Source organism: Macaca mulatta, chromosome Y, assembly GCF_049350105.2.
Source record: "Macaca mulatta isolate MMU2019108-1 chromosome Y, T2T-MMU8v2.0, whole genome shotgun sequence".
Lineage (NCBI taxonomy): Eukaryota > Metazoa > Chordata > Mammalia > Primates > Cercopithecidae > Macaca > Macaca mulatta.
Window position 1 is genome coordinate 12,834,143 of NC_133427.1, and position 72,089 is coordinate 12,906,231.

A 72,089-nucleotide genomic window follows, 5' to 3' on the forward strand; every position below is an offset into this window, starting at 1 on the left:
CATCCATGTCCCTACAAAGGACACAAACTCATCCTTTTTGATGGCTGCATAGTATTCCATGGTGTATATGTGCCACATTTTCTTAATCCAGTCTGTCACTGATGGACATTTGGGTTGATTCCAAGTCTTTGCTATTGTGAATAGTGCCGCAATGAACATACGTGTGCATGTGTCTTTATAGCAGCATGATTTATAATCTTTTGGGTATATCCCCAGTAACGGGATGGCTGGGTCATATGGTACATCTAGTTCTAGATCCTTGAGGAATCGCCATACTGTTTTCCATAATGGTTAAACTAGTTTACAATCCCACCAACAGTGTAAAAGTGTTCCTATTTCTCCACATCCTTTCCAGCACCTGTTGTTTCCTGACTTTTTAATGATCGCCATTCTAACTGGTGTGAGATGGTATCTGATTGTGGTTTTGATTTGCATTTCTCTGATGGCCAGTGATGATGAGCATTTTTGCATGTGTCTGTTGGCTGTATGAACGTCTTCTTTTGAGAAATGTCTGTTCATATCCTTTGCCCACTTTTTGATGGGGTTGTTTGTTTTTTTCTTGTAAATTTGCTTGAGTTCTTTGTAGGTTCTGGATATTAGCCTTTTGTTAGATGAGTAGATTGCAAAAGTTTTCTCCCATTCAGTAGGTTGCCTGTTCACTCTGATGGTAGTTTCTTTTGCTGTGCAGAAGCTCTTTACTTTAATGAGATCCCATTTGTCAATTTTGGCTTTTGCTGCCGTTGCTTTTGGTGTTTTAGACATGAAGTCTTTGCCCATGCCTATGTCCTGAATGATACCACCTAGGTTTTCCTCTAGGGTTTTTATGGTATTAGGTCTAACATTTAAGTCTCTAATCCATCTTGAATTAATTTTCGTATAAGGAGTAAGGAAAGGATCTAGTTTCAGCTTTCTACTTATGGCTAGCCAATTTTCCCAGCACCATTTATTAAATAGGGAACCCTTTCCCCATTTCTTGTTTCTCTCAGGTTTGTCAAAGATCAGATGGCTGTAGATGTGTGGTATTATTTCTGAGGACTCTGTTCTGTTCCATTAGTCTATATCTCTGTTTTGGTACCAGTACCATGCTGTTTTGGTTACTGTAGCCTTGTAGTATAGTTTGAAGTCAGGTAGCGTGATGCCTCCAGCTTTGTTCTTTTGACTTAGGATTGTCTTGGAGATGCGGGGTCTTTTTTGGTTCCATATGAACTTTAAAGCAGTTTTTTCCAATTCTGTGAAGAAACTCATTGGTAGCTTGATGGGGATGGCATTGAATCTATAAATAACCTTGGGCAGTATGGCCATTTTCACGATATTGATTCTTCCTATCCATGAGCATGGTATGTTCTTCCATTTGTTCGTGCCCTTTTTATTTCACTGAGCAGTGGTTTGTAGTTCTCCTTGAAGTGGTCCTTTACATCCCTTGTAAGTTGGATTCCTAGGTATTTTATTCTCTTTGAAGCAATTGTGAATGGAAGTTCATTCTTGATTTGGCTCTCTGTTTGTCTGTTACTGGTGTATAAGAATGCTTGTGATTTTTGCACATTAATTTTGTATCCTGAGACTTTGCTGAAGTTGCTTATCAGCTTAAGGAGATTTTGGGCTGAGACAATGGGATTTTCTAAATATACAATCATGTCATCTGCAAACAGGGACAATCTGACTTCTTCTTTTCCTACCTGAATACCCTTGATTTCTTTCTCTTGCCTGATTGCCCTAGCCAGAACTTCCAACACTATGTTGAACAGGAGTGGTGAGAGAGGGCATCCCTGTCTTGTGCCAGTTTTCAAAGGGAATTTTTCCAGTTTTTGCCCATTCAGTATGATATTGGCTGTGGGTTTGTCATAAATAGCTCTTATTATTTTGAGGTACGTTCCATCAATACCACATTTATTGAGCGTTTTTAGCATGAAGGGCTGTTGAATTTTGTCAAAAGCCTTTTCTGCATCTATTGAGATAATCATGTGGTTCTTGTCTTTGGTTCTGTTTATATGCTGGATTATGTTTACTGATTTGCGAATGTTGAACCAGCCTTGCATCCCAGGGATGAAGCCCACTTGATCATGGTGAATAAGCTTTTTGATGTGCTGCTGAATCCTTTTTGCCAGTATTTTATTGAGGATTTTTGCATCGATGTTCATCAGGGATATTGGTCTAAAATTCTCTTTTTTTGTTGTGTCTCTGCCAGGCTTCGGTATCAGGATGATGTTGGCCTCATAGTTTGATTGCACTGTGTTCTGAGAGACAGTTTGTTACAATTTCTGTTCTTGTACATTTGCTGAGGAGTGCTTTACTTCCAATTATGTGGTCAATTTTGGAATATGTGCGATGTGGTGCTGAGAAGAATGTATATTCTGTTGATTTGGGGTGGAGAGTTCTATAGATGTCTATTAGGTCTGCTTGCTGCAGAGATAAGTCCAATTCCTGGATATCCTTGTTAACTTTCTGTCTCGTTGATCTGTCTAATGTTGACAGTGGAGTGTTGAAGTCTCCCATTATTATTGTATGGGAGTCTAAGTCTCTTTGTAAGTCTCTAAGGACTTGCTTTATAAATCTGGGTGCTCCTGTATTGGGTGCATATATATTTAGGGTAGTTAGCTCTTCCTGTTGAATAGATCCTTTTACCATTATGTAATGGCCTTCTTTGTCTCTTTTGATCTTTGATGGTTTAAAGTCTGTTTCATCAGAGACTAGTATTGCAACCCCTGCTTTTTTCTGTTCTCCATTTGCTTGGTAAATCTTCCTCCATCCCTTTATTTTGAGCCTATGTATGTCTCTGCATGTGAGATGGGTCTCCTGAATACAGCAGACTGATGGCTCTTGACTCTTTATCCAGTTTGCCAGTCTGTGTCTTTTAATTGGAGCATTTAGTCCATTTACATTTAAGGTTAATATTGTTATGTGTGAACTTGATCCTGCCATTATATTAACTGGTTATTTTGCTCATTAGTTGATGCAGTTTCTTCCTAGCCTAAATGGTCTTTACATTTTGGCATGTTTTTGCAATGGCTGGTACCTGTTGTTCCTTTCCATGTTTAGGGCTTCCTTCAGGGTCTCTTGTAAGGCAGGCCTAGTGGTGACAAAATCTCTAAGCATTTGCTTACCTGTAAAGGATTTTATTTCTCCTTCACTTATGAAACTTAGTTTGGCTGGATATGAAATTCTGGGTTGAAAATTCTTTTCTTAAAAATGTTGAATATTGGCCCCTACTCTCTTCTGGCTTGTAGAGTTTCTGCTGAGAGATCTGCTGTTAGTCTGATGGGTTTCCCTTTCTGGGTAACCCGACCTTTCTCTCTGGCTGCCCTTAAGATTTTTTCCTTCATTTCAACTTTGGTAAATCTGGCAATTATGTGTCTTGGAGTTGCTCTTCTCTAGGAGTATCTTTGTGGCATTCTCTGTATTTCCTGGATTTGAATGTTGGCCTGCCCTACTAGGTTGGGGAAGTTCTCCTGGATGATATCCTGAAGAGTGTTTTCCAACTTGGTTCCATTTTCCTCCTCACTTTCAGGCACCCCAGTCAGACGTAGATTTGGTCTTTTTACATAATCCCATACTTCTTGCAGGCTTTGTTCATTTCTTTTTCTTCTTTTTTCTTTTGGTTTCTCTTCTCGCTTCATTTGATTCATTTGATCCTCAATCGTTGATACTCTTTCTTCCAGTTGATCGAGTCGGTTACTGAAGCTTGTGCATTTGTCACGTATTTCTCATGTCATGGTTTTCATCTCTTTCATTTTGTTTATGACCTTCTCTGCGTTAATTACTCTAGCCATCAATTCTTCCACTTTTTTTTTCAAGATTTTTAGTTTCTTTGTGATAGGTACGTAATTCCTCCTTTAGCTCTGAGAAGTTTGATGGACTGAAGCCTTCTTCTCTCATCTCGTCAAAGTCATTCTCCATCAAGCTTTGATCCATTGCTGGCAATGAGCTGCACTCCTTTGTCAGGGGAGATGATCTCTTATTTTTTGAATTTCCAGCTTTTCTGCCCTGCTTTTTCCTCATCTTTGTGGTTTTATCTGTCTCTGGTCTTTGATGATGATGGTGATGTACTGATGGGGTTTTGGTGTAGGTGTCCTTCCTGTTTGATAGTTTTCCTTCTAACAGTCAGGACCCTCAGCTGTAGGTCTGTTGGAGATTGCTTAAGGTCCACTCCAGACCCTGTTTGCCTGGGTATCAGCGGCAGAGGCTGCAGAAGATAGAATATTTCTGAACAGCGAGTGTCCCTGTCTGATTCTTGCTTTGGAGGCTTCCTCTCCTGGGTGTACTCCACCCTTTGAGGTGTGGGGTGTCAGACTGCCCCCAGTGGGGGATTTCTCCCAGTTAGGCTACTTACGGGTCAGTGACCCCCTTGAGCAGGCGGTCTGTCCCTTCTCAGATCTCAACCTCCGTGTTGGGAGGTCCACTGCTCTCTTCAAAGCTGTCAGACAGAGTCGTCTGCGTCCGCAGAGGTTTCTGCTGCTTTTGTTGTTGTTTACTATTCCCTGTCCCCAGAGGTGGAGTCTACAGAGACAGGCAGGTTTCCTTGAGCTGCTGTGAGCTCCACCCAGTTTGAGCTTCCCAGTGGCTTTGTTTACCTACTTAAGCCTCAGCAATGGTGGGCACCCCTCCCCCAGCCTCGCTGCTGCCTTGCAGCCAGATCACAGACTGCTGTGCTAGCAATGAGGGAGGCACTGTGGGCGTGGGACCCTCCCAGCCAGGTGTGGGATATAATCTCCTGGTGTGCCTGTTTGCCTAAAGCGCAGTATTGGGGTGGTAGTTACCCAATTTTCCAGGTGTTGTGTGTCTCAGTTCCCCTGGCTAGGAAAAGGGATTCCCTTTCCACTTGCATTTCCCTGTTGAGGCGATGCCTCGCCCTGCTTCAGCTCTTGCTTGTCGGGCTGCAGCAGCTGACCAGCACCGATTGTCCGGCACTTCCTAGTGAGATTAACCGAGTACCTCAGTTGAAAATGCAGAAATCACCCATCTTGCTCCGCCTTTTGTTTTCTTCTTTGTTCCAATTGCTACCTGTTTTAGTGGCAAAATCTTAAAAATAATATGCTACACAAATATTAACAGGTGACAGCAATTTATTGAAAAAGTAATTAGATTTCTTAACTGAGTGAATAATTTAAGTAAACTTAGTTTATATTACTTGTACGAAATATTTTACATCTTATCCTCAATCTTAAAAAAATTTAGCTTAGTATGCAGTTCAAACTGGACAGTATTTTTAAATAGGCAGCTTAAAAACATTTTATTAGTCATATTGAATAATATAATTCTCAAATATTTTATCTTAGAAATCAACACATGACATTGATATTCAAAATGTCTATGAAAGTGACATTATGGATATGCTTTTATTTATTTGTTTATTTATTTTTTATTATTATTATACTTTAAGTTCTAGGGTACATGTGCATAACGTGCAGGTTTGTTACATATGTATACTTGTGCCATGTTGCTATGCTGCACCCATCAACTTGTCAGCACGCATCAACTCGTCATTTACATCAGGTATAACTCCCAATGCAATCCCTCCACCCTCCCCCCTCCCCATGATAGGCCCCGGCGTGTGATGTTCCCCTTCCCGATTCCAAGTGATCTCATTGTTCAGTTCCCACCTATGAGTGAGAACATGCGGTGTTTGGTTTTCTGTTCTTGTGATAGTTTGCTAAGAATGATGGTTTCCAGCTGCATCCATGTCCCTACAAAGGACACAAACTCATCCTTTTTGATGGCTGCATAGTATTCCATGGTGTATATGTGCCACATTTTCTTAATCCAGTCTGTCACTGATGGACATTTGGGTTGATTCCAAGTCTTTGCTATTGTGAATAGTGCCGCAATGAACATACGTGTGCATGTGTCTTTAGAGCAGCATGATTTATAATCTTTTGGGTATATCCCCAGTAATGGGATGGCTGGGTCATATGGTACATCTAGTTCTAGATCCTTGAGGAATTGTCCTACTGTTTACAATCCCGCCGACAGTGTAAAAGTGTTCCTATTTCTCCACATCCTCTCCAGCACCTGTTGTTTCCTGACTTTTTCATGATCGCCATTCTAACTGGTGTGAGATGGTATCTCATTGTGGTTTTGATTTGCTTTTATACTTGCCAAAATTTAGGAGAAAAACATCTATTCTGGTCTTCAGCAGTAAAATTTAAAGATTACTGAAATGAGATTAAATTTACTGGCTATTTTATTTTTCAATATCTGATAATGAACAGATTTTACAACATTCAAAATCTGCTTCAGTATAGAAATAAGGGGAAACAGCTCTTGTGAAAGAATCATTAGTAATATATATGACAAACCTATTATGTATATTATTTTTTAAAATAACCCAATTCATACAACAAAAACAAAAAATACCTATCTTACCAGGCTTTACTACTGGCAGAAGCCAGGTTGTCTTAGGATCTGATGCAACATAAAACACTCTTTATATGTCACCACACTGCCTAAAATTTACCAAGAACTGAAGGATAATCCTATTAGTTCCAGAGAAGACAGTCTTGACACACACACATTTTTCACTTAGGCTTGTTTCCCACATCTAACATCCAGGGATTTCTGCCAGAACTACACTTCTATTATTATTATTATTACTACTACTACTATACTTTAAGTTATAGGGTACATGTGCACAACGTGCAGGTTTGGTACATATGTATACATGTGCCATGTTGGTGTGCTGTATCCACTAACTTGTCATTTACATCAGGTATAACTCCCAATGCAATCCTTCCCCCCTCCCCCTCCCCGTGTTATGCCCCAGTGTGTGATGTTTCCCTTCCTGTGTCCAAGTGATCTCATTGTTCAATTCCCACCTATGAGTGAGAACATGTGGTGTTTGGTTTTCTGTTCTTGTGATAGTTTGCTGAGAATAATGGTTTCCAGCTGCATCCATGTCCCTACAAAGGACAAAAATTCATCTGTTTTTATGGCTACAGAGTATTCCGTGGTGTATATGTGCCACATTTTCTTAATCCAGTCTGTCACTGGTGGACATTTGGGTTGATTCCAAGTTTTTGCTCTTGTGAATAGTGCTGCAATAAACACACGTGTGCATGTGTCTTTTTAGCAGCATGATTTATAATCCTTTGTGTATACACCCAGTAATGGGATGGCTGGGTCAAATGGTATTTCTAGTTCTAGATCCTTGAGGAATTGCCACACTGTTTTCCATAATGGTTGAACTAGTTTAGGGTCCCACCAACAGTGTAAAAGTGTTCCTATTTCTCCACATCCTCTCCAGCACCTGTTGTTTCCTGATTTTCTAGTGATGACCATTCTAACTGGTGTGAGATGGTATCTCATTGTGGTTTTGATTTGAATTTCTCTGATGGCGAGTGATGATGAGCATTTTTTCATGTGTCTGTTGGCTGTATGAATGTCTTCTTTTGAGAAATGTCTGTTCATATCCTTTGCCCACTTTTTTTTTTTTTTGGTTGGTAGTCTATTAATTATTGCCTCAACTTCAGAGCCTGCTATTGGTCTATTTGGGGATTCAATTTCTTTCTGGTTTAATTTTGGGAGAGTGTAAGTGTCCAGGAAATTATCCGTTTCTTCTAGGTTTTCTAGTTATTTTGCATAGAGGTGTTTATACTATTCTCTGATGGTAGTTTGTATTTCTGTGGGGTCGGTGGTGATATCCCCTTTATAATTTTTTTGTTGTGTCTATTTGATTCTTCTCTCTGTTCTTTATTAGTCTTGCTAGTGGTCTATCAATTTTGTTGATCTTTTCAAAAAACAAACTCCTGAATTCATTGATTTTCTGGAGGTTTTTTTGTGTCTCTATCTCCTTCAGTTCTGCTCTGATTTTAGTTATTTCTTACATTCTACTAGTTTTTTAATCTGTTTGCTCTTGTTTCTCTAGTTCTTTTAATTGTGATGTTAGGGTGTCAATTTTGGATCTTTCCTGCTTTCTATTGTGGGCATTTAGTGCTATAAATTTCCCTCTACACACTGCTTTAAATGTGTCCCAGAGATTCTGGTATGTTGTATCTTTATTCTCATTGGTTCCCAAGAACATCTTTATTTCTGCCTTCATTTCATTATGTACCCAGTAATCATTCAGGAGCATGTTCAGTTTCCATGTAGTGAGTGGTTTTGATTGAATTTCTTAGGCCTGAGTTCTAGTTTAATTGTACTGCGGTCTGAGTGACAATTTGTTATAATTTCTGTCATTTTACATTTGCTGCGAAGTGCTTTACTGCCAACTATGTGGTCAATTTTGGAATAAGTGTGATATGGTGCTGAGAAGAATGTACATTCCATTGATTTGGGGTGGAGAGTTCTGTCGATTTCTATTGGGTCCACTTAGTGCAGAGTTGAGTTCAATTCCTGGATATCCTTGTTAACTTTCTGCTTTGTTGATCTATCTAATGTTGACAATGGGGTATTAAACTCTCCCATTATTATTGTGTGGGAGTCTAATTCTCTTTGTAAGTCTCTAAGGGCTTGCTTTATGAATCTATTTGCTGCATTATTGGGTGCATATATATTTAGGATAGTTAGCTCTTCCTGATGAGTTGATCCCTTTACCATTATGTAATGGCCTTGTTTGTCTCTTTTGATCTTTGATGGTTTAAAGTCTGTTTTATCAGAGACTAGGTTTGCAATGCCTGCTTTTTTGTTTGTTTGTTTTCCATTATCTTGGTAGATCTTCCTCCATCTCTTTATTTTGAGCCTATGTGTGTCTCTGCACGTGAGATACGTCCCCTGAATACAGTACACTGATGGGTCTTGACTCTTTATCCAATTTGGCAGTCTGTGTCTTTTAACTGGAGCATTTAGTCCATTTACAATTAAGGTTAATATTGTTATGTGTGAGCTTATCCTGTCGTTTTGATATTAACTGGTTATTTTGCTCATTAGTTGCAGTTTCTTCGTATCTTCGATGGATTTTACATTTTGGCATGTTTTTGCAATGGCTGGTACTGGTTGTTCCTTTCCATGTTTAGTGCTTCCTTCAGGGTCTCTTGTAAGGCAGGCCTGGTGGTGACAAAATCTCCAAGCATTTGCTTATCTGTAAAGGATTTTATTTCTCCTTCACTTATGAAACTTAGTTTGGCTGGATATGAAATTCTGGGTTGAAAATTCTTTTCTTTAAGAATGTTGAATATTGGCCCCCACTCTCCTCTGGCTCATAGAGTTTCTGCCGAGAGATCTTCTTTTAGTCTGATGGGCTTCCCTTTGTGGGTAACCTGACCTTTCTCTCTGGCTGCCCTTAACATTTTTCCTTCATTTCAACTTTGGTGAATCTGACAATTATGTGTCTTAGAGTTGCTCGTCTCAAGGAGTATCTTTGTGGCATTCTCTGTATTTCCTGAATTTGAATGTTGGCCTGCCTTACTAGGTTGGGGAAATTCTCCTGGATGATATCCTGCAGAGTGTTTTCCAACTTGGATCCATTTTCCCCGTCACTTTCAGACACACCAGTCAGACATAGATTCGGTCTTTTCACATAGTCCCATATTTCTTGGAGGCTTTGTTCATTTCTTTTTACTCTTTTTTCCCTACACTTCTCTTCTCACTTCATTTCATTCCTTTGATCTTCAATCACTGATACTCTTTCTTCCAGTTGATTGTGTCAGTTATTGAAGCTTGTGCATTTGTCATGTAGTTCTCATGTCATGGTTTTCATCTCTATCAGTTCTTTTAAGGTCTTCTCTGTATTGATTATTCTAGTTGTCCATTCCTCCATTCTTTTTTCAAGGTTTTCAGTTTCTTTGCAATGGATACATAGTTCCTCCTTTAGCTCTGAGAAGGTTGATATACTGAAGCTTTCTTCTCTCAGCTCATCAAAGTCATTCCCTGTCCACCTTTGTTACATTGCTGGTGATGAACTGCATCCCTTTGGAGGGGAAGATATGCTCATATTTTTTGAATTTCCAGCTTTTCTGCACTGCTTTTTCCCCATCTTTGTGGTTTTATCTGCCTTTGGTCTTTGATGATGGTGATGTACTGATGGGATTTTGTTGTGGGTGTCCTTTCTGCTTGTTAGTTTTCCTTCTAACAGTTGGGACCCTCAGCTGCAGGTCTGTTGGAGTTTGCTTGATGTCCACTCCAGACCCTGTTTGCCTGGGTATCAGCAGCGGAGGCTGCAGAAGATAGAATATTGCTGAACAGCTAGTGTTACTGTCTGATTCTTGCTCTGGAAGCTTCATCTCAGAGGTGTGCCCAGCCATGTGAGGTGTGAGGTGTCGGTCTGCACCTACTGGTGGATGTCTCCCAGTTTGGCTACTCAGGGGTCAGGGACCCACTTGAGCAGGGAGTCTGTCCGTTACCAGATCTCAACCTCCATGCTGGGAGAACCACAGCTCTGTTCAAAGTTGTCAGACAGGGACTTTTACATCTGCAGAGGTTTCTGTTGCTTTTTGTTTACCTGTGACCTGTCCCCAGAGGTGTAGTCTACAGAGGCAGGCAGGCCTCCTTGAGCTGCAGTGTGCTCCACCCAATTCGAGTTTCCCAGTGGCTTTGTTAACCTACTTAAGCCTTAGCAATGGTTAAATGGAGTTGCAATAGCAACTCCCCCAGCCTCCATGCTGCCTTGCAGTTAGATCTCAGACTGCTATGCTAACAATAAGGGAGGCCCCATGGGCCTGGGACCCTCCAGTCCAAGTGTGGGATATAATCTCTTGGTGTGCCATTTGCTAAGACCCTTGGTAATGCACAGTATTAGGGTGGGAGTTACCCGACTTTCCAGGTTATGTGTGTGTCAATTTCCCCTGGTTAGAAAAAGGAATTCCTTTCCCCCTTGTGCTGCTCAGGTGGCGCAATGCCTTGCCCTGCTTCAGCTCTCACTGGTCAGGCTGAACCTGTGAACCAGCATCGACTGTCCAACACGCCCCAGTGAGATGAACCTGGCACCTTAGTTGAAAATGCAGAAATCACCCATCTTCTCTGTCTCTCACGCTGGGAGCTGGAGGCTGGAGCTCTTCCTATTTAGCCATCTTGGGCGCCCCCACCATCCTTCCAGAACTACACTTTTAAAAGCACAGGGCTGGAGGGCAGAAATAATATCTCCTTGGGTTACAAAAACTGTTTGGCTTTGTTCTTAAATATCACACAGATTTTCTATCCTCAGGCACAATAAGTTGACGTTGTGCTGTGTCAAGATCTAGAATACAGGCTGGGCATAGTGGCTCATGCCTGTAATGCCAGTACTTTGGGAGGCCAAGGTGGGAAGATCATGAGTTCAGGAGATCAAGGCTATCTTGGCTAACTGGGTGAAATCCTGTCTCTACTAATAATACAAAAAAAAATCCCTGGGTATGATGGTGGGTGCCTATAGTCCCAGAAAATTGGCAGACTGAAGCAGCAGAATTGCTTAAATCTTGGAGGTGGAGGTTGCAGTGAACTGAGATCACACACTGCACTCCAGTCTGGGTGTCAAAACAAGACTCCATCTGAAAAAAAAAAAATCTAGAATCAAATCTACTTGAAATGGCTTGACAAGTCTGTCTAAGAACATAGAGGAAGACAAACCATGTTTTGTTAATGTAAATGGAAAGAGTTCAGGGCACTTACAAGAGCTTTAGATACTCTGGCCTTCCAGGCTTTCCAGAAAACGTAACTGCAAGTCCAGTGAAGCAGGAGGGTACACTCCAGTATGTACTCATAGGAAAGAGACAGAATCTAGAGGACTGAGTAGTGATACTCTGTGGGACCCACTTTCACAGTGCATCACTGGGTAAGACCTACTGGTTTAGAATTCCTGCTAACTTGCTTGGGCAAGTTAGCCATTCCAGCCTTCAGGATTTGAAGAGCCCAAGCTGACTTGGTGCAGAAAGGATCTCCTAGCACTGCATAGGTGTTCTAAAAAGATAAGGCCAGACTACATGCTAAAGCAAGTTCCCAGTCTCATTCCTCCTCACTGGAGAAAGTACTTCCCAACCAGGGTCTCCAGCTACCACCATCAGTGCTGTTTTGTCAATGGAATTTTCAAGCCTCTTTGGTATATATTTCCTAGAGTGAAGAGTGAACTGTAATATTTGCTGTTTGTGTGACTTAGCTGTTCCAGTCTTCTGGCTTTGGAGAATCCAAATAAACTGTAGGTGGAAGTGGTACCTCTGCACAGCAGACCTATCCTACAAAAATGTGGCTAGACTGCTTTCTTAATTGGGTATCCAATTATGTTCTCCTCACTGGGTGAGACCTGTCAATAGGGGTTTCCAGCTACCTCCTACTGGTGCTTTTGGGCTAGAGGCAGGTCTATTCCTCCCTAGTATGGAGCTTTCAGAGAAAAGGGCATGCTGCCATTCTTGCTGTTTTGCAGCATTCACTGGTGATAACTTCAAGCACTGGAAAATATGAGGTGACTACAAACTTCAGTGGACACCCAGCCTACATCAGCAGCCCTATAGAAAAATGGTCAGACTCTATGTGAGTGCCCATTTTTATATATTCTCACAGGGCAGGTTCTCCAGGCCTAGACAACTTGCCAATAACTGCCAGGGCTATTGAGCCAGTAGTAATTTAGAAAATCCCTGGAAAAAGCCTCCGGGGCAAATTGAAAATATTTCTGCCACTGCCTCTGCAGTAGAACTGTCCTGGTTACCTTCAGACTAATGAAAAATCCAAAATCCTAAGTTCCTTATTCACACCTCAAACAAGCTGAAGTTTACCCCAGGAGAGGAGGCCAATCCATCTTCCATGGTTCCCATAACCCACTGTTCCTCACCAGACAAGAAGCCCTAACTTGGCCAAAACACAGATTATCCATCCTGGGCTGACTGCACTGAGGGAATGTTAATCTACATCTCTCTGAGAGACAGCCTCCAGAAGACAAGCAAAGAGGTGGGACAGCAAGCCAGCTTATGTGGTGCTCAGAGGGTTTGGTGCAAGAGCACACATAGTAGAGTGTGATGAGTGATGGCCACTTCTCTAGGCTCAACTTTCTTCCATAAGAAACTTTAGCCCTAGGGGAAACTGTTGGACCTAATTACTGCAGGATGGTCTTGCAAATCAGAATAAGCTGGCATCCTGGGGTTTCATATATAGCATCTGCACTGGTAGGCCATGCCTGATGCCTGAAGAGCTCCAGCAAGGCAACCTCTATGACTGCGCCAGTCCACATGTTTCCTCCTCATACTGCAGCTTTCTAGAGACCATGGCAACTCCTCACTTTACTTTGCTGGCATATGCCTGTAAAAGTGGGTTTCACTTTGCTTGCCCACCAGCAAATGGGAATGCAATATGTCCCTGCCACTCCCAGCAACTCACATTGTAGATGAAGCTTTGGTGGGCAGAGAGCCAGAAAGCTCCACATCTGACTTTGTAATAACACTGTGTGGAGAACAGCCATTTCAGAAAGTTAGCCATTTTTAGCCTCTGGATATTTACAGTTAAGGCAACAAATTAATAAAGTTTATTAAACAGAGACAGACTTGGCAATGTTCAGGTATCAGGGTTATCTGGAGAACAAAGGCATTCCTAATTTTGCTTTTAAGATATATTGATTCTTGTAAAATGCAGTAATTAAGAAAATTAAACTGAGTGGGGAGTGACATATATTGTAGTTTTAATTTCCATTTTCCTAATGACTTATGAAGTTGAAAATCTCTTGAAGTGATTTTTGGCTATTGTTATATTTTATGTCAATTGTCCTTTATGATGTTTATCATATTGGTGTGCTTTCTGACTGTTGAGTTCTAAGAGTTCTTAGCTATTCTGGGAACAGTCCTTTATCAAAAATAGTATTGCAAATACTTTCTCCCAGTCTGTGGCTTGTATTTTGTCTTAATAGTGTCATTTGAAGGGCAGAAGTTTATTTTAAAATCAAATTTATGAAGATTTTGTATTTAGTAATGCCAGTTGTCTTCTATTATTCTGTTCATCCCACGTATCCTTTGCTCCTTTTTTTTCTTCTTTTCCTGCTTTCCTTTAAGTATTTTTTATTCTGTTTTAATTCCTTTGCTGGTATATTAGTTATAACTCTTTATTTTGTTATTTTAGTAGTTTCCCAGGGCTTATAGTCTACATCACTAACATATAATAGCCTACTTTTAAGTGCAATTATACAATTTCTTCTATAGCATAAGAACTCTGCAATAATATACATCCATTTCTCCCTTCTAGGACTTGTGCAATTCTTGTCACACTATGTATGCACATAAAGCCCACACTGCATTTTTATTTTTGAAACAGCCGAATATCTTTTAAAGATATTTGTGCAATAAGAAAAAAAAAGTGTTTATTTAACATATATGTAGTTACCTTTTTAAGTATTCTTTTTTGTATGTCAGCAGATCCGTATTTCTCTCTGGTTTCATTTTCTACTACGTGAAAATTTTTTTAAAAACTGTTCTTTTAATATGAATCTTGATAAAGCTCTTTATCCTCACACCTTTGACTGGGGTGTAATATCTAATTGTACTTTAGATTTGCGTTTCTCTGATGATCAATGATGTTGAGAAGTTTATGATATACTTGTTTGCCATTTGTATGTCTTATTTTGAGAAATTTCTATTCAAATCTTTTCCCCATTTTTTAATTGGATTATTTTTTTTTTCTACAGACCTGTTTAAGCTCCTTATGTATTCTGGTTATTAGTCCCTTGTCAGGTGGATAGTTTGCAAAACTTTTCTCTCATTCTGTGGGTTGTGTCTTCATTTTGTTTATTGTTTCCTTTGCTATGGAGAAGCTTTAACTTGATGTGATCCCACTTGTCCATTTTTGCTTCACTTGCTTGTGGGGTATTACTCAAGAAATTTTTGCCAAGACCAATGGACTGAAGAGTTTCTCCAATGTTTTCTTGTAGTAGTTTCATAGTTTGAGGCTTCAGATTTAAGTCTTTAATCCATTTTATTCCACTTTTGAATATGGCAAGAGATAGGGATCTAGTTTTATTCTTCTGCATATGGATATCCACTTTTCCCAGTACCACTTATTAAAGAGAGAGTGTTTTCCCAAGTGTATGGTTTTACCAGCTTTGTCAAAAATGAGTTCAATGTAGGTGTGTGGATTTGTTTGTGGTTCTGTATTCTGTTTTATTGGTCTGTGTGTCTGCTTTTATGCCAGTACCATGCTGTTTTGGCTATTATAACTGCATAGTATAATTTGAAGTCAAATAATGTGATTCCTCTAGTTGTGTTATTTTTACTCAGAATAGCTTTAGCCATTCTTGGTGTTTTGTGGTTTCATATAGGTGTTAATGATTTTTTTTTCACTTTCTGTGAAGAATGTCTGTAGTATTTTGATAAAGACTACATCAAATCTGTAGATTGCTTTGGGGCATATGGAAATTTTAACAATATTGGTTCTTCCAATCCATTAATAAGGAATAATTTTTGATTTTTTGGTGTCCTCTTTAAATTTATTTATCAATGTTTTATCATTTTCTTTATAAATATATTTCATTTTTTTGGTTAATTCTTAGACCTTTAATTTTATTTGGGGCTGTCATAAGTGGGATTACATCATTTTTTCTTTTTTAGATTATTCACTGTTGGCATATAGAAATGCTGCTGATTTTTACATTGATTTTATATCCTCTGACTTTCCTGAATTTATTTATCACTTCTAACAGTTTTTTGGTAGAGTCATTACCTTTTCCAAATATGATATCTTATCATCTGCAAGCAAGGAAAATTTGACTTCTTCCTTTCCAATTTGAATGCCCTTTAGTTCATTTTCTTATCTGATTGCTCTAGCAAAATTTTCCCATACTATGTTGAATAATAATAGTGAAAGTGGATACCCTTGCTATGTCTTAGATCTTAGAGAAAAGGCCTTCAGTTTTTCCCTATTCAGTATGGTACTATTTGTGGGTCTGTAATATATGGCTTTTATTATGTTAAGGAATATTCCTCTATAACCACTTGTTTGAGGATTTTTTATCATGAAGGAATGTTGAGCTTTATCAAATGGTTTTTCAGTATCAGTTGAAATGATCATTTGGTTTTTGTCCTTCATTCTATTGATATGATGATGTATTACATTGATTTGCATATGTTGAGTCATCCCTGTACCTCTGGGAAAAATCCCACTTGGTTATGATGAATGATCTTTCTAATGTGTGGCTGAATTTGGTTTGCTAGTATTTCATTGAGAATTATTACATCGATATTCATCAGAGATATTGGTGTGAAGTTTTCTTTTTTTGATATGTCTTTGTCTAGTGTTAGTATCTGGGTAATGCTGGCCTTTTAGAATGTGTTTTGAAGTATGTTTTTCTCTTCTATTTTTTTTAATAGTTTGAGTAGGATTAGTATTAATTTTTCTTTAAATGTTTGGTAGAATTCAATAGTGATGTCATCATGTCCTAGAACTTTTTTTTTTTTAGTGGGACACTCTTTATTGTAGCTTCAAATTTGTTACTTGTTACTGTTCTGTTCAGGTTTTAGATTTCTTCCTGGTTCAATCTTGGTAGGTTGAATATGTCTAGGAATTTATTGATTTCTTCTAGATTTTCCAATTTAGTGGCATATAGTTGCTCATATAGTACTAATAATCCTTTGAGGTTCTGCAGTATCAGTTGCAATGTATCCTTTTTCATCTTTGATTTTATTTATTTTGGCCTGCTTTTTTTCTGAGGCTTGCTGAAGTTTGTCAATTTTGTTACATTTTCAAAAGGCAGCTTTTTGTTTCATTGATATTTTGTATTGTTTTCTTCATTTCAATTTCATTTATTTCTGCTCTGACCTTTATTAAAACCTCTTTTTTTTTCCTTCTAATTCTGAATTTGGTTTGCCCTTGCTTTTCTAGTTCAATAAGATCGATTATTAGATAATTTATTTGAAATTTGTCTTTCTTGTAGATGTAGGCATTTACAACTAAAAACGTCCCTCTTCATATTGATTTCACTGTACCCATAGGTTTTAGTATGCTGCATTTACATTATCTTTTGTTTCAAGAATTTTTCAATTTCCTTCTTAGTTTCTTCATTGACCCACTGGTTATTCAGGAGCATATTGTTTAATTTCCATGTGTTGTGTAGTTTCTAAAATTCCTCTTGCTGTTGATTTGTAGCTTTAGTTCACTGTAGTCAGAGAAGAATGTTTGATATGATTTAAATGCTTTCAAATACTTTAAATTTGTTTTGTGACCCAACATATATAGTCAGTCTATCCTTGAGACTAATCCATGAGCTGTGGAGAAAAATGTGTATTTTGCAGCTGTTTGATGAAATGTTCTGTAAGCATCTGTTAGGTCCATTTGTTCCATCATGGAGAATAAGTCTGATGTTCCTTTGTTTTTTGTCTGGGAGATCTGGCCAGTGCTGAAAGTGGGGTGTTGAAGTCTCCATATATTATTGCTTTGAGATCTATCTCTGTCTTTAGCTGTAATAATATTTGCTTTATATATCCTGCTGCTCCAGTGTAGGGTGTGTATATATTTACAATCATCATACTCTTTCGCTGAACTGACCCTTTTATCATTGTGTAATGACCTTCTTTGTCTCTTCTTACAGTTTTGGTCTTGAAATATACTTTTTCTGACATAAGTATAGCTTCTCCTGCTCTGTTCTTTGTTTGTTTGTTTTGTTTTGTTTTTGTTTCCATTGGCATGGAATGCATTTTTCCCCTCTATTTGCAGTCTGTGTGTATTTTTATAGGTGAAGGATGTTTCTTGTAGGCAACAGATCATTATGTCTTTTTTTCCATCCACTCAGCCACTCTATGTCTTTTGATTGGGGAGTTTAATCCATTTACATTCGATGTTATTATTGATAAGTAAGGATTTGTGCTTGTCATTTTGTCATTTGTTTTCTGTTCTTCTCTTCCTTCTTCCCTTCCTCCTTATCTTCCTTTTAGTGAAGGTCATTAATTTCTTGTTTTATATTTTCTTTTATTTCTGTGCTTGCTTTTGGATACATTGCTATGTCTTCACGTTTATTCTTTTCTTTTGCAAAATCTACTCTGTCATTAATTCCATCCATTGTATTTTTTAGTTCTCACGTAGAAGTTTTTATCTCTAGAAATTAGATTTGGCCTTTCAAGAAATTTTATCCATGTCACTACTTAACTTTTTGAACATAAGAAATACAGCTATAGTAAGTCTTTTAATACTCTTGTCTACTAATTCTGAAATCTATGCCAGTTTGGAGTTGGTTTAATTTTCTTCTCTTAAAGCGCAGTATTGGGGTGGGAGTTACCCAATTTTCCAGGTGTTGTGTGTCTCAGTTCCCCTGGCTAGGAAAAGGGATTCCCTTCCCCCTTGCACTTGCCAGGTGAGGCAAAGCCTCACCCTGCTTCAGCTCTCACTGGTCGGGCTGCAGCAGCTGACCAGCACCGATCGTACAGCACTCCCCAGTGAGATGAACCCAGTACCTCAGTTGAAAATGCAGAAATCACCAGTCTTCTGTGTTGCTCACGCTGGGAGTTGGAGACTGGAGCTGTTCCTATTCGGCCATCTTGCTCCGCCCCCCTTTAGCAAACAGGCACACCAGGAGATCATATCCCACACCTGGCCAGAAGGGTCCCACACCCACGGAGCCTCCCTCATTGCTAGCACAGCAGTCTGTGATCTACCAGCAAGGCAGCAGCGAGACTGGGGGAGGGGCGCCTGCCATTGCTGAGGCTTAAGTAGGTAAACAAAGCTGCTGGGAAGCTCAAACTGGGTGGAGCTCACAGCAGCTCAAGGAAACCTGCCTGTCTCTGTAGACTCCACCTCTGGGGACAGGGCACAGTAAACAATAACAAACACAGCCAAAACCTCTGCAGACGCAAACGATTCTGTCTGACAGCTTTGAAGAGAGCAGTGGATCTCCCAACAGGAGGGCATGGCAGAAAAGCTGGAAATTCAAAAAATAAGAGCCCATCTCCCCCGGCAAAGGAGCACAGCTCATCAAAGCTGGACGGAAAATGACTTTGACGAGATGAGAGAAGAAGGCTTCAGTCCATCAAATTTCTCAGAGCTAAAGGAGGAATTACGTACCCAGCGCAAAGAAACTAAAAATCTTGAAAAAAAAAGTGGAAGAATTGATGGCTAGAGTAATTAATGCAGAGAAGGTCATAAATGAAATGAAAGAGATGAAAACCATGACACGAGAAATAAGTGACGAATGCACAAGCTTCAGTAACCGACTCGATCAACTGGAAGAAAGAGTATCAGCGATTGAGGATCAAATGAATGAAATGAAGCGAGAAGAGAAACCAAAAGAAAAAAGAAGAAAAAGAAATGAACAAAGCCTGCAAGAAGTATGGGATTATGTAAAAAGACCAAATCTATGTCTGACTGGGGTGCCTGAAAGTGAGGGGGAAAATGGAACCAAGTTGGAAAACACTCTTCAGGATATCATCCAGGAGTACTTCCCCAACCTAGTAGGGCAGGCCAACATTCAAATCCAGGAAATACAGAGAACGCCACAAAGATACTCCTAGAGAAGAGCAACTCCAAGACACATAATTGCCAGATTTACCGAAGTTGAAATGAAGGAAAAAATCTTAAGGGCAGCCAGAGAGAAAGGTCGGGTTACCCACAAAAGGAAGCCCATCAGACTAAAAGAAGATCTCTCGGCAGAAACTCTACGAGCCAGAAGAGAGTGGGGGCCAATATTCAACATTCTTAAAGAAAAGAATTTTCAACCCAGAATTTCATATCCAGCCAAACTAAGTTTCATAAGTGAAGGAGAAATAAAATCCTTTACAGACAAGCAAATGCTTAGAGATTTTGTCACCACTAGGCCTGCCTTACAAGAGACTCTGAAGGAAGCACTAAACATGGAAAGGAACAACTGGTACCAGCCATTGCAAAAACATGCCAAAATGTAAAGACCATCGAGGCTAGGAAGAAACTGCATCAACTAACGAGCAAAATAACCAGTTAATATCATAATGGCAGGATCAAGTTCACACATAACAATCTTAACCTTAAATGTAAATGGACTAAATGCTCCAATTAAAAGACACAGACTGGCAAACTGGATAAAGAGTCAAGACCCATCAGTCTGCTGTATTCAGGAGACCCATCTCACACGCAGAGACATTCATAGGCTCAAAATAAAGGGATGGAGGAAGATTTACCAAGCAAATGGAGAACACAAAAAAGCGGGGGTTGCAATACTAGTCTCTGATAAAACAGACTTTAAACCATCAAAGATCAAAAGAGACAAAGAAGGCCATTACATAAATGGTAAAGGGATCAATTCAACAGGAAGAGCTAACTATCCTAAATATATATGCACCCAATACAGGAGCACCCAGATTTATAAAGCAAGTCCTTAGAGACTTACAAAGAGACTTAGACTCCCATACAATAATAATGGGAGACTTCAACACTCCACTGTCAACATTAGACAGATCAATGAGACAGAAAGTTAACAAGGATATCCAGGAATTGAACTCATCTCTGCAGCAAGCAGACCTAATAGACATCTATAGAACTCTCCACCCCAAATCAACAGAATATACATTCTTCTCAGCACCACATCATACTTACTCCAAAATTGACCACGTAATTGGAAGTAAAGCACTCCTCAGCAAATGTACAAGAACGGAAATTATAACAAACTGTCTCTCAGACCACAGTGCAATCAAACTAGAACTCAGGACTAAGAAACTCAATCAAAACAGCTTAACTACATGGAAACTGAACAACCTGCTCCTGAATGACTACTGGGTACATAACGAAATTAGGCAGAAATAAAGATGTTCTTTCAAACCAATGAGAACAAAGATACAACATACCAGAATCTCTGGGACACATTTAAAGCAGTGTGTAGAGGGAAATTTATAGCACTAAATGCCCACAAGAGAAAGCAGGAAAGATCTAAAATTGACACTCTAACATCACAATTAAAAGAACTAGAGAAGCAAGAGCAAACACATTCGAAAGCTAGCAGAAGGCAAGAAATAAATAAGATCAGAGCAGAACTGAAGGAGATAGAGACACAAAAAACCCTCCAAAAAATCAGTGAATCCAGAAGTTGGTTTTTTGAAAAGATCAACAAAATTGACAGACCACTAGCAAGACTAATAAAGAAGAAAAGAGAGAAGAATCAAATCGACGCAATTAAAAATGATAAAGGGGATATCACCATCGACCCCACAGAAATTCAAACTACCATCAGAGAATACTGTAAACACCTCTACGCAAATAAACTGGAAAATCTAGAAGAAATGGATAATTTCCTGGACACTTACACTCTTCCAGACTAAACCAGTAAGAACCAATGAGTTTCTTCACAGAATTGGAAAAAACTGCTTTAAAGTTCATATGGAACCAAAAAAGAGCCTGCATCTCCAAGACAATCCTAAGTCAAAAGAACAAAGCTGGAGGCATCACGCTACCTGACTTCAAACTATACTACAAGGCTACAGTAACCAAAACAGCATGGTACTTGTACCAAAACAGAGATATAGACCAATGGAACAGAACAGAGTCCTCAGAAATAATACCACACATCTATAACCATCTGATCTTTAACAAACCTGATAGAAACAAGAAATGGGGAAAGCATTCCCTATTTAATAAATGGTGCTGGGAAAATTGGCTAGCCATAAGTAGAAAGCTGAAACTGGATCCTTTCCTCACTCCTTATACGAAAATTAATTCAAGATGGATTAGAGACTTAAATGTTAGACCTAATACCATAAAAATCCTAGAGGAAAACCTACGTAGTACCATTCAGGACATAGGCATGGGAAAAGACTTCATGTCTAAAACACCAAAAGCAACGGCAGCAAAAGCCAAAATTGACAAATGGGATCTAATGAAACTAAAGAGCTTCTGCACAGCAAAAGAAACTACCATCAGAGTGAACAGGCAACCTACAGAATGGGAGAAAATTTTTGCAATCTACTCATCTGACAAAGGGCTAATATCCAGAACCTACAAAGAACTCAAACAAATTTACAAGAAAAAAAACAAACAACCCCATCAAAAAGTGGGCAAAGGATATGAACAGACATTTCTCAAAAGAAGACATTCATACAGCCAACAGACACATGAAAAAATGCTCATCATTGGCCATCAGAGAAATGCAAATCAAAACCACAATGAGATACCATCTCATACCAGTTAGAATGGCAATCATTAAAAAGTCAGGAAACAACAGGTGCTGGAGAGGATATGGAGAAATAGGAACACTTTTACTCTGTTGGTGGGATTGTAAACTAGTTCAACCATTATGGAAAACAGTATGGCGATTCCTCAAGGATCTAGAACTAGATGTACCATATGACCCAGCCAGCCCATTCCTGGGTATATACCCAAAGGATTATAAATTATGCTGCTATAAAGACACATGCACGGCCGGGCGCGGTGGCTCAAGCCTGTAATCCCAGCACTTTGGGAGGCCGAGACGGGCGGATCACAAGTTCAGGAGATCGAGACCATCCTGGCTAACACGGTGAAACCCCGTCTCTACTAAAAAATACAAAAACTAGCTGGGCGAGGTGGCGGACGCCTGTAGTCCCAGCTACTCGGGAGGCTGAGGCAGGAGAATGGCGTGAACCCAGGAGGCAGAGCTTGCAGTGAGCTGAGATCCGGCCACTGCACTCCAGTCTGGGCGACACAGGGAGACTCTGTCTCAACAAAAAAAAAAAAAAAAAAAAAAAAAAAAAAAGACACATGCACACGTATGTTTATTGCAGCACTATTCACAATAGCAAAGACTTGGAATCAACCCAAATGTCCATCAGTGACAGATTGGATTAAGAAAATGTGGCACATATACACCATGGAATACTATGCAGCCATAAAAAAGGATGAGTTTGTGTCCTTTGTAGGGACATGGATGCAGCTGGAAACCATCATTCTTAGCAAACTATCACAAAAACAGAAAACCAAACACCGCATGTTCTCACTCATAGGTGGGAACTGAACAATGAGATCACTTGGACTCAGGAAGGGGAACATCACACACCGGGGCCTATCATGGGGAGGGGGGTGGGGGAAGGGATTGCATTGGGAGTTATACCTGATGTAAATGACGAGTTGATGGGTGCAGCACACCAACATGGCACAAGTATACATATGTAACAAACCTGCACATTATGCACATGTACCCTACAACTTAAAGTATAATAATAATAAATTTAAAAAAAAATTTCTTCTCAATATAGGTTATAGTTTTCTGCTTCTCTGCATGCTTTGTAATTCTCTTTTGGAAACATTTATGAAATTTACCACTTTTGTTCCTGGTCAGGAAAGCAGTTCAGTTACTGAAAAACAGTTGGAAATTTTCAGACCTTGCTTTTAGATGTTTTAGGTAGGACCAGAGCAGTGTATATTTTGGGGCCAATTATTACCTACTTGAGGCAAGATCCTTCTGTATTATAAGGATCTCTGATACTATCCTAGCCCTATGTAAACACTGTGTACTGTTCTCTCTAACACACATTCTCAAAGATGGCAATATTTCTCCCAAACATATAAAATTTAGTTTTTAGAGAAAAATGTTTACTGCTTATGCATAAAGCAAAGACATACATAATATCTGTATGATATATATTTCATATACATAATATATCACATATACATCAACATCTGTGGCATAAAAATTTCATCGGGGAGAATGATTATAAAAATGTCTAAAATGACTTCCGAGAGGGTTGAAATTGTTATAAGGTTGATTATTCCTCCAGTTATTTTGAGTGGTTCTGTGCTCTGCCTCAGGCAGTGTTCTCAAATGTGTAGTGATCAGTACTCTACTGGATGCCAGAGGGGCACTCTGCAGATGTCTGCTCTTTCTTTGTGTGGCTCTCTCCTCTTAGGTGCTCTGTCCTGAAAACTCTAGCCACCTTGGTCTCCCAAGGTATCTCATTTCCGTTGCTTCAGTTCATGAGGTCTTCTAGGTTCTGCCTGGCTTTCTTCTTGCACCATGACCTGGAAACTCAAAGTTATAAGCTGGGGCAATCATAGAGCACACCCCATTTGTTTCCCTTTTCTAAGTTATCACTGTCTTTCTATGTCAGGGTTAAGGGTTTTGGGTCCAGAGTTATGAAAACTATTGTTTTAAATATATGTTTTCTGCTTTGGGTTGTTTTATGTGGAAACTCTGTTCTCTACCTTGGCTGAAGATGGAAGTTAGCATATTCACTTTTGAATGGCACAAGTTTGGTGGCATAAGATCACAAATGTCTCCTTTTTTCTATTCTTGGCCACGTTATTTGTGTAAAAGATTAATTCTCATGCAGTTATAACATTGTAAAGGTTAGTTATTACTTTCCAATTTTAGAACCAACCTTAGAGAACCACGGAGAGTTTACAGTCACAGAAGAGATTATTAATGGTATCTAGAGACTGCCAATGTGGCAAGTAGAGTTAAAAGTGCAGAAGTTGTGGAAGGAAACAATAGACAACATCAGTTTTCTGATTTTACATAGTGGTGGATCAAAGTATGAAAGTCAACAATTGATGCATCAATAAGCAATTTTCATTATATTTAATTATGTTATTAAAAGTTAATCGAGGTAACCCAACAGAACTAAAATGAAAATGTTCTTACTAGAGACTAGGAATGGAAAAGCAAAAGAAGAGGTACTGAAATGAGCCACATTTTTCAACTCCTTTCATGTGATGTTGGTATGGCTTTTTAAAGTTGATAAAGCAGAAAGCAGAAGTATAAACATATTATCAATCACTGCACTGTCCATTATAGTAGCCACTAGCCACACTGGGATACTGCCTTATTGATATGCAGAAAGTGCAACTGAGAAACAATATATTTTATTGCACTATATTTTATTAATTAAAATTTAAATATATAGCAACATGTAGCTCATGTGTTTCATATTAGCATAGATTTAGGTGTTTCTATCATTATAGAAATTTCTATAGGATAGCCCTGGTCCAGGGTTTGGAAGACAATTATCAGAAGAATCAAAGCCAGAAAGGATTGCACATAGTGAGTTCTTAGCCCTGAGGTTTGGGGAGATGAGGGGAGGACTTTACACTTCATATTATGCCTCCTTTATGCTTTGAATATTTATTACTTACACTATATTTTGTTATATGTTCCGAATGCTCACTTTGACCTGTCATCTCAATGGCTACAACAGTCCATTTCCAAAGGATTTTTACAATGGTTTTTGGTTTAGAGTCTGTGTGAGACTTTAAAAATATTTTTAGAGGGGAGACACTTGTTCTTATACATTTGAATAGTTATATCTAAACAAAAGTTGTTAAACTGTTAATCCCTACTTTCTACCTAACATCTGTTGCTTTGAATGAATATTTATCTATTCTAGATGATAAAACTGAATTGCTCACTGACTTTACTGAAGTAAATGCTTTGATTTCTCTGATCCTTAAAAAGAACTATGCATTTCCCTGACAGTAAAAGTCAGAACTTCTCATGGAGAGGAGGGGGACATTTGTTGATGGCATCTGAATATCGCCATGTAAGGAGGCATTGGCCATGCTATTTCCTATGGGGAGTGTGAGGGGCACATGCACTTTATAAATTTATATTTTTTAGCATTAACTTTTTTTGTTAACAATGAGCACATACTTCTTTTGCAATTAAGTAAAATGAATGAAAAGTGGGTTAAATATAATAGAACTAAACGTTTGGCACTAACCTTTTCAAAAAACAAGAACAAACTCCCTAATGAGGCCTGCCAAGTCCTTCCTGAGCAGCCCCTGTACCCTTGCCACTCACTTCACACCCTCTCCCTTTCCTTCTTTACACCCCAATACCACTGTCCCTTCAGGTCCTCAAGCAAGGCTGCACTCCCTCCTGCTACTGGCCTTTACAGAATGCTGGACTTTTGCTCTAAATTGCCTGAATTGCTTCCCACTATTCTATCTCCTGCTACTGACACTTTTCTTTGGGGTGGGGAAAGACCTGAAGACAAACATCTTTGCCTTCAGGTCTCAGCTCAAATACTGCTTACTCAGGGAAGCTTCCATTGTAGATTATATTTTCCAAAAATAATTGTAACATCTCCTATCCCATATAATCTTCCACAATGTGACCTTGTCACTCACTGGTCAAGTTCTCCACACCCTTGGAACTGGGCAGGACCTAGTGACTTGCCTAAACAATGGGAGGCAGCAGCAGGGCTATGCTGAGGCTTCTGAGGATAGGCCTCCAGGAGCCTCAGGAACAAAAGCTGTTTCCACGTTGGTCTTTGGAATGCTTGCCATTGGGACAATCTCTCTCCAAACACAATGTCCTGCAGTGAGGTGTCCATCCCACAATGAGACCTATGCAGATGGTCTGGTCCACAACCTCAGCTGAGCCCCTGAAGTGGTTGTGCAAGCTAGTGAGTCAGCCAGCAGTTTAGCCCAGTCACATGACCAAAGTCCCTGCTGACATCTGCCAATGCCTGCACAAGAGACCCCAAGCAAGAAAACTGAGGTAAGCCCAGTCAACCCACAAAACCCCAGACATGAGAATAAATGTTTCAGGTTTTAGGGGTTGTGCTACAGAGCAGTAAATAACTCTTGCCATCTTCTCAAGACTGGTAAGGTCCCGTTAAACACACCCTCCAGGTCACACCTATCAATAATGAATGGCAATATTACAAGTCCACTGTGAGCCAGCACTGATCTAAGTGCTTTACAAACAACTCATAAGGCTCTGGAGAGGATGTGGATAATCCCATTGCCGGGTCAAATGGTATTTCTACTTCTAGATCCTTGAGGAATCGTCACACTGTCTTTCACAATAATTCAACTAAATTTACACCCCCAACAGTGTAAAAGTGTTCCTATTTCTCCACATCCTCTCCAGCATCTGTTGTTTCCTGACTTTTTAATGATCACCATTCTAACTGGTGTGAGATGGTATCTCATTGTGGTTTTTATTTGTATTTATCTGATGACCAGTGATGATGAGCCTTTTTTCATATGTCTGCTGGCTACATAATATCTTCTTTTCAGAAGTGTCTCTTCATTTCCTTTGCCCACTTTTTGGTGCGGTTGTTTGTTTTTTTCTTGTAAATTTGTTTAAGTTCTTTGTAAATTCTGGATTTTAGTCCTTTATCTGATGAATAAATTGCAAAAATTTTCTCCCATTCTGTAGGTTGTCAGGTCACTCTGATGATAGTTTTAATTGTACCTGCATCTTTGGAATTATTTAGATAAATGTCTCTCTCTTCTTAATTATACTGTGAGTTCCGTGGGGGCTGGGACCACGCCTGTTTTTGTCCAGAGTGAATCCCTTATATCTAAATGTGCTCAGTAAAATCAGAGTAAGTCTCAGCAGCTTCTACGGAGTTCATGTATACCATTAAAGAAGAATAAGGCTGGGTGCAGTGGCTCACACCTATAATCCTAGCACTTTAGGAGGAAAGGTAGGTGGATCATTTGAAGTCAGGAGTTCGAGACCAGCCTGGCCAACATAGTGAAACCCCATCTCTACTAAAAATACAAAAATCAGCCTGGTGTGGTGGTGCGTGCCTGTACTCCCAGCTACTGGGGAGCCTGCAGTGAGAGAATCACTTGAATCTGAGAGGCAAGATTTGCAGTGAGCCAAGATTGTGCCACTGCACTCTAGCCTATGTGACAGAGAAGACTCTGTTTCAAAAAGAAAAAAAGAATAAAATGCCAACTGCCTCGTTATACTTTACAAGGTAGTACCCAACTTGTAGTTTAGAGAGAGAGATATATATTTATCTGGAATTCAAAAAAAAAGACTTGGGAATATAGGCTGTGGAGCAGGCAGAGCTGAGTTTAAATCCTAACTTAAGCACTCCACAGTCTTAGTTAACTAACCTGTCTAAAATCTTCATTTCTCCATTTGTAACATCAGATAAATACTTTGGCAGTTGTTGAAAAGATGGAATGAAATGTGCAAACTGTGTTGTACACAATCCTTGGTAAACAGCCCCTACAAAATGTCTCACTATCAAATATCAGAAATAGAAAATTCTTATAACTGACAGTAAATGGTAGGTCTGTTAGTAGCAAATATTGGCTGAGACATGAGCAACCACTGAAACTGTAGACAGATATATCCAGCTTAGGCATTCTTCCTCATTGGATGGGTAAATCAGAAACATGCTGTAAGTGCACTAAATTTGCATTTATAACTGTTTAAAATGCTTGACTGAAGATTCAACAAATTCAAAGTACCTCAACATTCTAAATGAGGCAACAGGGCAAAGACTGCATGTGGAAATGTTTGTAAGTTGGATGGCTTTCCCCATTAAGTGCTTCAAAGCCCAACTCCATGTGGGTGAAGAAGAGCAACATCCCTAAGGGCTGCCTACCACCTTGCCTAAGAACTCTGTTCCATGCCCTGGTTCCTGGGTCACACCTGCCCAGAGATGGTAAGCATTTGGGTTTAAATGGCTTCTTTCCCTTTGTTTACAAGCCATGCCTGCTAAAGGTAAAAAATAGACCAATTCCCGCAAGACCTGAAGTAGCTAAGAGGAAAGATTGAATATGCGTGAGCGAAGAGGAAGCAGAATGCATTTAGCATGTTCCTAGAGGCCTCAGGATTTACTCTGTGGGACTGACATCAACATAACTGCTAGAAAGGTGACACTGGGCTTGATTGTCAGTGTGACATTTCATTTGCTACTAACTTGACCTGGTGCTTTCCATTATCTCTGTGCATTATGTCCAAGTCTGAATTTTCTTGTGTCCTCAGCAGACACTTACCAGTACCAGTTGTTTTCATGCTACCTCTGATCATATATGTTCCTCCTAATTGGGAATAATGCAGTGTGTGTGTGTGTGTGTGTGAGAGAGAGAGAGAGAGTGTGTGTGTGTGTGTGTGTCTATAGTGTACTCTATGTAAGCATTAGTCAAATTCACAAGGAATTGTTGGTATTTACAGTGAGTAACTTCAATGGGTGCCCCCCCACCCCCACCCCATTTAGTAATGCAGATAACAGAAGGAAGGAAGCATGTTACCCTGGCTGTCACCAAAACTTGCAGAACCCAGGAGCAGGCATCTCACTTTATTTGATCGGCGGGGTTATAAGAAGGATTCCACAGGTTCAATCCAGAGTGTGCCAGTCAGTCATTTGTAAGAAAAAGATGTTTATAAAGGTCCATAAATCATAACCTTGGCCCTTGCCAGTTTAATAAATGTTTTCTGTTTCCAGATGAATGGGGACAAAAGAACAGAGTAGCTCAATTGGCTGTGAATTTGTACTCTGGTGATATGAGTCACATCCTCAATGAAGGATTTACTTGGGGAGGATCTAGACAAACAGGAGAAACACTGTGGCTTTGGGAACTACTCTGGACAGGTATGCCTGCTATTCCCATCACTTGGCTTATTCCTCCAATGACATGGGTCAAAAGAAGGTTGATATTTCTTCAGAAAGGTGAAGCAAAACCCAGGCTGGGATCAGCACCGACACTACCCTTAACACAAATTTTAACATATGAAAATGTGTTTTATTTTCATCTGCAACTTCGGCATATGAAAAAGAATGTGTAAGACTGAATGATCTCACAGACTCCAATTATAAAATCCTGGATTCTAAGCCTGTATAAACTATAATAAATTACAAATGTCTTGTTATCAAGAGAGTTATTCAAGTCACATATTAGATAAGGCCTGTCATTACTAGAAATGTAGAAATTTGTTTTCAATTTCATTATATTTTAAAAGACATTTTCATGATTTTTCACTTTAAATTGAATATTACTATTTACTTACCAGCTAAGTTCAAGTATTTTTAACAATATCTATGTTACATATTATTTCATTTCTTATTCTATAAGTTTACTTTTAATTCTCTGCTGTTCCTAAAGAGAATGAATCTCTATTTTCAGGGTTTACTAATAGTCATATTTCTGATGGTAGAGGGGCACAGGTCAGGAGAGCTAGCCTGGCATCCATTCATCTGGAAAACATCTTGGACTGTAGCAAGGTTAATTCAAGTACAAGATATGATATAGATGCTATAAAAAATAAAAAGCCCAGCCATCCCAGACACCCCAGAAGAAATCCAGTGATGTGAGTGCCTTCTTGGATGTTCCAGGCCAAGCTGAGCTCCCAGCAGGAGAAAATGTTTTAACTGATCCCAGCCAACGCCTCATGGAGCAGGAAACCCAGCTGGCTGAGCCCAGCTAGCCCACAGAATCATGAGAAATGAGTTGTTGTTTTAAGCCACTAATTTAGCAGTGGTTTGTTATGCAGAAATAGATAACTAAAACAGCCACTAAAGGGAATCACATTTTGTGCCATTGGACAATACCTTCCTGGACAAAGTGTATTAAAGCAGCGGGAGAACCTGATCCAAGGACATAATACGAGAGGAGATTTATCAGGACCACTGTTCTGGAGCAAAAAGGCTAGGTTGAGCTAGGAAATACAAATAGATTGAATACTTGAAATAATGCTAAGAAGATATAGTAAAGAACAGACCAAGGGCAGACCAAGTTATAAAGCAGTAGAAACTGAGTGAACAGGATGAGCCAGCCAGCAGAGAAAGCAGAATGGAGAAGAGGCATAAAGATAAGCAGAAAGATCCTGGGCCCGCAGACAGGAGCAGTTACCTCTTGGGCTGGCAGGTTTTCAGACAGCTTGCTATTGTCATGAGGCTGCATTGCAGTTTCCAGTCTCCAAGTTCCCTGAAGTCCCTGTGCTTCTCATGATTCCTTGTGTGAGCCAGCATCTATGGTCACTCCTCTGTGAGTTGGACTGAGTGAGTTTTTACTCTTGGTAACCAGTGAAAACAAGACTCTTCTAGTATGAGATTCTACCATTTTAGGAATAGTAATGAATTGATGCAGTCAAAATTACCACCAGTATAGTGAATATTTTGGCAACTGGAAAATAAAGATAGAGGAAGTCTTGAGTAAGCTAGTAGACTGAAGATACATCACAGAATTTCCATTCCACATTCCTGATGAAGTGAGCAAAATTAGAGCCAAACAAAAAGCCACACACAAAAAAACCAATCTAAACAAAAGGTACAACATCATTCTATAAACTAAAACTCACAGAAGTCACATTGGCAAGTCATAAAACTCCTGAAAATTCTATCTCAAACACAACCAAGCCAGAGAGATGAAAATGAGTAAATATTCTCTCTGTTCCATAGAGCAGCAGATGCAGAAAACAATGACTTTCAGGTAGTACAACACAGTGATCCTGAGAGAAGAAATATGAAGAATCATGTCGAGCTCACTGCCTGGAGTTTCCAGGAGCAGTGCAGTAAAGGGTAACTCAAGCAGAGTCCAACAGTCTCACTGGGGAGTGTGGAGTTCAGGGAGCCCATAGTGGCTATAATATGAGGGGCCAAGAAGTGGAGAGGAAGGAGCTGGAAAACAGCTATTGTGAATATATGGCATGTCTTCGAGAAGGTAGAGGATATGACTAACATGAACAGAAACATAAGAAATTTGAAATTAAAAATAAAACTGAATAGGATTAATAGCAGATTAGATATTATAGAATACAGAAGTATTGTTTGAAAATACAGCAATATTGCTTGAGGACGTAGAATAAAAATTATCAAGAATTAAAAAACAAAACAAAATAGAAATGGTTGAGTGTGGTGGCTCACACCTGTAATTCCAACACCTTGGGAGGCTGAGGTGAGAGGACTGTTTGAAGCCAGGTATTTGAAACCAGCCTGGGAACATGGCAAAACCTAGTCTCTACTAAAAATGTAAAAATGAGCCAGGCATGGTAGTACATGCCTGATGTCCCAGTTAGTCAGTAGGCTGAGATGAGAGGATCATTTCAGCCCAGAAGTTTGAGACTGCAATGAGTAGTGTTCAAGCCACTGCACTCTAGCCTAGGTAAGAGTGAGATACTGTCTTAAAAATAACATATTTTAACCGCAAATAATACTTTAATGAATAAGCAACTGTGATTGTGGGATAATATCAAGCAGTATATTTATATAATCAGAGTTACAGAAGAAGATGATAGAAAGGGTAAGAGAGAAAAAAACATTCAGGAAATAATCACCAGAAAGTTTCCAATTTTGTCAAAAACTGTAAATCCACATATCTAAAAATCTCAAGAAATGCCAAACAGAAGAAACATAAAGAAAACCACACCAGAGCCTGTCATATATTTTTTAAAACTCACATATACACAAAGATGCTCAACCCCCATCCACTTACTGGCATGACAAAACTGACAATTCCAAGTGTTGACAAGGATGTGGAGAAACTGAAACCCTCATAACACTGCTGGGGAAATGAAACATCAATTTAATATAAAGCAGTGTGTCAGTTTCTTATAAAGTCCTATATATACTTACCATGTGACCCAGCAATCCCACTCATATTTACCCAAGAAGAATAAAAACATATGTCTATACAAAGACTGATATATGAATTTTCATTGCAGCTTCATTTATAATAGCTAAAAATAGGGGGAAAAACCCAAATGTCCATTTGGTGCATGTATAAACAAAATGTGTTATATCCATAAAACAGAATACTCTTTAATAATAAAATGGAATGCAGTACTGAAACCTACATTAACATGTATGAGTCAAAGCACTGTGCTACCTGAAAGAAGCAAGGCAGAAAAAAACTATGCCATTTAATTCCATTTATATGACATTCTGGAACAGGTGAAACTGTACAGATAGAAATGAGACAAGTTGTCGCCAACACAGAGGATTTTACAACAAAGGGCCACAATGCAATTTGGCGGAGCAGGGTGACAGCAATGCCCTATGATCACTGTGCTGGGGGTTGCATGACTCAAGGCATGCTTTATATTATTGCACTTCACAGATACTGCAATTTTTTTTCTTTTATAAACTGAAGGTTTATAGCAACCTTGCATCAAGCAATTCTACAGTGTCATTTTTCCAACAGCATGTATTCACTTTGTGTCTCTGTGTCACATTTTGGTAATTCTTGCAATATTTCAAACTTTTAAATTATTATCATGTCAGTTATGGTGATTTGTGATCAGTGATCTTTGATGTTACTACTGTAATTGTTTTGGGGCACCATAAAGTGTACCCCTAAAAGACTGCAAACTTAATCGGTAAATGTTGTGTGTGTTTTGACCACTGCTCCACTGGCCACTGTCCATCTCTCTCTGTCTCTTGAGGCCTCTCTAATGACACAAAAATGACTTGAAATCAAAAACTAGAAATAATGAAGCTTACTGAGGAGACCAAGTTCAAGTCAAAAGCAAAGACTAGCCAAAAGCTATGCGTCTTGCACCAAACATTTATCCAAGTTGTTAACACAAAGAAAAAGTTCGTGAAGGGAATTTAAAGAGCTATTCTACTCAACTCATGAATGATAAGAAAGAAAAACTGCCTTATTGCTGATATGGAGAAAGTTTGAGTGGTCTGAATGGAAGATGAAATGAGCCACAGCATTCTCTTAAGCCAAAGGCTAATCCAGATTAAGGCCCTAACTCTCTTCAATTCTATGATGGCTGAGAGGGGTAAGAAAGTTGCAGAAGAAAGCTGGAGTCAAGCAGTGGTTGGGTCACAGGTTTAAGGAAATAAGCAATCTTCATCACATCAAAGTGCAATGAGAAGCAGCGAGTGCTGAGATAGAAGCTGCAGTGAGTTACCTGGAAGATTTAGCCAAGATCATTGATGAAAGTGGCTACACTAAGCAACAGATTTTCAGTGTAGATGAAACAGCCTTTATTGAAAGAAGATGCTATCTATGACTTTCTTGTTTCAAGGTATCAGAGTGTTATGATTAGAGGGTCATTTCAGAAAATCTAAGAAATATAAGACTGTCTATCCTAAAAAAAAAAAAAAAAAAAAAAAAAAAAAAAAAAGGAAGGAAGGGAGGGAGAGAGGGAGGGACAGAGGGAGGGAGGGAAGGAGGGAGGAAGGGAGGGCAGGAGGGAGGGGAAAGAGTGGGGAGGAGGGGTGAAAGAGACACAAGGGTTTTTCATTGATGAATTATAGGTAAGAAATACTTAACAGAAGTAATTGGAATTTTATTGATCCTGAGAAAATTTAGAAGTTTTTGAATTATGGATTTAAGCCAAAAGAGTCCTAACATTCTTATAAAGTGTTACTGTTAACTTATATAGTCAGAGCCATTGCCTGCTGGATGTGCCTTTCTTTTCCCCATTTCCTAGCCTCCTTGTTCCCCTCCCCATCTTAGGCAGCCACTGTTACTCCTTCTTAGACATCCTTCCAGGAGGAAGCACACACAGCACACACGGCATATTCTCCCTGGCTCTTTAAAGCAAATGTTAGCAAATCATACACACGGTTTCTCTTGCTTTTACAAAAATCTGTATCTCTATCTATATATGTATATAAGATCTTTCTTATATATGTATATATGTTTCTGGAGGCAAGTATATATATACACACACATATACACAAATATATATACACATAGATACACAAGGATATATATACACACATACATACACACATACACACACACATATATAATTCCTTATTTTTTTTTTTTTTTGAGATGGATTCTTGCTCTGTCACCTAGGCTGGAATGCAGTGGTGCAATCTCAACGAACGGCCACCTGTGCCTCCCAGGTCTGAGCAATTCTTGTGTCTTAGCTACCCTAGTAGCTGGGACTATAAGCATGTACCACCATGCCTGCCTAATTTTTGTATTCTTTATTATTTGCAAGGTGGCAAAATGTTCCATTATAAGGATGTACCATAATGTAAGTCCCAGGGCCCTCCTGGTAAGCATTTAAGTTGTCCTCAATAATACAACAAAAACCTCAGCACATAAAACTATCCCTAAGTATTTGATCATATTTATAGAATAATCTCCAAAGAAATGGAATTATCAGTTGAAACTAAAGAGAATTTGAAATTCTGAAATTTACTGCCATGTGGGCTTCCCTAGATATGGAACCAATTTACATGCCCTGCCTTCCCCAAATCTGAGTGATCAGTTTGCCCGATATCCTTACCAAACCATCAGTATTTATGTGTTATGGAATTCTGGCGAATTTAATACAAAGATCTGAAAAACAGTATCTCCTTGAAATACCTCATGCACTAGACTTCCAGAAGATCACAGTGTTCTGCCACCTCTCTGACTGCCACATCTTAACCTCCTGTTTGTTCTTCTACATCTTGCTGACATAGAAACATTGGGGGCCAGGGTTCCCTCTTTTATGTTTATGGTCACATCTTAGATGAGCTCAATATCCCAGCTTGAAAGACCACCTTTGCAATGATAGCTCTCAAATTGATAAACTACAGTCTTGACCTCTCCTCTAAACTTTAGACATGGAAGTCAACAAGGCATATTGAACTTAACTTGTTCAAAAACAAACCCCTGATCTTCACTTTCAAGCCCAGGCCTGCCCCAATCTTCTACATCTTGGTAAACAGCAGCTCTATCCTTCCAAGATGAAGCCAAAAATCTCTTTCTCTCCTCCTATTCCACATTCAATCCATCGATAAGAACTATCAGCACAACCTTCAGAATGTTTGTTTTTGCCATACAAAATTCTTTTACATGCAGTCTAACACTAAGTTTGTTTGCTTAATACTATGTTAAAGGTTCTGGGATTCTATTAGTTTCTGGCCTACATCTCCAGCCTTATTTGCTGCTCCATCTTTACAATGTGATATTCCATGTTGCTCACTGCTGCTGCTGGTGTGGGCTGTATTGCCCTACATATGCTCTTCTGTCTGTCTGAAATGTCTGTGTCCACTTGCCTTGGCTGTTAGACAAACTACCTCCTTGACTTAACTACTGCCCTAAAGACAATAGAGCAGTAGTTCAACTGTCCCCACAGACAGATCATCTCCACTCCTCCTCTATGTGGTCAGGGCTGCAGGGCAGTGTGCACTCACTCCTGCACTTAGACCCTAGGCAATAATGAGTGGCTTAGATATGTTTCTCTAATACTTGACCTGGAGCCCTCTTAAGGGTAGGGTGCATATCCTGTTTTTCTGGAATCTCAAGCTTCAGGGAAAGTCAAACAGAATGTAGTTGTAGCCCACATTTTATCTTTATTAATTCAATCTAGCTAGACAACAAACAATTACTGAGCTATTTTTTCTATCCATGGCACCATGCTATGCCTAAAGGGAAAAAGATAAGTTAGGCATGCCCCCATAAGGAACACTATCATTTTTAAGTACAGAGTCTATGACACTAAAACTCATTTGCCTGTATTAAGTGGAGGTCCCCAAATTAAGTGGAGGTCTTTTGACAACTAATTTATCTTCTACAAGTGTTGTTTACAGTTGTTCATTTTATTCTTTGCTTTCAGGAAGATGGAAGGGAGGAATGGGATTAAATGAGGAAGAAAAAGTCATAGTAGCAGTGAAAACATGAGAGAAAACAATAAAAGTATTAAGAACAAACAAAAATTTCAAAAACAATAGAACAATGAGAAGAACGGAAAAGTGATAAGCATGATAGAGTCATGTCTGGCTCCCTACAGGACAGCAGAAATGTGGTGACCCCTTAAAGGATCCATTCCTTCCCCTTCAGAGCTTGTTTTCTAACCTGCCTGCAGGAAAAGGTAAAGGGAAGTTGATATGAAACTTTTCACCTGCCACCCTTTCCTTCCTCCACCTGGTTGCAGGAAAAGCCATTCACCCAGTCTGATGTGGTAGGAGCTCAGTCTCCCTAAACAAATAAAAGGGTGCTGATTTCCCCTGATGTATTTGCAGAATCTGCACATAAACATTTGACAAAAGAGAACAGGGCACTGTTATCAGCAGATTCTCACTCCAGATTTCCTATATAGGGTTCTATTGGTCCACTGGACAACGAGGCTCAGTCTGGAGGCCCACAGTTAATAACTCATTTAGACTCAGAGAAGTAATCTTTCACAAATCATTTTTTTTATCCTAGGAATTCACATACTCCACGATTTCTCCTCACCTTTGCTTCTTCAAGAATTAGCAGATTGCGTTTAACAAGGTTTTTATTAACTGAGGCTTTGCTAAACACTACGGCTAAAAAGATAAGAACAGTTCTTATCTGGTTCTTGTTCTTAAGGAATTTACAATTCATGGAGTAACATGAGCAGATAATTACAATATAGCATCATAAATCTGTTTTCCAATTTTTTTTTATTATTATTATTAGCGTGACCTTGAAAAAAACTTATACCACAATCCTATATACAAGTACAGATGAACATCCAAAAGAACATCTTCTCTTCTAATATATTCGTTCAGTTTTATTTAACTTAAAAAATCGGTCACAATTACAGGTTGAGAATAGCTGGGGTGCTGTGGGAGAACGGATGAGGGGCCCTCAGCCCACCCAAGATTAGAAAGGGCCTTATGAAGATGAAGTTTGTGCTGAGAAAAATCAAAGTGAGCTAAGCAGAGAGGAGGAAAGATATTCCAGGCAGAGCCAACATCATGAGGCTTCAATGCAAAAAGCTTACAGTATGCTCAGCTGTCCTGCTGTCCTGTATATTTCTACAGCACATACTGTGACAGAGGATGCATGGGGTGGTGAATAGACAGGGATGCCGTGGCTGTCACGGAGAGGCTCTGTAGCTGGTGCTGCTGAGGCAAGGCTGGAGTCGGGTGCTTAGCTGAGGGGTTTTTTTAAGAGAATCATCTGATTGGCCTTTTCCAGAAATTTCTGTCTATGGGGCAACTCAGTTTAAAAAGGGCCAAAAGTGGAAGAAAAAAGAGTAGTTTAGAGGCTAATGCAACAGTGGAATTGAGAGGTGATTGAGGTTTTTAACATGTGATGAGTGAAGGAGACATGAGATATCCCAGTAAAGATATCAGGAGGCAATAGAGATAAATGTAAGAATCACTAGCATATGGCAGGGAGTTAAAGCAGTGAGTATGGAGAGCAAAGTGGTGAGAACAGAGGGCCAAGGACTGAATCCATAGGGGACGCCTTCTTTCAGTAATGGAAAAAGGGCAAGGAGGGCAGAAGGAGAGGAAAGCTGTAAGCAGGGTTACAAGAAGCAAGCCTACAGAGTACGGACGTGGAAGCCAAGGACTTACAGCATGAAGAGGACTGCAGGCCTACAAAATTAAAAGCAGCATCAGGCCTTGTAGTAGTCAATGCAACAGCACTGTTTAGTAGAAGTAGGAGCAGCAGCCATCCCTCATGAAGCATTTCCTGTGAGCTGGCACCATGCTAAGTGCATTGGACACTTTATGATATATATCACATACTCATCACATTTGATCTTTATATTAAAAGAAGCTATTATATCTTATAATAAGAGGTTTGGACAGGTTAAATAATTTGCCTGATATCACTCAGTTTGTGGCAGATCCAAGATTCAAACCCCATCCCATCTGACACCAAGACCTAATTTACTTTTTGTTTTTTTCTTTTTCCAACATTTATATCAGGTTTAAGGAAAGCATTTTGTGACATAGGTACATTGCAAGTTGCTGAGGTTTGGTGCACAATTGATCCTGTTACCCAGGTAGTGAGCACAGTATCCAATAGGTAGTTTTTCAACGCATGCCCCTCTTCCATCCTTCTCACTCTAGTAGCCCACAGGGCCTACTATGGCAAAGGCCTATGTTAAAATAACTCAGTTTACAACCTGAAACTTAGCTGTGGCCTTTACAAAAGCAAATGCAAGATTACATAGTTGTGGGAACACAGGAAAATACACAGTAAGGAGAGGGAGGGTTAACCTTTCTTTGATTAAAAATGACAAGAGGAAAACTAAACAGAGCAAGAAAGAATGGGTTTTAGATGTGAGAAGCAAACAGGTTCAGAGGCGGAAAGAAAAGTCATTCTAGTGAAAGTTTTTTGAAGAAGAGGCAGGAAGGACAACGGGGAAGGGCAGAAGCCAAAACTCGACTTCGCACAAGATGGTAATCCAGACATCGCATGGCTTCCTGTCATTTCATGTGTCCTTTTCTTACTTTCCAAGGTCTCTTCCAAACCCAACTGATAGGGCTTTGAATATCACTGTCTCAAATATGGTTTTTTTTTTCTGTTTTTACAGTATGACTTTTCTTCTTTAGACCCAAAGACCTCAGGTACCATCTACCATTCATGTGCCTGAATCTTCCCTCTGTCCCCCAACTGCCCTGCAAGGAAAGTAGACTGTTTCTTCCCCTTTTATACTGTCTTAGAAACAAACATTTTTCTGATGTTATCTAAAATATGTTACTTTGTAGGAAAACATGGAGTCAAAATAATGAAAAGGAGCTCCCCAAGAAAAGTTGTCCCCAATATTTTGTGCAGTGTAAGTGGAAGGAGACCTGGATTTTTGTATTTTCAGAGGCTCTACAACTCTATCCTCATCTTTGTTCCACTGAGGCTTAATCTGTCTTTACAATTTTATTCTAGAAATAACTGCATTTTTATTGTTTCACTCAATTTTAATACTCTGCACACACATATCTGATAGTTTTCACATTTATTTATGTGTTTGTGGTCTGCTTTGTCTACGGGTGTCTGCCCAGCACAACATTCACAAATAATTGAGAATGAAAGATTCTGATTCTGTCTTTACACCTTCTCCCCTAAAGGCTACCTCTTTCAAGGCAGTCTGTGTAATCATAGAATCTGGCAAATCTAGTAGAGAGCTCATAGCCATCATTTTGGCCTCATTAGTTCCATGTCCCAATAAACTCAACCAACAGACTTTTCTACAACAAACATTTAAAGATAAAAATACACATCTAAAGATTTATATTTGTTCTTTTATCAACAGATCTATTAAGCTCTAGAATACTAAACACTAGTAGTTTGGACTCCTAGTCCAAATTCCAATGGCTACTAGACTGTCATCCTAAAAGAAACTATAACAAGAAAGAGTGTGTGATTACCCACTTACCCTTCACTAGCTCCAGGGAGAATTGTACTTTCAATACCTGCATAATATGTATGGGCCTTAGTTGATTTTCAAGAAGCCAAAACATACGGCATAGGTTTATAATATTTCTAGGAATCTCTATATTTACATGGAGACAAGGTCAAATGATTTAAGGAAACTATACAGTTAGCTGTTAAGTTTTTAAAGCTGAACAATAGAAACAAAGCTAATACCCTAACTCAAACACTTACATAAATGTTCTTCACCTTTCTGAATTCTTTTGCTCCAGTTTTGGAGTAACAGTGTTAGCTATCTCCCTTTTTTTCAGGTACAAATATGAAACCAGTACACTGAATGAAAATTGTCAATTTAAAGAACTCATGCCAGGGTGGGGCACAAACAAAAGAAGAAAAGGTACAGGAAAAAGAAGCTCAAAAGATATTTTGTACTCCCTGCATTTCCAAGGATTCCAGCTATGACATCCTGGTGTTCATCCTATCATACTGCTTCTCAAGCTACCTTTACACTCTAAGTGCAACCAAAATATAGATTACTTTTCCTGGTTTCACATAGAAATGTATCCAAATAAGGGACAATCAAAATCTGTTAGGGAAAGAAAGTGGTTAATACATAATCTTCCATAAGTGTACTGTCTTCCTTTGGCCTATGGCTTTCCCTTTCTAGCATGTAGTCAACTCCCCCTGCAGATACAATGTGGTAAGACTGTTGATTGAAATGATCAACACTGAAATGATCATTAGAAGCTGATAATTCTAAGTTCTAATTATTATTTTATAGTCCTTTGAAATTGCATTACAAGATACAGTGTGGAGGTAGTTCCTCTTAATGTAATATTCAAAAGCTTTATAAAATCATCAAAAATTTTAAAGAACAGAGCCAAACATGATTAATTACTTGCCCAGTACAAGCAAGGCAATGTTTTTGTCAGAGATTTATAATTAACTTCAGTTCAGTAATTAGTAAAAATACACACAATAATTGCATTGTATAGGTAGTTATGCTTGAAAGCTGTACTAAAAATTATGAAAGACACATACATTTTAATATGGAGCATCAAATTACACATAAACTGCCACCTTTCAAACCAACTTTTCATATAATAATTTCTGTTAAATTATTTTAAAATCCAATTTAAAACTGTAACCTGTTATCCAAAATTAATGCAAGTACAACATTTGCTGCTAGAGACTGAGTCTGTGATGTAGCTCCTTTGGCTTTTGTTTGATTTCTGCTACCAGTGTTCATAAAAAGGAAGCAGCTTTTAAAATTGGCAACAGGGAGAGGGAAATTCAGTCATACATGAGGAAATAACATGCCACTAATCTCTAGTCAAGTGTATAACTTGGAGTCATTAAAACATGTCATCAAGGAAGGTTTTTGTAACAAGATTTGGCTGATTTTTCAGATTTTCCACAGTAGGTGGGTGTTTAATCTGAACTGGTCAACCACCCACAGAAGGCCGCAACAGCAAATCTTCTGTGGCCCATACAAGCTAGAAGGGCAGACAGATATTATACAAAGGAAGTTTCCTGTTATTTGATTTATGCTATTAGCACAGCAAATAACTAAATTTAACGACCATAACTGACTCACCATAGAAATACCATATGATTCCTGCCCTTTGCCCAAAATCAACAAAGATCACTCTTTCTAGAAAACAACCTCCCAGATTCTCAATCTGTCCTCAGGTCTCAGTTCACTAATTTCATTTCAATATAATGAATTTAGTTATTGCCTTGGAATGCTATGAAATTTAATTATATTTTAATGAAATTTAGTTAGAGAGTTCCTCCTGGTAGCCTATATTTGCTCTGAAGACAAATTACTTGAAAATAGACCATATAAAAGTCAAATACAAACTCCATTCTGACCAATCCTTCCTCCTCTGCATTGGCTATGCCAGTGATTCTCCACCAGGGATAATCTGCCCCGAGGGGACATTTGGCAATGCCTGGGGACACTTTCTTATTGTCATTGCTGATGGGGGTGTCACTGGCATTTAGTGGGTAGAGAACAACTAGTGGGTAGAAACCATGAATATTGCTAAACATCCTATAATATAAAGGACAGTCCCCTACAAAAATTATCCAGCTCAAAATGTTCATAGTACAGAGGCTGAAAAATCCTGGACTCTAAAGATAAGATTGAAGGACTGATATGTATACCTGGACAAAATCAGAAAACCTGTGCTGTTGTGAAGAAAAAAAAAAAAAAAAAGAATGGTTTCCAATACTTGTTTTTTTTCCTGATCTCTAAAATGCCAAGAATAGTGGATTCCAGCTTTGACTTTTTGAAAAAATATGGCTTAGCCTGCTGAAAAAAAGTATTGACAAAGTAATGTATTCATTTTCATAGTTAATATCTACACCCTTAAAAACATCTACACACCACAAAATTATCTCCATAGGGAAACAACTTTTTGTTCTTTCAGGAATAATATTGCACTTAGATTTTCCAAAAATTCACGTAAAATACTTTTAACATATCATACCTGCTTGCTTGCTTGCTTGCTTGTTTGCTTTCCTTCTTTCTTTCCTTCCTTTCTCTCTCTTTTTCTTCCTTCCTCTTTTTCTTTCTTTCTTTTTCCTTTCTTCCACTTTTTTCCTTCTTTCTTTCTTTTCTTTCTTTCTTTCTTTTTCTTTCTTTCTTTTCTTTCTTTCTTTCTCTTTCTTTCTTTCTTTCTTTCTCTTTTCTTTCTTTCTTTCTTTCTTTCTTTCTTTCTTTCTTTCTTTCTTTCTTTCTTTCTTTCTTTCTTTCTTTCTCTTTCTTTCCTTCCTTCCTTCCCTCCTTTCCTTTCTTTCTTTCTTTTCCTTCCTTCCTTCCTTCCTTTTCTTTTCTTTATCTTTCTGTTTTTAAACAATCTGGCAAAAACACAAAGAACAGACAAACTACAGAGTTTATCCAACAGATATACATGGCAATCTGGTTGGCCTGAAAGCCATCAAACTCCACCTCACTCTTGCAAACAGCACTTAATGAGAAACAGGGCTTCAATAAAGAGCCCATGGTGATGCTAATGTGGACAACACAGCCACTCTGAGCCAAGCACATACAAACAGTCCCACAACCAGACTCCAGCTAAATTTCTCCTAAACAGGCAACTCCCGAATTTGAAAATAAAAAACTTCCATTAGGCACCTAAATTACTTCTAAAAGTTTTAGGAAGTTTTTATCTTGTTGCCAAATAATAAATGTCCAGCACTGTGTCATTTTATTTCCTACGATTCCTTAAGTCATTTTGAGGCTTTGATTTAGTAATATGGTCAAAGCTCTACAACCGTTGGTCTTGTTCTCATGGCCTCAAGAGAATGGGTTGTCTTTGGATGTTCTGCATGGAAAAGAACCTATGAACTTACAAAGATTAGAGCCATCATGGACCTGAAAAGTCATTTTGATGTAACTAGTGTTTCAAATAGGAAGGATAACATGAGCTATCAGTGAAATGCAGGTTGCACTACATAAACCATTGGCAACATTTTATGATCTATGTCCTGGATTTTCTCATGTACTCTAGATTTCAAACATTCTATTCTGAATGGGTGTTGGGAGCCATTCTTACTTTATTTATTTATTTTTTTTATAATGGCACAGGTTTCCTGATGTTGTCCAGGTATAAGTATTAGCTCTTAAATCTGATCTTTCTATAATCTATCAACATATATAATGTCAAATGTCCCAGAAATTCCAATATTATTACATCTACTCTCTCTAGGACTGCTTCTCCCCACACAAATCCATAAAAATTCTTTATTACTGTCCTGATTTTGGTTCAGAAAAAAAAAAATTATTGTTAGGAACAAAGACAGAGAGATTCCTACAACTCATCTTATATCTGAAAATTCCTGATGAATTAAAGACCTGAAGGTAAAAAATGAAAATCAGTGTGAATATTCATAAAAATCTCAATATTTATACCTCAACCTGGGGTTAAGGAAAAATTTTCTTCACACTGAACTACAGGCATAAAGCATGAGCAAAATATTTTATTACATTACAAAATCATTCTGATTTAACAAATAAAAGCATAAGTAAATGAGAGAAATCCTGCAACAAACAGAAAAGTCAAAGGGTTAAGCAATTAAATATTGATAGAGCTCTTAGAAACAAAAAAGACAAAGACAAAGAGCTCAGGAAAAAATAAGCAAAAATATGAACATATAATTTGTGGAAATATAATTAGTTAATGAGCATGAAAAAACTTCAACTTTGGGGTACTCACAAAATGCAAATTAAAACAAAGAAAGGATACTTATTTTCTGCCTACCAGATTGGTGACAATTTAAAACTATAATACTGAGTGAGGCTGAAGCTAGTGTCCTAATTGGTAATGGATATGTAAACTGGTAATTAGCCTTTCTGGAGGCAATTTGACTAAATTATTAAAAGATTTCAAAATCTTTCCTTTGACTCAGCAAGTCTACATCCAGGGTTTGTCCAAAAGAAATAATGAGAATAGTTTCATAAAAATGCATGAATAATAATGTTAAATACATCGTACGTAATCTTTTTGTTAAAAGTGAATAACCAGAGGGCTGAGGGCCTCTGCCTCCTTGCCCATGTCTCAAAATTGCTAACTCCTATTGATTCTACTCTTTGAAGAGCTCTTCTATGTCTACTTCCTCCTACCTGGTCTTCCCCTCTCGTCACTGCTAGATCACCTGATGTGATATCTGCCCTTCTGCTGACCAGCTACCTGCCCCTACCTCCACTCTCAAAGGACCAGGGTGGTGAACAGCCACTGTTATGGATTGAGCTCTCCGTTACTCCTCCAACAGAAGACACAAAACTGAGACGCCTACCCTAGATGTTGTAGAGCCTGAGACACCCTGACTGGTCAGGGATTCCCACACAAATCACATTTTAATAACTGGTTGGTGGTTGTAGGGGAGCCGAGATTATTTTGACACTTAAAAAATATTTCATTATACTTAGTGATCTTTTGCATTTATTCTTAGAAAGAGGTTGCTATATTTTAAACACGTACTATAGAGGGGTTATTATTTTCTCAAATGAATCCTTTTTTTCACCTTTAGAGTAAGTATTGATAAGGAAATCAAGGTATAATACACAATATTTTGCCTCCAGAAGCTTTTCTGTTTGTCGAAGTTATTAATGGATTCGTTGATGGAGGGTGGGGGAGGGAAGGGTTGCCTTTCATTAAATCCTGTACTTTGATTACCCACTTTTGAGGTGGTATATTTACCTGTCTCTAACAGATTAGTTTTTTTTTCTTAAAACATATTGTTTTTATTTTAATTACTATGGGCTAGGAAAGGATTATATGCCCATTCACAGATAGAGTGCTTCATTTGCCCATTCCCAATTACAACATTTGGTACAATACTGACAGAAACATCCCATACAGGATATCTTCAACAGCATCTGGTATCATTGTTTCTAAGCCTTCTGTTAATCAACATTAAAGTATAAACACATATATGCATAGGAAGACATATTTCCCTAATTTGGCCTCCTCCATAGCTATATTTCATGGAATTATGAGATCTTAGAAATGATTTCTTTTGAGAAAGAAAGTAATCTTTCACGGGAGTTGAGACACAATGCATCCAAGAAAGTTCCATCCAGTTAGAAAAGCGTGAAGGATTTTAAAACTTTAAAGTTAACAATTTTAACCCTTTATAATATTTCATAATTGTTTTAAAGCTTTGAGGGAGGTTATATGCTTAAAATAGGTTTGACTTAGCATTCCTATTACAAACTTTAAATCAGAGTGCTGAATTCTGAATACTGAAATTCTTCCTGAATAAGTTTTAACATAACAAAACTGCAGAGCCAAATTATTCTAGCAGTAAAGATCCTGCTTCATAGGAATCTTAAAAGTTCATAACTATTAAAGAGTAAACTTTTCATCCTGGCTAACATGGTGAAACCCCATCTCTACTGAAAATACAAAAAAAAAAAAAAAAAAAAAATTACCCGGGCCTGGTGGCGGGCGCCTGTAGTCCCAGCTACTCCGGAGGCTGAGGCAGGAGAATGGCATAAACCCAGGAGGTGGAGCTTGCAGTGAGGCGAGATTGCGCCACTGCACTACAGCCTGGGTTACAGAGCGAGACTCCCTCTCAAATAAATAAATAAATAAATAAATAAATAAATAAATAAATAAATAAATAAATAGAGTAAACTTTTCCTCCTACCCTGACATAGATTAAAAATAGCTTTTATTGTATCACATTCTTTTTAAACACTTTCATGCAATTTTTTCTTTTCTTTTTCTCTGCTAAAAATATGTATAACTCAACCCACCTACTTAAATCAAAGAATCTTCAACTTTCTTTTTCCTATAGCTTCCATTTCTTGGATGAGATTTTTCCGTACAGTTATCTTAATATTTCCTGTTTCCTTACATAAAGAAAAGTTCAGTCTGAACCTTTTATAATCAAATTCTTTCTTGATGATTGCCTGATTAATAGAAAGGTGGTGGTTGTAAAGATCATGCTAAAATGATTTACATCTGTCTTTAGAAAAAATTTTGCCCTTGTATATGAAAATAAATTAGTGATATTCTGGGAATTTAGAATCTTGCTCCCTCAAAGTCTGCCATACTTCTATTTCACATTGTTGTAATATACAGGGAGCAGTACATCTCCTGTTTTTCTCATCCACATCCTCACCCCTGCCTTTGAAGAATGATGAAAGTTTTGTTAAATAAGATCCCCGTTTAGAAAAAATGTAGATACTGTTTTCTTCAAAGGGTTGTTCTCAGCTCATGTGTTCAATAATCACATCCTCTCCGAGATACTCTATCAGCTTGCCAAGGATGGATGTGAAATTCACCAATTCACAATTCTAAAAATATCTGGAGTAAGTCACATTTCCAATACATCTGACTGCCCCAATCCCTTCATCATGATATTGAAAGCCTTCTTAGATGATGAAACAGATGATTAAATTAAAATAAAAAAGTAGTGGGGTCTCATTTCCCTCTCTCCGAATAAATCAATGAGAAGTAGTTTCCTAATGACAGAGATGAAACACTATCTGAATAAGAAGAGGAAAAATATCACAAAAATAAAAGGAAAAATATTAGAGCAGCAAATAAATCTACCTATACAACAAAAGAATATATCTAAATCACAGGGAAGTAACTGTTCCCAGTGCCAAGAAAACTCATGAATTATGGAGCATGAAAAACTATAACAGGAAATACCACTGAAAATTTTCAAAGATTCCAACAGTACACATATGTCAGCATTTTCTATGTCATGTTTTGGCTAAATATCAGTGTACAGTGAATGTGTAGACATTAATACCCAGAATCTCTCACCTTAAAAATAAAAAAGACTGTGGCCGAGCATGATGGCTCTCACCTGTAATACCAATACTCTGAGAGGCCGAGGTAGGCGGATCACAATATCAAGAGATATCCTGGCCAACATGGTGAAACCCCATCTCTACCAAAAATATAAAAAATTAACTGGGCATGGTGGTGCACGTCTGTAGTCCCAGCTACTCAGGAGGCTGAGGCAGGAGAATTGCTTGAACCCAGGAGGCAGAGGTTGCAGTGAGCCGAGATCGTGCTACTGCACTCCAGCCTGGTGACAGAGCGAAACTGCATCTCTAAAAAATAATAATAATAAAAATAAATTAAAAAAAGGCTGCAAGGTAAAATAAATGAATAAATAAATAAGCAAGGTAAGAGTAAATATGAGAATTTCAGTGATGTCTGAAGCAACTTCTAGACCTTGAATCAAAAGCACGAACCTCATAGTGAGAAGAATGTTCACTAATAATATGCATTGCTCATCTCATGTTAATTTTTCTTTACCACATTATAAAAGACATGTTTTAATCAATTTGTTCAAACATCCATCCACTAAGACAGCTTTATAAGCAGATCAAATCCTCATTTCCTTAAACTCAAAGTATTGTCTTACAATTTATACAAACATTTTAGGCCAGAAGCAGTGGCTCATGCCTATAATCCTAGCATTTTGGGAAGGTGAGGTGGGAGGATCACTTGAGGATAGGTGTTCAAGACCAGCCCATGTAAAACTGCAAGATCTCCTCTCTACAGAAAAATTAAAAATTAGTTGAACCTAATGGCATTTGCCTATAGTCTCAGCAACTCAGTAGACTGAGGAGGAAGGGTCACTTGAGCCCAAGAGACTAAGTCTGCAGTGAGCTCTGCTCATGCCACTGCACTCCAGCGTGGGTGACATAGTGAGACCCTGTCTCTAAAAACAATAAAAAAATTCATAAATAAAGGGATAGTTTTTTAATTAATTAATCTTTAAATCACACATATCCCCTAAATCCTATAAAAAGAAGACTCAAACAAATTTCTAAAGAAATTTTAATCCTTCATTTTAACTTCATGAAAACCAGAGTTTATCAAATCTATTCAAAAAGATAGATGCCCACATATTTTAATACAATGGAATTGGACCACCAACAGAAAAAAAGAAACTTGAAATTTAAATTCAATTTATCATAGAAGTACACTTATATTTTAATTCATAAGCTGAGTCTCTATTTCAATATACTAATTTTAATGATAGATAAATGTAAAAAATACTTTTTGAAAACTCATCTTTCTCCTAGATCATATTAGTGTTTAAGACAATTAAACTGAATATGTTGCTCCCTAATTCCTCCACTCACTGTTCTATATATTTTGTCACATATAAAACTCACTTTATTATCCTCATGAAAACTTTATAGACTACATTAAGATCTATGTTATAGTTACCTTAATTTTCTCTCCAACTACTTTCTGTCTCCGCAAATCATAATTAAAGCATTATATGTAATGGCATACACTAAAAGTCTTGAATTAAAGAAGAAGAAAGAAAAAGATCAACACTGGCTAAACACAATTGAATTACATTTTAGAGCCACAAACTTAAAACATTATGACAACACATAGAATGGTTACTAAAGGTCCCCAGGATCAGAGAATCTGACAAACCTTTTATCACAGGGTGTTCAAGAAAACATTTTTAAAAGAAACACATTATAGTGCGTGTTACATTAATGCTACATTCCCTGTATTTTGATAATCTGAAATAAGAGCCCCCTTTTTTCATAATAGCAGCAAAATGTACAGGGCAGATCTTTCTTCCATAAAATCATTAACCTCTAAATCAAGCACCATAAGTGTTCTATTCAAAATCATTATGAAGATTTTTTAGCAAGACACTGTCACAAAAATAAAGACTACATGATAGCTATTTTTTACATATATACACACACAAACATATTTATATATCCATATTCTATTCAGTAATTGGATTTCATTTCTCTTTCTCAAAATAAGATAACTACATTTCACAAAATCTTTCACCAAATTTAAATATTTGTTTTTCTTACAATTTAAATCTGTAATTTAAAGTGATATAAATTGATGTTAAACATATCAGAAGGCAGTCAACCATTAAATTATTAATTTGTTTGCTTACTATTCATAATGGAATCCCAGCAATAATCTGAAAATATAATTGAGAAAAATTTTATACCACACCTTACATCATTAGGCAATGATCCTACTTTCTAAATGAAAATATTAGCAAACCCATAGGAGGGTCTTACCAGATAAAAGATACAGGGCATAGCTAGAACCAAAATTCTGGCAAATGGGTGAGAAAAGTCCCTAGAAGAGAGCTGGGCTTGCTAACTGAAAGGAGAGGAAGAGTATTTCTGTACTATGGTACTGATTACAAGACTACAAGGGAGGTGAAGCAACGTCAGCTTGTGAGGCCCAGTCTGGCCAAGACAAAGTTTGGTGGGAAGTAGAAGAGAATGTTAGAAGAGCACTGATGATACATTGGAGGTCCTGGAAACCAAGAGGAAAGTCAGGGCTTCAGCCTCAGAGCAAAGCGTATCATAGAACTATTGAGAGAATTTCACAAAGTAGTGCTGTAGGAGAATTAATCTGGAAACTGTGGAAAAGGATTTGGGGGAAAGGGAGAAGAACAGAAGGAAGAAAGGTTAATTCTTATCATTGTCTAAGCATGTATTGGAGACAGGAGCCTGCTACCAGCATCAGAAACAATGAGACAGATGTAGGGGATGATGAGAACACATGGGAAGAGGCCATCTTCCAACATCAATGTCTCAAGGAGGGTTTTGTTCCATTGCCTGGTTTGGTTGGAAAGTGCATTATTTATATATCTAACATGAATTTATCTCACAGCCAACAGTAATTCAGAATTGTGCAGAATTTTTTAAACCAAAGAAAATAGTCAGAGAAAGCAGAATAAATCACTGGAGAGAACACCTGGTCTCACAGTCAGGAGCCCACAAATTTATTTCTGGTTTCTCAATCTATGTTGCCCATCACCTTGTACAACTAAATCAGTCTCACTTCCCTGCAAAGAAAAATGGTAAAGCAAACTAATAGGACCACTGAAGTGTTATGAGGGGAGAAACAAACTCAAATCGTTGAAAGTCCTTGAAGTAAAACCACTATACACATGTTAAACCGCTAACAAGTAATATTTTCTAAATATACCATATGGACCTTCCATTTTGTCCAACTATATACATTTTTTCTTTTGACAAGGACACAGATGTCCAAACATCAATACCAAAATTCACCATTTTACCTACTTATTTTAATAACTTCCATGTCAGTTTTGCTTTTAAGGTTAAGACCAATCACAATCTTGATAGAATTGTGAAATACTATTTGGCTACAAAAGCTGATACGTGAAGTATTTCCATAAATTCAAATCCAGATCAAATATTTAAAAAAATATATTTTAGTGGTTGCATTAAACCACTGGGTAGGCTGACTATGAGGCAAGGCACCCATATACTACTACATATTAAACATCCCTTATCTGGAATGGAAGCAGAAGTGTTTCAAGCTTTTTTGGATTTTTGGAATATTTGCATATACCTAATGACAGATCTTGGGGGATGGAATCCAAGTCTATAAAGGAAATTCATTTATGTTTCATATATATCTTATACATATAGCCTGAAGGTAATTTTATACAATATTCTTAATAATTTCATATATGAAACAAAGTTTAGGCACACTGAAAGCAAAGGTGCTGTAAAGGAATGGAATTTTCCACTTGTAGCATCAGGTTAGTGCTCAAAAATTTTCAGATTCTGGAACATTTTGGATATTTGTATTATAGATGCTCAACCTGTATTCATGAAAACAAAGGGACAAATAAATGATAATTTGCATTCTGCATGAAACTCGAGTATTAGGAACACCTAAAAGTAACTAGAGACAATTCAGGTTTCCTCTTGGCCATCTGGCTTGTGACTGCATGAACTCTGGGAGTCCAGCACCACTGTATGACAAAAGTAAAGCTTGTAGATTATTAGCTCATTGGGAAAGGAGGTTCTGAACTCGTCTTTCTTAAAGACCTGTGTTTGTTCCAAAGAAAATATAATCTAATATATGAGTTAGATTCAGACTTCCTGGAACTAGGGAGACAACCTAACTAAATTATAAAGATACTCTGGAATATTCTTTTACTGCTCCTTAGTTTCATATAGTGTCCCTACTCTCCCAATAAGCTATGATATTAAAATAAAAATAACTATGCACATACAAAATTAAAAATTTATTAATGCAAAACTATGGAGAAAACACTGGAGCCTGACAGACCTATATTTAAATTTTTTTTTTTTTTTTTTTTGAGACGGAGTCTCATTCTGTTGCCCAGGCTGGAGTATCGGCTCACTGCAACCTCCACCTCTCCAGTTCAAGTGATTCTCCTGCCTCAGTCTTCGGAGAAGCTGGGATTACAGGAACAAGTCACCACACCTGGCTAATTCTTGTATTTTGTGTTGAAATGGGGTTTCACCATGTTTGTCAGGCTGCCTTTGAACTCCTGGCCTCAAGTGATCAACCCACCATGGCCTCCCAAAGTGCTGGGATTACAGGCATGAGCCACTGTGCTTGGCCCCATTACAAATTCTATGTTGGAGGTAATACCTCCAGCACACTATCACTAGCTATATCTTGAAGATTGAACCAAAAGGATTTGTTGATAGACTTGATGTAGTACATGAGATAAGAAAGGAGTCAAGGACAACTCCAAGGACTGAGCAAATGAAAGGATATCATCAAACTAAAAAGCAAGGCTACAGATGGAGCAAGCTGGGTGGGTAAAACGGGGAGTTGTGTTTCAGATATGGTAAGTGGAAAGATCTAGTAGGACATAGTGGAAAAATCTAGTAGGACACATGTGCTTGGATCATAGAAGAGAGTTGGGATAGAGATGAATATTTGGGAGTGGTTGGCATATAGACAGCACTTAAAGCCAGGCAACAAGATGATATTATTAGGGTAGTGTGATGAGATAGAAAAGAACAGACAGAAAGAAGGCTGGGATCACTCCAATGCTTCAAGCAAAGAGAAAAAAAGGAGCCAACAAAGGGGACTGAAAAGACAGATGAGTAATACAAAGGAACACTGAGAGAGTAGGGAGCCTTGGAAACCAAGCAAAGTAAGTATACCAAGATGGGAAATGATCAGCCATGCCAAACACTAGTGTCGGGTGAAGTAAGGGGAGGACTGAAAACTGACTTGAGGGATTTAGGAACTTAGAGGTTATTGGTGACCTTCACAAGAGTGGCTTCAGAGAATACTGAGAGTGAGAACCTGAAGGGAGTGGCTTTAAGAAAAGCAGGAGCAAGGAACTGAAGATATTGTTCAACTCTTCATATTGTTTTTACTGCAAAGCGGCAAAGAAATTGGGCAGTAGCCAGTAGAAGAAGTTGCATCAAGAAAATATGAAAGAAATATCAGAATGTTTGAAGCTAATCTGAATAATCTAGTTGAGAGTGAAAACCATTGCTACAGGACAGGTGGGGAGAGCTGCTTATGAACTAGGCTAGTAGGCAAGAAGAATTTAGATCTTCGGCCTGAATGGAGAGTCCAGCTTTGGGCAGGACCCAGGCTAGTTCATCTTGGTAAGATGACAGGAACCAGAATCTGTAAGTGTGACATGATCATAGTGGGTCATGGCCAAGTAACAGTAATGGTAATCAGAGCAATTATATTGTTTCCTAGGAATGGGAACAGAAAAGTCTTTAAAAAAAGAAACCATGCTCATCTTTAAATTACTGAATTATCCAAAAAAGATGGCATTTAAGCTAATGGAGATTGTTTTAAACCAAAAAAGACAGAGGCTTTTGCTGAACAGAAATGGGGACTACAGAGAAATATTTAATAGCTTTTAGAATATAAAGAAAGTTATAGAATATATTAATAAAAGAATGTCTGGATTGTGGTGTGCAAATTTCAATCCCAGGGCACACACAGGTTAATATTCTTAATATTTTAGTCATTATTTGCTTAGTGTATCTTAAATCAGTGATTCTGAAATATATTTAATAAGAAAACACTAATAGTAGATATAGTGATTTCTAAAACCACTGGGTGTTTTTGTGTGCCAAACCCTGTGCTATATGTAATAGATCCACTCTCATTTAATCAGCATAGCAGTCCTCTGTTGGAATATTATTATTTCCTTTCCCAAATGAGGAAGCTACAAGAAGTTATGTAACTTGCTCAACAAAGATTAAGTATCAGAGCTAAAAGCTGAATACAGGTCTTTGCTATTAAGAAACAGCAAAAACCTGTATATTGACAGTAGACATTTTAAATTACCACACCAAGAACCAAAACCCAAAACAAGGATAACAATTTCAAATATTTTAAATGTACTAGAAAAAAATTAAAATACTGCTTTCTTGAATAAGAAAAATATTTCTTTTATCTAAGTGCAGCAGAAGAGCTTATGCTCAGGAGACACACAGATAACCACTGTCTGCCATCTGGGATGTCATCATATACTAACACTACTGTTACAATAAGGGAAAAAATAGAAAGAAAGTTGAAGCATACTTTGTTCCAAATATCTAGTTAACTTAAGATATCCTGATGTTTCTCAAATACCACCATAATTTTCCAAATTATACCTCATTAGAAAATCAATGTATGTTGATACATTATATATTTGCAGTAGTCTCTACTCATACCACACTTTTATTAATTTCATCTCAATCTGAGTAAACAAGCTATTTTTAAGCTCAGCATAAAAAATGTATAATAAACCACCTGAACACAGGCTCAATCCACAACACCCCAACACCCCAACACCTAAACCTTAGTTTCCCACCTTGGAGAGTGCCAACCTTTGTCACTCCACCAAACATGCTGTGCTGTGCATTTATGGGTCTCTGCTTATGCTGTTCCCTGTGCCTGAAAATTATCCACCCACCTCCTCAAGCAGTGGATGTGGCGGGTGCCCTGTCCAAATCCCTGCAACTACCCTGGGTGTTGGCTACTAACAGCTCTCAGCTAACCCAAGGACGTTACATATTCCTGTCCACAGGCAATGAAGAACTGACTGGGGTACATTAAAAGCAACAAGAGACACATCAACCAATTGAAATCTCTGGGATCTTAACTGGACCCTGAATTAAACAAACTATAATTTTTTTTAAAGCTATGCTGCTTGAAAATAATTGGAACACTATTGATAGTTGATGATATTGAAGAATTATTATTAATTTACAGGTATAATAACATTGCAGATGGTAAAAATATATTTATGGATAATATGGTGTCTGGGATTAGCTTTAAAATAACACAAGATGGGGATAAGTGGATACGAATGCAGAGGAAAAATATGAGTTATGAGCTGATAACTGCTGAAGGTGCCAAATAGGTACATAAGAGTTTACCATACTATTCTATTTGTGTCCATTTCCCATAATAAAAAGTTTAAACAGAGAAACAGAAAAGCCAAGAAAGGGAGGTAGGGAGTCAAACATAAAATAGGAATGACAAACAGTGTCAAATCAGACCACATAGTATTAAATTTTCACTTATATTTGCTTAAACATCATCTGGAATAAAATATTGAAATGAATAGATATCATTGGAATAAAAAATTGAAGATTCATTTAACTTGTTTTGAAATAAAACAAATTGAATACAATGAAATGAATTGATACTTATTTATTTCGTGCAGTCATTATGAAGGCACATAAAGCCAAAAAAAAAACGAATTCTACCTCAAGGGCACAACTCCTGAAGTAAATCTAGACTTTTGCTAGGCTGTAAGTTAATCCCAAAAAATCCTAATAATTATTGAAAGCTGTGCTTTACTTATATGACTTCAATTAATTCTCTCACAAATCCAATGAGGCCAATCTCCTCATTATATACATTTTAGAGATAAGGAAACTAAGGTCAGTAGGTGACCCCAAGTCTGATTCACTCCAGCCAGCTCACTTCAAAGCCTAAGCCCCTAATGCAGTGCTCTGGGGAACAAGGTAGCACAATGCCCTAATACCTTGCCACAGAGTTAACAAAGCAACATCATTTGGATAAGGAGTCCCAAATAGTGGTAGGTGCTCCAAGCATCAAACTAATAAAATATGTGGCTGACCCAACATTGGTATCACTAGGCTGCCTTTCTGGTGGTTACAGTTTGTGTCATCTGCACACACAAATCACAGGCTTGTCTGACTAACATTCAGTCCTATAAAGTTGTGTTGTTCCTAGGTGATAAGCCTGCCCAAGAACTAAATTCATAACCTAGCCCCTTTTGTAACAAAATGAACAAATAAGTGGCTATCTTTTTAGACTATCATGAAAAACACAGGAAAGTTTAAATTATAAACTGCCAGATTTTGAGAATGTAAGTTATTAGTAAAACCAGCAATCTCAAAATTTCCTTTCATGAAACAGGGCTTAGATTAATTAAATATGTAAGTAGAAAGCAGCAAGATAAGGAACTGAAAACTAAACTAACACGGTCAAAATCATTTTCAGACAATAGCTTGTAAAAATATTTATCTGAGTTACTAAAGAAAGGGAACAGGATTCAGAAGTTATAAGAATGATCTCTTAAACTCTGCAACAAGCAGGGGTAATAACACCATCCAAGTCATCATGGGGCCTTCCTCAAGTCTGCAACCACATGGCTATGTTTTAGACTGTGTGGAGTAGAGAGCAAATAAACACAGTTTCTATTTTTTAGCATGATTTTCCTGGCGACTCTGAAATTTCCTAGTCACAAATTAGTGTCTGTTATCTTTTAAAATAGATTTTTACTCAAATAATTCATAGAAAACTTCTCAGAATCAGGAAAAGACATATGTTATTACATAAAGCTAATCTTTGAGGCTTTATTTTAGAAAATAATTTATTATATAAAAAGTATTACATATATTCACAAAATAAACTGGAAAGTGCTTAAAATTATTTTTCATTGCAAATACACTCAGAAGAGTAAATATTTTCAAACTCTGGAATATTCATTACTGATATTAGTACAGTAAAATTTTAGTTCTAAAAACTCAAATTTGATTAAACTTTTGAAACTGATTATCTTTGCAAAAATTAACAACACAATAAATCTATATCAAAGATATAAGTTCCATATTAACTAATTCAAAATTCTTTCTTCAAAATTTAAATTAATAATATACATAATGACTTCTCTCAATTTTATTAAAAATAGTAGATTGATTGTAAAAAGAATATATTCCCTTGTGTATTCCACATCTTCCTAATACATTTTAGAAAAAAAATCAAGGGATGATCTGCACACCTCAGGGCCAACTTATTCACTGGGTACAACAGACACAAAGCTTAAGGCCCACAATATTTTTAGGGGCTTACACAAATGTTTTAATTTGTTTTAAAATCAGAAGGGTAAAAAGGACCTTTAGCTCAAATTAAACATTTTAATATATAATATTAACAGATTTGACCTACACAGTCATACAATTTAATTTTTAATTTTTTTAGTGGAGGAAGGAGCCTATAAAGGAAAAGGACCTGAAAGTCATTAATGCAGTCCTGCTGCATATAAAGTCATCCTTAGCCCAAAAGCCTCTTCAGGCAAATCTGGATGATTCTTGCCAGAGCAGAAGATGGTTAGTGGTGCGCTGGCTGGGCCTGGAGAGTCATAGACATTCATCAACACCTACTCCATTTTCAGGGCCCCTGCCTCCCTCTCAATTACTTCCCTCCAGGCTCTCCAAAGATTGGGGTACACAGTTAATAGGCTCCCTGTATACTCTCACTATTCTGAAAAGGTCTAAACAGTGAGCTAGAGCTGCTGCAACAGCAGAAGCTTGCTCTGAATCAGTTGTTTAACTGCTTGTTTAATTTCAGATCCTTTTGAAAATCTGATGAAAACCTCTCAGAAAAATATGCACATACCTACAAAATTTTGCAATTGATTTTTTTCATATAGAATTTCATCACTGGAAATTTATTTCCTTTACACAGAATATTTTAAATTTTTGTAAATAATTATACTTTTTTCTCTGATTTAAATGCAAAAATCAACTGGCTGCTTTCCAAAAAATTAAAATGAATCTAAATTGTGCAGCTCAAAAAGAAAATACATTTTACATTAAAGGAAAATTTTCATTTGAAGGCTGCTATTTTGGATTGATACAGAGGTTGAAACTGGAGTCTGGTGTTTGACAACCAATCAGCCTTGATTTCTAGCTTTTTTTTTAAATGATAAAAGAAAGAGGTGTCGTAGTGAGTGGGGAATCATAGACCACTTCGTCAGGCTAGAATAGTATGTGTAAAGAAGTGTGAAAATCCCCCAAAACCTCTTTGCGTTATATCAATTGTGTCACTCGCTGTGCCCACACTCCTTCAGGCCTTCAGTGGCAAGGATATCACCACGGATGCTGCCTGTGTCATGAAGAAGAGGGTTCAGTCCACATTTCAATGGGAGTTTGTCAGAACCAAAATAACCATCAAAAGCACTCACCAGTTTACCCTAGAGTCTACAGGCTTCTGCTTCCAAAAAGGCTGCTACAGCTGTATCATCTCTGTGTTAGTCTTTTCTCACACTGATATGAAGAAATACCTGAGACTGGGTAATTCACAAAAGAAAGAGGTTTAATTGACTCACAGTTCTGCAGGGCTGGGGAGGCCTCAGGAAGCTTACAATCATGGCAGAAAGGGAGGCAAACACATCCTTCTTTATACTGCGGCAGCAAGGAGAAGTGCAGAGCAAAGGCAGGGCAAAGCGCCTTATAAAACCATCACATCTATCATGAGAACAGCATGGAGGTAACCACCCCCATAATTTAATTACTTCCCACAGCATCCCTCCCACTACATGTAGGGATTATGAGAACTACAATTCAAGATAAGACTTCGCTGGGGACCCAACCAAATCATATCAATTCCTGACTGGTCAGCAGATGCACTTGGTTGTCTGCTTCTAGCCTGTGCTTCCAGGATGGCAGCTGCACAAAAGCATTCCTACTTTTTTAGCAGCATACATCATGTTGATGGCAAAGCCTTGAGCTGAAAGACTAGCCTCATTCAAAGGGCAGAGAGCCACCAAATAAGCCAACCCACTGGTAAACTTCTCCCTCTGAAAACCATTTTCTCTTTTTTAAAATGCAAGTATATTCTCTCCCCACCCCTGCCACACACCCATAGCCAAAACTGATTCTCTAGAAAACCAGTAAATCTAAGTTCATTAACCAAATGAACTCCAGAGTTTGCTCCTTTATTTTTTTTTTGTCAAGATCTCTTGAAAACGTTAAGGAGTGAAATTCGTGTTTCCAGCTCTGGCCAAATTGACAACCCTGTGGGGCAGTCAATGCAGCAGATATTTTTCAGGATTACTGTCAAGAAGGCTTGATGAAACTGAGCAGGAATGTAGAAAGCTCCAAGTTCCCACAATTCATGGGACTTTTTTCACAAAAACAGCAAAGCCAGATTAGCTGCCCAACATCTAAGTGCTCCCACTTCACAGGACTGAAGTTTTCTTACCATCACAATGTTAGAGTTCGAAGATATCCATTGCCACTATAATTCCCCCCAAAAAATCACAAACGCTGATTTTTTTATAGTCTCTACATACACATAATCAATGAAAACTATCATGTGGGTATAATGAAGCATCCCAGTGGGCTCACCCAGGTGCATGCTGAAGGGACCTGCCCTGCCAAAACCTGCTTAAGAATATTAGAAGAAATGTCAGCAACCTTAAGTGTTTATGATACTATGTTCCAGAAACTGCTTCAAATATTTCCTTCTAAACTCAGTCACAAAACCAACCTGACCATTTCCCAAAAAGGAGGGGCACTGGAGCATCACCAGATTGGTTCACATCCTCCCTGCATAAATCACCCTTACAGAAAGATACCTTTCTCACAAGTGCTGATTTATAACCTTCTGTGAGTAAACAGCATTTTTACTACACTCATTTAGCAAAGTGAAACATCCAATCACCTCTCTCTAGAAATAGTTATTGTGTCTCTGTCAAACTGGTTCTTTCTAAAGACAATTTCTCCTCCTCCATGCTGCAGAATGCCATGGGTATGCCAATATATTTTTCCCTTGTGAGGGATGGACAAGAGTCCAGGGACTCGCCAGGAACTACAGGGTCTAGGAGCTGCACAGTGATGATTAATCCAGGGGGATTAGGCTCCAAATAACCAACCTAGGGCCTTTTTTTTTTTTTTGTAATTGACATAATTTTTACCTTTACCTAGATCAAAAAATATGGCATACAGGGCAGACTGTGATTTTCACATATGAAATCTATTTCTCCAAATTTGACTAAAGAAGTGTTCCCATTCATTGCATTTTATATTCCCTCAAAAAAAAAGGTCAGCTTGATTCCTTTGAAGAAAAACTGCACTTAGGTAAGTTAAGGTTTAATCTTGCCCTCAACACCCCACCAGCCACAGGGTCAACAACTATCATCTGCAGGATTCCAGGAGCTGTTTGTTCTCTCATATCTAACAGAGCTACACAGGGAAGTCAAGAAGCCAACATATATGAATGGTTTCACAGCTGTTATTAACCTTAGCTATACTTTAAAATCTCCCAGGGCACTTTAGGGAACCCCAGAGGTTCTGATTCAATTGCAGCCAGGTGAGGTCTTCATATTAGTATGTTTTAGCATCCAGGTAATTCCAGTGTGTTTTAAAATGACCCATCTGAAGATTTATTATTTTCCTTTCCTTCTTTCCTACCCAAAAGAATATTTAGATTGGGCAGCATAGTGTTCAGTAGAGCTAAACTTTCTGCTGACCACTTGAGATCCTAGTTATGCTATTACTCAGAGGTGATCAAACATCTCTCCATTTTGTCCACACATCTGGATAACTGGCTTTTGTCTGTTACCTGCTTTTGAGACCAAAACTCTATCTAGAAAACTGTTATGTGAAGAGTAGGTGCTCCACAAATGAGCGGTTCTCAAAGTTTTATTATGAGTGGCATATTTTCAAATATTAAACCTTTTGAGTGCACCTGAAGCTCAACACTACACTCAATAAATCTTAAAAACTCCAAGCAAACACGACTACAGTGTAAGACAACTGTGGTGACCAACACATTCTTCACTACTGTGTCAACTTTCCACCCAGGCCCAGTTCCTTTTGTGATTTCAATATATTCCAAGGAAGATCCAGTCCTCAGGCTCTTCCAGCAAGCTGCCCATGTCTCCACCCACTGCCTCTCCAGGCCATCAGCTAGCACAGGGCTTTAGCAGGTCAAACCACGTACTGGTGTCCACAGCAGCAGAAACCTTTCACACACTGCTCCACAGACAGCAAAAAACTATAAAAGGCATGCCCTAAATAGTGCAGGAGGAAGTAACCAATAGGTGTCTGAGTTTGATTAATGTTCACAATTTAATTGTTTAAATAAACTTAACTTGTTGAAGTATGATAGACTTCCAAAAAAGAAATCCTAAGTGTAATACTCAATGGATTTTTACAAAGCGAACCCACATGTGGAATCACCAACCAGATACAGAAACTAAACATGACCGGAACCCAATAGGTCCCTTGCTTCCCCCTCAATTATTATCCCCAAGTGTAACCACTATTATAACTTCTAACACTCCAAATTAGTTTACCTGCTTTTGAATTTTATATAAGTATAATAAAATATGTATTATTTTGTGGCTGGTTTCTTTGCCTTAACATTATGCTTGGGAGACTCAGGCAGTGCATGGGGCAGTCATCTACTGTTTTTGTTCTTTCTTTCTTTTCCTAATAGGATTTCACTGTATGATATGCTATTTTATAATATAGGCATTTGAGTTGCTGCTTAATTGGGACTATTAGAATTAATGCTGTGTTAAGGACTGTTGGAAATGTCTTTCAATATACATATGGAGTAATTTCTGTTAGGTCTACAACTAGCAAGAAAGACAGTGTGGTAAGTACACAAGGACTTCATGTGTATATAACAAAATAGATTCCAAAAACAGACCCACATGTAAATGAACACTTGATTTAGGACCAAGAACCAATGCAGTGAAGTGGTAAAGGGATTCTATTTTCAAATGAATGGTGCTGAATTAATTAATAGGACATTTGTATGGAAAGAAAATACTAACACTACCTCACACCACATGCACAAAACCCAGATCTAAACATGAAAGATAGAACAATAAATAAAAGACTATCTTCATAGTCTGAGGCCAAGAAAACATATCTGAAAAAGGACACAAAAAAAATAACCATAAAGAAAAATGTTGATAAACTGAATTTCTCTAAAATTAAGAATTGTTATTCACTAAAATATACCCTTTAAGATAGTGAAAAGGCAAGTCACATATTAGGAGAAGATATTTTCAACATATATCTATATTTATATAGATATATGTTTCAACATATCTATGTTAAAAATGTCTTGTGATATATACACATCACAAAACGTACATATCATCTGAATTATTATATTGGTATTTAATATAAGCTATTAACATGGATTGATAGAAATAAAAATCTAAGCAAAATTCTTTATTTTCTTCAATAATAAACATTAAACCATATAAACAACTTATATATATATATCACAAAAGACATATTCAGAAAATGTAAATTATGTCCTACATGCCGTTTAAAAAAAAAAAATAAAAACAACCTGACTTTTTAAATTGGCAAAAGAACAGTCATTTTCACAAAAGAGAATATCCAAATGACCAAGAAACATGAAAAGACGTTTAACATCATTAGCAATGAGAAAAATTCAGCCAATAGCCACAGTTACATAACTGTCACAATAGTTACAATCAAAAAGAAAAAAAAAAAAAACTACTGATAATACCAAATGTGTGCATTTAGAGCACCTAGAATTCATATAACCTGGTAGGTGTATAAATTAGCTGGACCAGTTAGGAAAATCACTTAACAGTATCTACTAAAGCTGAATATACACATGTCCCATTATGTAGTAATTCTACTGCTAATATTATTTTCAATGTATAGAAAATTATTTATGGAAATACCTGTAAACCAGGAAAACCAGCTTTGAAAGACTGTAGAGTTCTCCTTCAACAAATCATCAAATACTCCACAGATGAAGACATTCTCAAAACGATATTTCAACAGTAATTCTATTTGTCCAATATGAAAACATCTGAATAATTATATGGGCATTTAATAAAAGATATTAGCATGGGTTGATAGAAATAAAAATCTAAGCAACATCCTTTATTCTCTTCAATAATAAACATTAAACCACATAAATAACTTGAAAATGTACATGTACTATGCCTAAAGAATATCAGAGTTTAGGATGAAAAATGCAAGGTAGCAAGAAACCATATAGAGACAGTCATATGGCTTGTAATTCTGGTGGTAGTTGCAAATTAGGTCACTTATCCCTCTGTGAGCACACTAATTAGTCAAAAGGAACAGAGCCTTCATCAGCAATGTTCATTTTGTTCATATATCTGGATAACAGGTTTTTGTCTGTTAACTGCTTTTGAGACATAGAGAACAGTCCACCCTTTCCTGCACATTTTCAATTTAAAGAGCACACATCTGCTATCCATCAGTCTATCAGTCTCTGAGAGAAAGACAGGATTTGTGTCAACCTACCACTACATTATTTAGTTTGCTCTTAATCTTGACTATTTGTAAACAGTCTTCAGAGTATATATACACAGAAGTATAGTATATGTACACATGCAGCTATCTATAGCAAAAAACAAATTCACAAAAAATAGCTGTCTAGAAGATCACATCTTGTTCTATTAATACCCACATACTGCAGTATTACATAACAATTTTTTTCCAATTCTGTTATGCTAATATGCAAACAAATGAATTCAACCATAATTAAGAGCTAAATGTAATAATCAGTATGGCCTTGTGTATCTCTAACTATGGAAGAATTTTACGTGCTCTCTTTCTGCTGTGAAAATCTCATGAATCTCCATTATTAATCACTTTTAAACCCAGCTGCTTTGTTTCTGGAATGTTAATATTTACAACATCCAAATCAGTACATTTAGTAAAAATATATTGAATATTGACTATATAATAATTTGTTGTATTATTGTATTCTAAAATTCTATAATGAGTTGACAATACCAAAACAACAATAGGAATGGGTATTATAAGAAGCCCACCTAAAAAACAAACCATTACTTATTGTTACCTGCTTTACCTTCTAGGACCCTAAAATGCATATAACTATAAATCGACTTTTTGTTAAGAAAGAAACAAAAATGGAAACTGAGCCTCCTAAAAGAATTTCTAATCCATCAAAGGAGAGCAGAGAGGAAAAGGACAAGGTCCTGCTTTGTGGATCAGACAGAAACTTGAGGTATGACGGGCAGGATTATTTCTATGGCTTCAAGTTGTTTAGGTAGACATTGGTTTCATCACCAGATTCAGCCACAAAAAGCCAAACTTTACTCATTAAAAATTAGTTGTCTGTTTTAGTCCTGGTAGACACTGCTAATATCAAGAAGTCAGAATGGCTTGAACAAGTAGGATTAGAAAGAAAAAATCAAAGTTATCCAGAGGTTGGATTGGGAAAGGTTAATGGAGCAGTTCACAACGTACACAGTCAAACCTGGTCTGAATGCTGGCTTTGCCTCTTACAAGCTCTCTAATCTTGCCTCAAAATTCCCAAACCTTATAGAATGGGTTTCCTTGCCTGTAAGGAGAATGATAATGTCTCCTTGCAGGTTCTGGTGGGACTTGCATGAGATGATGCATACAAAGCATCTCTTAGTATCTCATCTTCACCCAATCCTAGCACTGCAACAAAGGGCAGAATTTCTACCATTACATGACAAAACATACTGAGAGATTACAGATTCCACTCCTACAACTCTATCAGTACTCCAAATTCCTTGTGTATTTTATTTTTAATTATTAATTCTATATCATTTCCAATGATACCATGTGACTAGCCAATATCAATGACAATAGAAGTTTAAGTAATTTAGTTCCTCAAAAATAAACAAAAACTGAGCAAAACTACAGATATTACTTAAAGAAACCAAATACCAGAAAAGAGATAAAATACCTTAGCAAACAATAATGCTCTCTTTCCATCGTTTTAAATCTTTGACAACAGAATATAAATCAAAAGAAAATTTCAAGGGCCTATTCATATTTCAGGGCACAAAGGGGACAGATCATTTATATTAACCTCTCACAGAACAGCTATAAAATCAACCAGATTCCTAGATCCAACTTTAATTGAAGTTATTTCCTTTCCTTTATTTTCAAAATTATGTACATGAACACATTTCTTCTTTGACACACACATCCCATTGAGTTTTATATTCCAATCAAAACCAGTTGGAGTTAAGTCTAAATAACATCTTCATCCAACTCCTAAGACACAATCCTGTCCCCTTATTTATCCATTCACAAATTTATTCAACAAATATTCTTAAACACATACTGTTTACAAGACATTAAACTAGGTGTTTTCATAAGTTCAGGATGAATAAGATGTAGTTGCCTAAGAGGCAGAAGGACTGTATGGAGGTAAAGGGAAAGTGGTGGCTGGAAGGCAGAGAAATAATTCATTCTAATTTGGAATTGGTTAACTAAGGAAAACCTTAAATATGACTAAGAGAGAAAGAAACCCAAGGAAAGAGGGGCATCATCGTAAAGGCTAAGTTTAGGCACAGAGAGAAATCTCATGGGGCTCGAGCAGAGGTTGTAAGGCAGTTCATGAAAAGAAGATTACAAGTAAGATGACCATATTATTAATCATTCATGCTGAGATGCCTTTGAGAGTTAAAGGAGGCACTATTAATAATCTCGTCACAGCAAAAGATGTAAATCTGCATTGTCCTGGGTAAAACAAGACATGTGAGTCTTTGGCACAATGAAATTGTACGTTCAATACTCTCTGATTCCATAGCTAGGGCTATTTACATCTGTGGGCTATTATACGTGTACTGAGATGTCAAATGTAGAAAGGCACCAAACAGTTCTTGAGAGTATCTATGGAACATGTCTGAGAAATTTCCCTAGGCACATTCTGCATATTTCAAAAGACAAAACTTCCAAAATGACCATGGCTATGTTAGTCTACTCATCTTTCTAAAGAAGTCTGCTCATCTCAGGATAACTCTAAATAACAGAAACTAAAAATCAGGAAAACACACTAATGCTTATTAAGTGCCACACGCTGCTAACACATCATCTCCTATAATCATCACAAGAACGCTATGAGAAGAGGTTTTATTCTATCTGTTTTAGAGATAGAGTAACTAGACATACGCACTTCAGTATCTGATCCAAGGCCATAGGGAAAGGAACTGGGTAAGCCAGGATATAATTCAAGCACCTAACTCCAGACTTTCTATTTTTCCCACAACTATTAGACCTCCTGAATAATCCAGACATGAATATGTGGCCTGGGGGCAACCCTGGAACCCAGGATGCACCCCAACTGAGATTACTAGCTAAAACACATTTTACATAATTACCCCTGCCATGAGACCAAGTGCTAGTGGTAAGAGGGCCTAACCACCTGCCCTGGTTTGCCATTCTGGAATGGATAGATGCCAAGTGTACTGCTGGACCAAGTGGACCAAGTGTCCTTCTGGACCATTCACATAATTGTTCATGAAGCTCAATGCAATGAGATATACTTGGGGCATCCTAAAGCTATGGAATTATTCTGATACAAATAATTGTATCAGAATTTGGCTCTAGTGGCTCTGACTTCAGTTTGAGTCACAAATGACACTCACACTAAGCACAACCCTCTCAATTCACCATTCTAGTCAGTAGTAAAAAACTGGGCAGGCAGAAAACAAACGTAACAGTAGCAGATCCTGTGGCCCACTGGTAAAAATATTTGAATCCCACCAATATAGAATAGAAAAGAAGTTAAACTAATCCAGAAGTCTGATAGATAAATAAATAACAGGCATCCAAAACTTAGTATTAAGAAGGAAGAAAGCATCTATTCTTGAACACATAAATGTGAAGTCTGAATAAATACTATAAATGTTCATAGTCTGTAAATAATGTTGCCCTATTTTGTTGAATATTGAAGCCTGGGTAACTTAAGCATAAATAATGAAAGTAAATAACATTCTAGTTTAGGCTCCTTGCAAAGCACAAAGAACTATAAAAGGAAGGGAGCAGATTCTGGGATACAGTATTCTAAGAAAATAAGTTGGCCGGGCGCGGTGGCTCAAGCCTGTAATCCCAGCACTTTGGGAGGCCGAGGCGGGTGGATCACGAGGTCAGGAGATCGAGACTATCCTGGCTAACATGGTGAAACCCCGTCTCTACTAAAAATACAAAAAACTAGCCGGGCGTGGTGGCGGGCGCCTGTAGTCTCAGCTACTTGGGAGGCTGAGGCGGGAGAATGGCGTAAACCCGGGAGGCGGAGCTTGCAGTGAGCCGAGATCACGCCACTGCACTCCAGCCTGGGAGACACAGTGAGACTCCGTCTCAAAAAAAAAAAAAAAAAAAAAAAAAAAAAAAAAAAAAAAAGAAAATAAGTTAATTGGGCAATATCAGCAATTAGAAAAATAAACAGTTTCCTATCAGTTTCCTATTTAGATTTGGTGAAAAACAATGCAAATCAAATACAACCATCTGCGGGAGGCTGGAAAATTGAGAAGGAAGAAAGCAAAAGGGAGCAAGTAGATTTTAGGGTATGTCAATTAATATCCTCTGCTTTTGAAAACCTAAACAGAATTGTGACAAAAGCTCTTTGGGCTAAAACAAGCAACCATGCTTTGGTCTTTCAACAGTTATCTGGTGTGGTCTAAAACGTATTAGCACAAAGTAAAGTGGGGAGTTGCTGATTGGCTACTAGATTTTTCTGACCCAAATAATTCAGGCTCTCTAACCAGGCAAATTCACTTTCTTATCCAGCTGCTATCTGTTTAATGATTTATGATGTGCCTACGAGTTTGCTGGGCATGCAGTATCTTTGTTTCCCCCATTCCAAACACAATGTCTAAAATCAAATGCAGATATTATTTTTAAGACACAATTTAAAGGATGGTTATTGAGTGTTTGTTATCTGCGCAGAACCAGTAAATACAGCCAACTTTTGCCTTCAAGGAACCTAGTTTACTTAAACCATGGGCCAAGACGCATATAAAAGTTTTATTGCATTTAAACATGTATAATAGATGTGAAAAGACTGCTTGTTGTCCATGTTGGAGAGCTCAATGTCAAGACATAGGTAAACATATTAGTATAATAAGACAGTAAAAGTGTTTCTCCTACACAATGTGGTATTATGATGATGGCAATAATGATATAAAAAAAATCAGGGCCCCCACCTTGTGAAGCTGCAAGCCCCGGTCAAGCAGTAAAAATGGATGAATAAACAGCTGCCTGTCTATATTATCTGCCAACTTCTTCCACCAGCAGAAACAAAGATTCTTTTCCTTCTCCCAATAACTCCTACATTTAAGGAGGACAATCAAATCCATTGTCCCAAACCACTGATGCTACCTTAACTACATAGAATATTCAAACTGCCATTGTAATGCGGGGAAGCAACGGAATGCAGCCATACCCAAGCGGGATACAAGCTGCTCCAGCACCTGGGGCATGGGGTTAACCTCTCTGATTTCCTCCTATTTCTATGATCAGCACAAGACCAACTCAGAGAATTACAGTAAGCACTTTTCATGTGTTTTGCATATAGTGAGTGTTTAATAAATGTTGGCCACTGTTATTGCTTGTAAATACCAACATAATTCAATGGCTGAATTTCCTACTGATCAAAAAAGAACCAAAGATCAATGGTTGAGCCATTGTCTGGAGAGGAGGGTACTGGAAGACCACAAAGAAACCTGGGAGAATTTTTTGAGGTGATGGAAGTGCGATATATCTTCACGATGGTGGGGATTATATGACTGAACGTATTGGTCAAAATTCACAGAACTGGGCACAAACCAGTGTGAATTTTACTGTACGTAAACCATGCCTTATTTTTTAAAGTATAAATCAAAATATTTAACTAGTTCTGACTCAAATAAATCATCCACAGCAATAGACATTTTCACTTCATTTATTTCTAAACTTAAACAGAAATCTAAGGCCTACAATGCGACTTCATATTTTTAGACCAAGCTCCAGAATTCAAAAATTGAGCTATTTGCAAATAATGGATGTCATCTGTACAATTAACCAAATAAACCATTTTAAAATAAAGCATAGATTATATTGAATGGAGTGACCCATTTCACTCACTGAGACCAATTGCATTCCCTTGGGCTCCTGATTTATTCGACTAGTTGGAAGGATACTGAGGCAGAAGTGAGGGGTGGAGTGGCTGGCAGGCTGTGAGGGGCCGAGGACTTCAGCAGAGCCTATTTTATGCCCTCTGAGTCTCCACACAGAGATTTATCACTGTGACCTCCCCGATTCCCCTATCAGGGATGCCGGTTGACCCTGCCGCCCACGGGGCCCAGCCTAGGTCAGGCTCATCTTTTGGGACAGGATCCCACTTGCAGTGCTACAGCTAGTCCATCCACTAGTCCTCCTGCATCCACTTAAGGTGGAGTGACTGGCCTAAAAGTCAACTCTGATCCTGTAGCTTCAGCTCGCAATTATCTCCCCTGGATCTCCCTCCTGGCAGGCAAACCAGACCCAAAACTCCAAAGCCTGAGACTCCAGCCCTTCCACTACCACCCGTGCTGCATCCTATGCCCCTAGCCTGGGCCCATCCTCCTCTCCATCCGAGGCTCCGTGGGCTCCAGCCTCCTACCCTCTTTAGCACCCCAGCCCTTCCCCAACTGGTATGCTTGCTTTTTCAGGAATGTAGTCGCTGCAGGGCACAAAAGAAAAACTGATAGTCCACAGGGGGATGAACTTAAAAAGCTTGCTTTCATTAGCAGGTGTTAGACTGCCCAGGAGCCTCTCAGGAAATAGACTTTACTTACATATGCTCACCCTTGCTCCTGAAACAACATCAGATACTTTCAAGTTATTCTTGGGGGCATTTTAATTCTTTAGATCCTCTGGATTTGTGTTTTTGTAACCCATCAGACAAGTTTTTATACATCTCTTTCCAATCTGGGCCTACACACTAACATAGTTTTACATCGAAGGATTATGCTTTAGTATTTTACTCATTCTCATCTCTTTTCTTTCTTTTTTCTAGTTGTGTTTAATTTTTTTTTTCTGTCTTGTGGAAGGTTTGGAGAAAAAAATTGAAATAATTCAAATCAGGTTCTTAATTCTACCTTATTAAATTTATAGTCATAGTAGCCTGTCAGTATAATTTGAGGGAGGGAAAAAAAGAATGCTAGGGTCTTTATTCTTCAAGTTCTCTAATTTTGATACTTTGAATAAACACCCAGAGATATCTCTGCCTTTTCTGTCTTAGTATGTAATCTTGCCTGCACCAGTGACTATTAAAATTCTATGACAGCCTTAGATGCCGTGGCTCTCACTGTGAGTTTCCTGGGATGAGTACTGAGGTTTAACTCCCAGGATGCTTTTTATAAAACCACCAGCTGATTCACCAGTGCCCTGCATAATTAGCACCTATCCGTGTCACTCTGGACTCCCAACAGGTCCAACCAGGGAGCTTCGTTGAAATAGACTGGGTATTTCAATTAAAATGTTTCCCAAAGTATCTTGGCAGACGTGTAACTAATAATGCCAGAGGCCCAAGGCCTATTCCAGGTTCCTTTTTGTCCCCATGAGTATTTTTCTCCCACAAGCCTCTGGTCACGTGCCTGCTGACATTATAGCAGCACTTCTTCATCCCACAAACAGCCCAACTCTCAGACATGGTGAGTACCATATCTCAGACATGGTGAAGGAAAGCAGCGTGTTCCTCTGACATGTGCAATGCTTAGCTCCCAACAGGCTTTTTAATCAGCTAAACTAAGATTTTTTTCATCACAATTGGTGTAGTAAGTGTTTTTCATAATTTCTGCTTGTCTCTCTGCAGTTACTAAGTCAATGCTTTCCATTCCTCATATTCCAGAAGCAATATTGAAGAAATTGTAAATATTTTGCCAAAACTATTCCTGAAGTATTTTCATGGCGTTCTGACATTCAAAAAAGTTGGAGTAAGAGAAAGATCCAAAATATCATAGTAATTCCTTAGCAAATATTGTCTAATGGTTCCCTCAGACTACATTTCAGAGCAGAGCAATAAAAGATAGGGAAGACATTAATAAAATGCCCAGTCTCAATAGTTCAATGATGCTTACACCAATTTATTTTATCTATATGCTAATGGTTGTGTTCTGGTGAGTAATCTGTTCATAATATTTAAAGTCAGTAGATACCTTTAAAATACCATTCTAGGCCGGGCGCGGTGGCTCAAGCCTGTAATCCCAGCACTTTGGGAGGCCGAGACGGGCGGATCACGAGGTCAGGAGATCGAGACCATCCTGGCTAACACGGTGAAACCCCGTCTCTACTAAAAAATACAAAAAACTAGCCGGGCGAGGTGGCGGGCGCCTGTAGTCCCAGCTACTCGGGAGGCTGAGGCAGGAGAATGGCGGGAACCCGGGAGGCGGAGCTTGCAGTGAGCCGAGATCTGGCCACTGCACTCCAGCCTGGGCGACAGAGCGAGACTCCGCCTCAAAAAAAAATAAAATAAAATAAAATAAAATACCATTCTATAAAGCCAACAATACATAGCTTTATCTCTTTCAATTTTTTTTTCATATTTCAGTCCATCTCAGATTTTAATCATTGTCACTCTTCATCAAACTTTAGTCTGTTTTGCATCATCAATTTAGTGCCCAGAACTTGAACCATTCAGATTCCCTGTTCCAGAAAAACCTTCCTTCAATCTCTGCAAATAACACTGACTCAATTTACTGACTTCTTGCCATCTTTTATACCCTCATAGGTTATGAATTCATATCTAGTTTCCAGTTCACAGCTCCAATATTAAGACTCTCCAACTTTTTTGTGATTCACTGAGTACTTGGTCTTCAGATTATTTTCTTCCTTAATGTATCATGACAATTTTTATTTTCCAAACTTCAATCTCATTTTATTTCCTCTATTTCTCCAAAGATGCAGTTCAACCTCTGAGCCTTCATATTCAACTGCTGTTCATATGCTTAAGATAAATGCTAACTAGAGCAGAAAGTAGATGACCAAAATGATTTAAAGAAATAGCAGATTAAATGAATGTACTACCACACTGGCTACTCATTTGCATCCTGAGTCAATCCAAGAGGTTGATTTTAATCTATTATACTCCTACAGCTTAGATTTTATTTATTTTATCATGATCCTCAACAACAAAAAACATGTAGCAATTGATTGCCTTTTCTCCTGAGCACTAATGAGGCAAGTTAGACGTGCCAAAGATTTCATTTCCATATTTTCCTCTCTTCTGACACTAAAGATCCTTCACCCATTTTCCTTGGATCCATCTTTCACAAGTCTATATAGCTGCCAAGAAGTTAGGCATTCAGGGAATTACAACTATGCTTTCCACTGACTGAGGAACTACTTTGTGAGTTCATTAAGTTTTTTCAGTGGCTACTGGTAGCATTTTGAGGGAATCAATTAATTATGGGGAATTTGATAAGATCATTATATCAGCAAAATGATACAATATGATAAACTAGCATAAGTCCTTCAACAATAACTGTTACTTATTACACTGGTTTTATAAATTCTCTCTCATGTATATGATTGTATGTCTACCATTATTTTATTACAAGAGTCACTGCAAACTCAAATGTGCATGGGGACCAGGAAGGTAATGTAATGAGTGATATTGGAGGGATTTGTTCCATAATAGCATCATAATGTATGGTTTTTCAACAATGATGTATTTTGCTTATCAAATAGAGAGTAATACTCTTCCTGATTCAATTCTGGCTTTTTAATTTGGATAGGACCTTGCCACAATAATATTTTACTTTGCTCTTACCTCTAAAAAAGACATGTGAACATACTGATAAATAGCAACTGACACCCAGCCAAGTGTAGTGTGGCAACATGAAGTGGTAGACTCAGGTACTCTGGTAAGGAATCTTATTGCTACCTTGAAGGAATCTTGGCTCAGTGCTACCAAGACCATCTTATTTTTCTAGAGAAGTCAGAAATCTGGAACATAAAACTTGCTATTTAGTTAGTTAGTTCATTCTCTTAAGGGAAAGACGTCCACAAGTTGAGGTCTTCACATATTGTTCTTTATAAGGTGTATACAGAGAGGCCTATTTTTGTTCCTATCCCACCTCCAAATGGCATGATAAGTAAAGCTTAGCAAATGGCTTCCAAATTCTGCATTTCTTTGGGTCTTGTCAACCTGTTTTTTTTTTTTTTATGGACAGATTTATTTTAATGAGTTTTAGGAAGTCAGAATATCTGATGACCACATAATTTTACACAT